This window comes from Globicephala melas, chromosome 2 (genome assembly GCF_963455315.2).
Source record: "Globicephala melas chromosome 2, mGloMel1.2, whole genome shotgun sequence".
NCBI lineage: Eukaryota > Metazoa > Chordata > Mammalia > Artiodactyla > Delphinidae > Globicephala > Globicephala melas.
In genome coordinates this window covers 168,553,867-168,625,955 of record NC_083315.2, presented here as the reverse complement: position 1 = coordinate 168,625,955, position 72,089 = coordinate 168,553,867, and the positions used below count along the sequence as shown (strand labels likewise).

Sequence of the window (72,089 nt, the reverse complement as noted above, 5' to 3'; positions counted from 1 at the left end):
GGACTGAGGTCCCCATTTCCTTGTTGACCATAAACAGGGGGCCTTCTTTGCTCCTAGAGGCTTCCCTGGGCTTTGCATGTGGCCTCCTATATCTCAGAATCAGCAACAGCCTATCAAATCCTTCTCATACTTGGACTCTCTCTGACTTCCCCTTCTGCTGCCTCTCTCTGACTCCAGCCAAAGAAAATTCTCTGCTTTTAAGGGTTCATATGAATAGATTGAGACCACACAGACAATTCAGGATAGTCTATTTTTAAATCCCCAACCTCAATTATATCTGCAGAATCCCTTCACAACAATACCTAGATGTGTGTTTGATTAAACAATCGGGAGAAGGGGATCTTGGAGAATGCGATGGTTAATTTTATGTGTTAATTTGACTGGGCCACAGGGTGTCCAGATATTTGGTCACACATGATTCTGGGTATGTGTGTGAGAGTGTTTCTGGATGAGATTATCATTTGAATCAGTAGACTGAGTCAAGCACATTGCTCTCCCCAAGGTGGGTGGGCCTCGTCTAATCAGTTGAAGGCCTGAGTAGAAGAAAATGGCTGTCACTGCCATGAATAAGGGGAGTCCTCCTGCCTGACTGCCTTTGAGATGGGACTTTTTTTTTTTTCCTGCTTTCAGACTTGAATTGAAATATTGGCTCTTCCTGGATCTCAAGCCTGTTGACATTCTGACCAGAATACACCATTGGTTCTCCTGGATTTCTGGTTTGCAGACTGTTGGTCTTGGGACTTGTCATTTCCCATAATCATGTGAGCCAATTCCTTATAATAAATCTCTTTCTCTATGTATACATCGTGCTGATTCTGTTTCTCTGGAGAACCCCGACTAATACAGGGAAACATCTTTGAACACACCCCTTCAAAGAGCTCACTGTGGCAGAACTCCAGCAGGGGTTGCAACTCAAATGCCTTCAGGGTCAGAGCAAGGATTTATGGGACAGGAAGTAACGCAATAGGGCAGTGGTGGGGTCTGTGGCAAAAGAACCTCAGAGAGGGGCTTCCCTGGTGGTGCAGTGGTTGAGAGTCCGCCTGCCGATGCAGGGGACACGGGTTCGTGCCCCGGTCCGGGAAGATCCCACATGCCGCGGAGCAGCTGAGCCCGTGAGCCATGGCCACTGAGCCTGCGCGTCCCGAGCCTGTGCTCCACAACGGGAGAGGCCACAACAGTGAGAGAACCGCGTACCGCAAAAAAAAAAAAAGAACCTCAGAGAAAGGAAGGTTGGAGAATGCTTTCACCTTTCATTGGAAAGAGACTTGCATTGAGCCTTGATGGTTAAGTATAAGTTGTCCGGGCCAAGCAGGAGGAAAGGCACTATGGACAGAGAGGACAGCATAAGCAAAGGCACAGCGTCCTGATAGTGCCCACGACTGCTGCACAGTGGACAGGAGCCTAGGTGGCCAGGCGTGTAGCTCAAGGGGTAGGTGGGAGTCAGCCTCCGAGGACTGCTGTCAGGACAATAGCCATGTGGCCCTCATACTCCCTGAGGCACAAGGCAGGCCTGGGCTGAGAGCTTCAAATCAGTCAGAGATTCATTTCACTTTCTATAAAGGGGTTTCACTGTGAGAGATTGGAGGAATGCGGCCAGTATAGCCATGAAGACCTTGCTTCCTCTTGTTCCCAGCAGGCAGGGCTGACCTGCACACCGGGGCCTGGGCTGGAGGGGCTGGCCCCCTGGGGACCTCGGCACCTCCTTCTCCCACCTTATTCATTCTCGCCGCCAGCACCCCTCATCCCTAATGATTTAATTCTCTTGATTGAATACCTGACACCTAGGCAGGTCATTCCCCAGCTTAAGCCTAGGAAAGCCTGCCACCCACCCAGGTGCTCGAAGGCAGCTCCTATGTGGGAAAGGACCCAGGCAGGGTCTGTGAGTTGGGTCCATCTCCATCCTTGACCAGCTATCTTCCTGTGATCCCAGCCCGCCCTAGTCCCAATTCCCATCTCCTGAGGAGTCATGGCCTTGGGCTGATTACCTCCCAGGACCTGTCCAGGCTCCTGAGTTCTGGGGTGACCCTAAGTGCAAGTCCAGGCTTCCATAGATCTTTAGGCAGAAAGAGAAGAAATCCTATAGAGGCAGCAAAAGCAGAGTGAGAAATTGCAGGACAAGGACTGGATTTCACTTTTGCCTAAGGTTGAGGTTTGGAGACGTTGGTAAGTAAGACTCTTTTTGGTTTTCCACACCAAGTTCAGAACACATCACAGAGAAAAGACACAGGAGCCAGACAGGGGAGCCTCAAACCTCAGCTAAGAAAAGTCAGGTTGAGGCAAGGGGCTCAGTGGTGAGACGTCCGGATAATTGTACCTCTGAGTTAGACTACTGTGCCGTCCCAGCAACTAGCTCTCAAAGAGGACCCGGAAAGGGCTGGGCCCAGCACGCGCGGTTCCCTCTCCCAGGCGCCCAGTCGGGCAAAGGTTGCCCCTCTTCCCTGAGGAGGTATGAATGAGTGAGGGGGAGAGACCAAGAGTCTCACCTTAGTGAGAAACACAAGGGAAACACAAGGAGTGGGGAAAAAATGTTCCCCCCAGGAGTTGGTGAGAATAATGATGATAACAATTAATAACATACGTTGACTGCTTAATGTACCAGGCTCTGAACGTGTTACTACCTTAACTTCTCAAGACAATCTCATGAGATAGATGATGGAGAAATTGAGAAAATGGTATGGGGCCAAAGGTCACATGCCTGGTCACCCACGGCAGGTTGTCTGACTGCCAAGTTCTCCTTCCAAACCACCTTGCTCTAGGGCAGCTCCCTCTTTACAGCTGTGGGACCCGAGGCAAAGCTCAGGACCATTCGGGTCTTCGGTCCCTTATCTGTAGAAAGAGAGTCACAGGAATACTGGTCACACCGGGTTGTGGTGAAGAGTGTGCCCCAGAAACTCCTGTATTTTATAGTTAATCAGGTTGGAGAGACGAACGATGCAGTGGAAACAGCAGGGCTGCAGGGTCAACCAAGAGGCTCCCGAATCCTCACACTTCAAAAGAAATAATGATATCGACATCACGTAGCTCCACATCTGAGAACAGGACTCTTGTGATTGTAATCTTAGAATAGTATAATGATTACAGCTATCATGCAAAATGTCTAATAGCCGTTATTTTGTTGTCATTGCTGTTATCAGAGCTTTGAAGTCTCCTGCCCTCCTTCCCCTTTTAGGCTCTGAACTGCTTGAGAGAAGATGCTCTGTCTCTTCCCTCTGTATCCCCGGAACTATGATAATGCCTGGCATATAACAGTCAATTGGTGAATATTAGGTGAACTGAATCGGCTTCATTTCCCTCCTCCCCAAGCCCACCTGACCACGCAGCTCGGGTGAGGTCTTTGCACTCTTGTTCTCTTAGCATCCTGAGTTTCCACTTAGAAGAACACTCACCACCCTTGTAATAGATTGTTGAAGTTCCTTCCCTATCACACTGGCGGAGGTCTACGTCTTTCTTATTCACCATTTACCTCCACTCTGGGCAGAGTGCGAGGAATCAGAAAATGAATGTGACCCTATGCAATTCCAGAAATGACCGACAGAGGGAGCTCTGCTCTATAGCTCTTAAAGATAATGAGATTTCTGTCTTGTAAAGATTTACCCGTACTGAGTGGCTTATGTTATCAGGCGTGTGGCTTTAAGTCATGCCCTATTGAACTGTCTCATTTGAAGCTGCCCAAGCCCCACCTCTGAGCTCGCGGCATGGCTGGGGCAGTAAGACAGCCTTGTTAGGACTAAAAAGCCATTCATGCATTTTGAAGATATTGGAGCAACCCCAGTCTGGCATATGCAGTGGCCTAACTTTATCAGTGGAGTCTTCACATTTTTGAATCAGGCATTCAAGGTGGTGGGATGCACACTGGCATGGGAATCCTGCTATTGTGCTCCCTATACAAGAACAAGGTTTTTCTGAGTGTTAATTATGCCCCAAGCACAAGGATATTAGAGTTGAAAAACCAAACCCTTGACCTGAGGGAGCTCAGAGTTGAAAGGGGAAGATAGACATGAAACACACATTTCAAATCCCAGCACCACACAGGGACCCTGTGGGATGCTACAGGAACGTGGAGAGAGAGCATGTGCTTCATCCGGGGTGGTGGGCAGGGGCAGGGGGTGGTGGGCAGGGGTCAGAAAACCCTTCCAGGAAGAGGCGTCCTTCAAGCTTAGCCTAGAAGGCGAGTGGACAGGTGCAGTGATGGAGTTGCTGGCAGGAGGACCAGCAAAGAGCAAACACAAGGAGGCTTGGAGGTACACATCCTGCTTGGAAAATTTCAGTAAGCACACTTATAATGAAGAAGCCTCCTGCAGGGCCCAGGTAACGCAGGGTCTTTGGTACCAACAGAGGAGGTGTCACTGTATCCCAATGGCAAGGAGGAACTTCTGAAGGACTTTAAGCAGGTGTGTAATGAATTCAGCTTAGAATTTGAAAGATCATTCTTTTTTGTGTGTGTGTGGTACGCGGGCCTCTCACTGTTGCAGCCTCTCCCATTGCGGAGCACAGGCTCCGGACGCGCAGGCTCAGCGGCCATGGCTCACGGGCCCAGCCGCTCCGCGGCATGTGGGATCTTCCCGGACCAGGGCACGAACCCATGTCCCCTGCATCAGCAGGTGGACTCTCAACCACTGCGCCACCAGGGTAAGCCCGAAAGATCATTCTTGACTACGTGGAAAGGAGACTGGGAGTTGGGGGGGGGGGGGCGGGGAGGGCAAGGGTGGCATCAGGGGACCTCTCTCACCTGAAATGTCAGAGTCTGGAAGAAGATGGTCTTGAAGGTAACTTTGGACAATGAAATCCTCTTTTTCTACAGAGATAGACATAGTTGAGTCCTTTAGAGTGAACAGAGGTTATCGGAAACATATCACAACCAGGGGAAAGAAAAGTTTCCACAAGCCAGCGTCTAAAAATACCATTATTTCACCGGGCCTGCCGGTCCCACACTTATTCAGCGAGTCTGACAGCGTGTCAAGGAGCTGGTGTCAGTTCCTGTCTGCAGCTCCCGTTAAGAAGAGGCTCGAGGAGGTAAGCAAGAAAGGAAGATGTCACTCACCTTGCTTCACGGGCATCCTGCTGGGGCCATGCTATCCCAGCAAAGTGTCCAAAGGCAGGAGGAATTAGAGTCAGTTGCCTGACTGGAGTCAGCCCAGATTTTCCTGAGAGGGAGTGGCTTTGACCGTCTCCAGAAAACAGTCCCGCCTGCCTTTTTTTTTTTTTTTGGCCACGCCGCGGAGCTTGCAGGATCTTAGTTCCCTACCAGGGATCAGACCAGGGCCCCCCCCCGCCCCGTCAGTGAAAGCCTGGAATCTTAACCACTGGACCACCAGGGAACTCCCCCTGCCTGCCCTTAGAATGCCAAGGGCTCAGGAAGCAACATTCTCTATCATTCATCCCAGGTGCCTCATACTCAGGAGGGCTCAGTTCTGCTCATGAGACAGGGTGGCAGTGAAGGGGACATCTGTGAGAAGGGGGCGTGGTCCTTAATTTGCAAGGTCACCAGATGCAGACAGCAGGAAGGCTGTTCCAGGGGAAGGAAATAGCATCTGTAGTACCCCCAAGCTGGGAACCATAGTGACCTAATGCATTCGTTCTGGAACAGGGTTCAAGTGTTGCTTTTTCAGTCACTGGGGCTCCTCTAATGTCAGAGGAGACAGAGTGTGCAAGGGGTCTTGATGCCACAGTGACGAGGCTGGTAGGACCCTATACACCAGGGACCCCTAGTCCTTGCATACATTAAATATTGGAAACATTCACCTCTAAAACCACCTGGTTCGGCAATTGTAACAAATGTACGTGCCTCTGGTGTTAACTAACAATTGAATGCCTTCTGCGGTGGCCACTGGACCGGCCACATAGCTGAGGACGGATGAGTCCAAGCGCATGTCCAGCTCTTGGAGTCTGGGCTAGTCCTAGGACTGATGCTGCTGTCCATAGTGGGAGAGGTAGTGGGTTGCAGAGCACAGCAGGAAGCATAGGGAAACTCTCTAATTTCTGCTCAATTTCCCTGTGAACCTAAAACTGCTCTAAAAAATAAAGTCTATGTTTTCAATGAAAAAAAAAAGCAAAAAACCACCTGGGTCTGGCAGGTGTGTGTGTGTGTGTGTGTGTGTGTGTGTGTGTGTGTGTGTGTGTGTGTGTGTGTGTGTGTGTGTGTGTATTTTTAAAACTTGCCACAGAGTATATGCAGTTTGATTCTATGTGTGTACATCTGAAAAACATACAAGATACTACTAGAAATTGTTTTGAAGCAATTATACCCCAATAAAGATGTTAAAAAAATTGTTTTGATATTTATCTTGAAATTGTGAAAGTGTAAAAATATGGGCAGGAGGGCTTTACGCTAACTTCAATACAGAGATAACTTCTGGGAGGAGGGAGGTGAAAGTTTGGTACTACCTGCAGTACTTTTCTTCAAAGAAAATACGCTGTAACATTGTCTTTACTTTTTTATAGGTGTTTTAAATATTTCATAATTTAGTGTTAAAATATGAAAACAGAAATCATTGTCAGCAGGAATGAAATGAGAGCTCTCTGCTGGAGTTCATTCAGCCTCTGGTCCAGCAGGGCTCCGCCCCCTGCCCCACCCCCTAGCTGGGGCATCCAGCCCCACCCCTACTCCCAGGGGTCCCAGTGGAGACAGCTTTTCTCCCACTCTCCTCCTCCCACTCTCTTTCTCCCAGAGTAGGTGGCATCTTAGAATCGAGCCACTTTCTCCAGACCCCTGACCTATCCCCACCATGGGCCTTTCTGAGTCTGATCGGTGATGCAAAGATGAAGTCTGATGCCTGCATTGTCACTGGGTTCAATCCCTCTGCCACCTCGTCCTCCAACCTGCCCCAGGCCCTAAAAGTGACCTTCTGCTTTGGATACTGTTCTGGGAGTAGATGGGCTAGAAGTTGCCCCTCATGGGGTGTTTCTGATGCATGGGTACAGGATCAACCCCCTTGGGTGTAGGTGAGCCCTTCAAACCTCTCCCTTCCCTCTCTTCTTGGCCACCATCCCACCTGTAAACCCCTCCACCTCCCTATATTGCTCCCTGACCCAAATTTCCTCTGCTCTCCTTTCCTCCCCATTCCTCTCCCCATGCTCTCTGGAACCCCCTCCTGTGGAACAGAATTTCCATCTACCCTGAACCTCTCAGCCCACGCTCTGCATCCCACCCTGAGGCCAGGCTCTCCCCCAGGTACCATTTCCCTGACAGCCCCCTCCAATGAACGCTGCTTGCTCTCACGTCACGATCAGAGACAGGCTGAGCATCCTTCTTAGTCCCCGCAGCCCCCTCTAGACCAGCTTCAGATACAAACCTTTTTAAGAATCACATCCTCAGGCTCCCTGGTTCCATGGCCTTTCCCTCCTGCTAACCACCTCCCGAGCTCCTGGATATTCTTTTATTAATGGAGAATTTGGGCACCTGAATTCCACCACGAATGACTTTGACTAACAGATTGCAGACGAGAGGGGCCACAGGCTGAATCAGCCTGTACACATTTATATGTTTGTTTTAAAGAAGGAATGTGTGATACTCAATTTTGCATCCATAACAAATACCATAAACTGGGTGGTTCAAAGAACAGGTATTTATCTCCTCACAGTTCTGGAGGCTTGAAGTCCCAGACCAAGGTACCAACCCGGTCAGCTCCTGGTGAGGGCTCTCTTCCTGGTTTGCAGATGGCTGCCTTCTTGCTGTGTGCTCACATGGCCTTTTCTCTGTGTGCACACGGAGGAAAGTGAGGGAAGGGGGCAAATGGGGAGAGAAAGAACTTTCTGGTGTCTCTTCTTACCAGGACACTACTCCCATCAGATTAGAGCCCCACTCATGTGATTTTAATTACTTCCTCAGTGCCCCATCTCAGATACAACCACACTGGAGGTTAGGGCTTGGACGTAGGAATTTGGGGGGACACAGACATTCAGCTCCTAACAGAAGGTGAAGGGCTTTAAGCACTGTCATTTGCTACAGTCTCCACCTCTCCCTATGTCTTCTCCCTTCCTGCTGCAATCATCTGTCTATGCATCATGCATGCCGATCTGCATGGTCTTCACTCCTGTCCATCTCAGCATCCCAGTTCAGCTACATCCTGAACTATGTTGTCACCCAGAACCCTTGAACCCCTGAATCCCATATAGGACCCAGCAATTCCATATCCGCCTGGTCCCAGCCTCCTAACTTTCTATCCTGCTGATCTGGGTCCATTGGATAAAGCCCAGAACTCTGCTTCTAAGTTCCAGGTCTTGGGATGGCTTCCTAACCAAGAGCCTCAATCTGGCTCTGTTCTCCACACCTGAGTAAGGCCAACAAATCTGGCCAAACCCCAAACGAGAAGAGCCCTGGAACTGGAGTCAGGAAACTGGTGGGGTCAGGAGCAAATCACAGCCTTTGGGGGCCTCAATTTTCCCATTTGTAAATGGGAAAATACCAGTTCCTCCTTCCCAAGGTTTTTGTGGAAATTAAACTGGAGGTCTGTGGAAGCACTTTATAAGCAGCAAGCCCTGGCCATAGGGCGGTAGTTGTCACTTGGGAAGCATATGTCCCCCTAGTGGATGCTGGAGAGTCACCATCTCCTTATACTGATGTGTTAGTCAGGGTTTTGCAGAGTAGAACCAATTCGATGTGTGGTTCAGTCTGAAAGCCGGCAGGCTCATGGCTCAAGAAGGACCAGTGATTTAGTTCTAGTCTGAAGGCAGGAGAAGACAGAGTCCCAGCTCAAGCAGTCAGGAAGCAGGAGTTTCCTCTTGCTCAGCCTTTTTATTCTTCTCAGGTCCTCAGCGGATTAACTGATGCCCACGCACATTGGAGAGGGAAATCTGCTTGACTCAGTCTACAGGTACAAATGCGAACCTCATCCAGAAATACCCTCACAGACACACCCAGAATCGTGTGTGACCAGATATCTGGGCATTCTGTAGCCTAGTCAAGTTGACATGTAAAATTAACCATCACAAAAGGCGACATAGAGTTCCCAAGGTCAGTAGTCTCTTCTCCTTTTGTACACATAGATGAGCATCCTGGTCATTTAAACAGTCCCACGGGTGTTTTGTCATCAATTGCCTTAGACTTTATTACATTCAAGGGTGACGAACTCACGGGGCCGAGACAGTAAAGTAAGGGTGCTTTGTAAAAGAGGAAAGTTGCCATAGGCATGTCTAGTGGTGTTGTACCAAACTGTATAACAAGTTCAAATTGGCTCAGACCAACGTTTGTTTTCTGAGAGCCAATCACTAGCAAGACCTGCCCACTAGAAGCCCAGCTGGAGAGAGAGAAAGGTCTTGGCGTCCCTAAAGCATCCTGGTTCCATGCGCAACATGAGTCTGCCTGAGAGCAGGTTGACGGTATGACCTTGGGGCTCTCCCTGGGCCTCAGTGCCCTCATCGGAAAAAGAAGGCTCAAAACAAGGTAAGGACGTGTAGCATCATCATAAACTGAAGGTCCAAGAAGCTGTAGTCAAGTCCCCGAGATCTCTGAGCCTCAGTGTCCTTGTGGGTGAATGAAGTGAGTCATCATTGCCGCCGTTGTTTGTTGTGGGTATTCACGAGGTAGTGTCACGAAGACACTGGGCACACGTGGCAGGCACCCAAAGGCACTTTTACAAGTGCCACTTATTCATGAGTTTGAACACTCATTAAACATAGATTGCCTGAGGGCTTTCTATGAGCGGGGGCTGTGCCAGGGGCTGGAGAAGCAACAGCTAATAAAGAAGCTAAGTTCTCTCCCTTGATGAGAACACCCGGTGATGATGCAGAACCAGCTCAACAGCTATGCCATGTGGTGTCAATACTCAACAGCTATGCCATGTGGTGAATAATATGGGAGGTAAGAGGGGTGCTCTGGGGCCCAGAGGGGTGGCATCAGACCCTGGCTGGGGCTGGGGTAACGAAAAAGACCTCCCAGGAAATTGGAACCCTGTGCATTGCCGGTGGGAATGTACCATGAGGCAACTGCTGTGGAAAACAGTATGGCGGTGCTTCAAAAAGTTAAACATAGAATTACCATAGGACCCAGCAATTCCACTTCTGGGTATATACCCCAAAGAACTGAAAGCAGGGACTCCAACAGACATTAGTACCCCTGTGTTCGGGGCAGCCTTATTCACAATAGCCAAAAATGTGTAAGCAATCCAAGGTCCATCGACAGATGAATGGATAAAGTGTGGTATATCTATACAATGGAAGATGATTCTACTTTAAAAAGGTAGGACAGGGCTTCCCTGGTGGCGCAGTGGTTGAGAGTCCGCCTGCTGATGCAGGGGACACGGGTTCGTGCCCCGGTCTGGGAAGATCCCACATGCCGCAGAGCGGCTGGGCCCGTGAGCCATGGCCACTGAGCCTGTGCGTCCGGAGCCTGTGCTCCGCAACTGGAGAGGCCACAACAGTTAGAGGCCCGTGTACCGCAAAAAAAAAAAAAAAAAAAAGGTAGGACATTCGGGGCTTCCCTGGTGATGCAGTGGTTAAGAATCCGCCTGCCAATGCAGGGGACACGGGTTCGAGCCCTTGCCTGGGAAGATCCCACATGCCACGGAGCAACTAAGCCCGTGCACCACAACTACTGAGCCTGAGCTCTAGAGCCTGCAAGCCACAGCTACTGAGCCCACGAGCCACAACCACTGAAGGCTGCGCGCCTAAAGCCCGTGCTCAGCAACAAGAGAAGCCATGACAATGAGAAGCCCACGCACTGCAACGAAGACCCAGCACAGTCATAAATTAATTAATTAATTAATTAATTAATTTTTTAAAAAGGTAGGAGATTCTGACACATGCTACAACATGGATAAACCTTGAAGACATTGTGCTAAGTGAAATGAGTTGGACACAAAAGGACAAATATTATAGGAGGAACCTAGAATAGTCAAATTTATGGACACAGAAAATAGAATGGTGGTTGCCAGGGGCTGGAGGGGGTGGAAATGGGGAGTTAATGTTTAATGGGTACAGAATTTCAGTTTGAGAAGATGAAAACTTTTTGGAGATAAATGATGGTCATGGGTGCACAAAAATGTGAATGTACTTAATGCCACTGAACTATACACCTAAAAATGGTCAAAATGGTAAATTTTATATAAAATGGAATATGATTCAGCCATAAAACAAAATGAAATCTTGCCATCTGGGGACAAGATAGATGGACCTTGGGGGCATTATGCTAAGTAAAATAAGTCAGACAGAAAAAGACAAGTACCATATGATCTCACTTATAAGTGGAATTCAAAAACAACAACGATGACAAAACCAAGTTTATAGATACCGAGAATATATCCGTGGTTGCCAGGGGTGGGTGGGAGAATGGGTAAAGGGATTCAAAAAGTAAAAACTTCCAGTTATAAAGTAAATAAGTCATGGGGATGTAATATATAGCATGGTGACTATAGTTAATAATACTGTATTGTGTATATATATATATATATTTTTTTTTTTTTTTTTTTTTTTGCGGTACGTGGGCCTCTCACTGCTGTGGCCTCTCCCGCTGTGGAGCACAGGCTCCGGAAGCGCAAGCTCAGCAGCCATGGCTCACGGGCCCAGCCGCTCCGCGGCACATGGGATCTTCCCGGACCGGGGCACGAACCCGTGTCCCCTGTATCGGCAGGTGGACTCTCAACCACTGCGCCACCAGGGAAGCCCTGTATTGAATATTTGAAGAAAAAAAAAGACCTCCCAGGAGAAATGGCCCTGGATTCGAATCTTGATGAGCGAGCATAAATTTGGGACCTAAAAACAACATATTTAATTCCTTCTCTTGTTCTTTTTCCACTTGAGATGACTCAGACTTCCTTTCTTAGAGAGACCTAATTTTAGACACTCAACATTCCTGATAAAGTCCCAGGATCCAGTCCCGCTCACAATGGCATCCAGTTGTATCCAGTCGTAAGTTGTGCTCATCTGGGCCCTTGCAGCCACATGGAGAATGAAGAAATAAAGAACCAAGAGGAAAACCTCTCACTCCGCACATCGCAATCCATTCCAGATGGACTACAGAGGTAAGATAAAAACGAGAAAATCAGTGCGACACTGGAAGAACTAGAAATGAATGTTTATCCAACATCTAGGGGAGAAAAGACTTGCTAAGTATAGCAGTAATAGCAAAAAAGCCCAGGGCTTCCCTGGTGGTGCAGTGGATAAGAATCTGCCTGCCAGTGCAGGGGACACAGGTGCAGAGTACACAGGTGCGATCTCTGGTCCGGGAAGATCCCACATGCCCTGGAGCAACTAAGCCCGTGCGCCACAACTACTGAGCCTGCGCTCTAGAGCCCGTGCTCCGCAACAAGAGAAGCCACCGCAATGAGAAGCCTGCACACCACAACGAAGGGCAGCCCCCGCTCGCCCCAACTAGAGAAAACCCACGTGCAGCTATGAAGACCCAACACAGACAAAAAAAAAAGCCCAAGGAAAAACAATGGGAAAAAGAGACTCCAGCAAAAAGTAAAATTTCTACACATGGCATATGGGCAAGGAGGGGGAAAAGCAAGTAGGAAAAATATTTGCAGCAAAGAGTTACTGTCTTTATTCTGTAAAGAACTGATACCCATTAGTAAGAAAAACATTGAGCTTTCTGTAGTAAAATGAGTAAAAGATACAATTTCCAAAAGAAAAAAGGACACAATCAGTAGGGAGGATGATTGAGGATGAGCTCCCGTCTGCATCTAGCAATGCGGCTAGTGTAGGACAATTCCAGGCTGACAAGCAATAGAGCCAAAAGCTTTCTGCTCCTTTGTCTGTGCCTTGGCGGGGGCGGTGGGGGAGCATCATCTGGTGAGACAAGTTGTCTTCTTAAAAAGACTTTTGATAAACACATAAAAGAGGGCTTTGTGTTATAGGCAAGAGAGAGCAACTTAATATTTCCCTAGAGCTCCAGGGCTAAACTAAGAGAGATGCAAGGACTTGTCAAGGTCATTCATCTATTCTCTTACCCATTCTACAAGTATTTATTGAGTATCTGCTATGTACAAGGCACAGAACTACAGGATCTGCCGGTACAGCTGTGAAAAGATGGACACGGTCTCCCAGCCAGCTCGTCCCCCCCTTCCCCCTCAATCCATCCATAATGTTGTACTGAGAAGAACTTCAAGCAGCTTTTCGGGCCATTAGGGTCTTCCCTCCAACATATGAAAGACGCAGAGTGCCTCTGACCCTGCAGAGAGCCAGGAGACTCTGGTAATTAGAGTCTCTCAATAATTTAGGATGACACGACACCTTGGGGATACTCACTAAGGAGGAGGCAGCTGCCATGGCAGGATCTGGAAGCCAAGGACCTGGATTCGGGACTTGGTTCTTTTCTGGCTGTGAGCTCCTGAGCGAGTCACTAACCCCATGGCTCTGACCACCAGCCCTACCCATGGAGTGAGTGGCAGAGGGTTCAAGGTACCCCTGGTGTGAAAGCAGTTGGCAAACTGTGATGTGTCCAATAAATAGGATGTTATTGGATAAATAATAGGATAAATAAATGTCCTTACTCAGGACACCAAGCAGCTGTTTATTTCGATTAAGGCCGCAGAATCTGACCCCTCCCACCAGGGCTGCAGCATCCCAGGTGAGGAATGGGTTTCCCTTCTCAGTCTCGTGTTTGCTTAGAGGAAGGCTGTTCCACGTGGTCATGACTCCACGTTCCGTTCAGCAGTTATAGAACTCTAATGACTTGATGGCTAATCCTGCTCTGATTTATATATGGGTTAATTAGGATTTTTACCCTGTAACAGGTGGTGTCTTCATTAAATCATGGTCCACTTGCTCTGACTGGAAGCAGCTAGTCTGGGGTAGGGGTGACGGCCATTTATTTCCTGCGTGTCAGAACTGAGCCGTGAGGAAGGGAATTCAGATGGAAATCATGCAATTTGTTTCACTTCGTGTTATCTGTAAAATTAGGGCTTTCCATCCCCCACCCCCTTGAGCCTTTTAGAGGTCCCCACTATGATCTTTGCAAACTTTAAGCAGTCAGGGAGGCTGGAGGCAGCGTCATCTCCTGAGAAACTGATGGAGGGAGCAGGTACCGTTGATGCTGTCTGGGCCTCCAGGGCCTGGAGGTACAGCGGCAGCGGCCGGACAGCACCAAGGTAGACCAGTTTTGTCACACTGAGAGGCAAACCCATTGCTCTTGAAAAGGAAAGTGTTTTGTTTTTATTTTTTCATTTCTTTTCTTTTACAGACAGGAGAGTAAGCCTCAGCGAGGAAGGTCACTTGCCCCCAAACAAGTGGTCTCGGTCAGGGTCAGGTCCACAGACTGGATCCTCACTAGACATCCTGGGGTCCCAGGCATGGGACCTCGGAGCTTGTGAGAGATGCAGTCTACACGCCACTGACCTGCTGAACCCAAATTGGCCCTTTATTAAGACCCTCAAGTGATGTGTGTGCTCGTGAAGGGGACGGCAGTGACTTGGGCGTGACTACCTTGGGAGTTTTCATTTGTGGAGCACATACCAGGGACCAGGAGCTTTACAGCTTCTGCAAGATGCTTCCTGTGTTTTATCTCATTTAATATTCACAAAAGTGTTGAACGCAAAGCAGGTACTTCATCCCCACTTTGCTGATGGAGAAATCGAGGCCCTGAGAGCTGAGTTTATTTGCCCAAAGCCACACAGATAGTAGATAAGATTTCAAGCTAGCTTTGTCTAATGGCTAAGTCTGGGCTTACAACTGTTACAGCCAACATCATCTCGAACGCCAATGATTTTTTTTTAATTAATTTTTATTGGAGCAGAGTTGATTTACAATCTTGTGTTAGTTTCTGCTGTACAGCAAAGTGAATCAGTTATATATATATACATATATCCCCTCTTTTTTAGCTTCCATTCCCATATAGATCATTACAGAGTACTGAGTAGAGTTCCCTGTGCTATACAGTAGGTTCTTATTAGTTGTCTATTTTATATAGTAGTGTGTATAGGTTAATCCCAATCTCCCAATTTATCCCTCTCGCTCCCCCTCTTCCCCCTTGGTAACCATAAGTTTGTTTTCTACACCTGTGACTTTATTTCTGTTTTGTAAATAGGTTCATTTGTACCATTTTTTTAGATTCCACATATAAGCAATATCATATGATATTTGTCTTTCTCTGTCTGACTGACTTCACTCAGTATGACAAGCTCCAGGTCCATCCCTGTCACTGCAAATGGCATGATTTGATTCTTTTTTATGGCTGAGTAATATTCCATTGTATATATGTACCACATCTTCTTTATCCATTCCTCTGTCAATGGACATTTAGGTTGCTTCCGTGTCCTGGATATTGTAAATGCCAATGACTTTTTAACCACAGCTAGAACCAAAGATGTCTTCAGTATCTTTCTAAATGTATTACATTCACCCATGCCCTCTGAAATTAAATAGCTGAAAATTAATGTTACCTTTCAAAATTATAAACTTCATAATGAATATTATTTTAGAATACAAGGAGATCCTAGATTCCCTGGTGCTATCTTGGGGCTGAAGTGTGCAGAACTGTTTGTCCCTTTACTGAATGAACGTAGTCTGCTGAATTTTCAAATAAACTTTTAATTTTAGAATAGTTTTAAATTTATAGTAAAATTGCAATGATAGTATGGGAGTTCCCATATACCGTGCATGCGGTTTCCCCTATTATTATCTTACATTAGTGTAGTATATTTGTCACAATTAATGAACCAAACTTTGTTCAGATGTCCTTAGCTTTTAACGATCTTCTTTTTTTGTCCCAAGATCTCATCCAGGACACCACAACACACTTAGTCGTCACGTCTCCTTAGACTCCTCTTGGCTGTGAAGGTTTCTCTGATTCTCCTTGTTTTTGATGACGTTGCCAGTTTTGAGGAGTCAAGTATTTTGTAAAATGTCCCTCAGCTGGAATTTGTCTGACGTCTTCCTCATGATTAGGCTGGGCTTATGGGTTTTAGGGACGAAAATCACAGACATCATGACATCATAACAGGGGAGGGTACACGCTATCCACATGACATCACTGTTGATGCTGACCTTGATCGCCTGCCAAGGGATCATGCTTGTTAGATTTCTCCCCTGCAAAGTTATTCATTCCCCATCTGCACATTTCCATACCGTACCCTTCAGAAGGAAGTTTAGGGGAGGAAAATCTCTACCCATCTTAGCTTCATGGGCTGAGGCCCTGCAAATCAGACTTACAAAAGACAGATTAACAAGAGAAAAACAAAGACGTTTATTAACATGTGCATCGTGCATACAAGTGGGAATACTCAGTGACGAATAACTCATAGGGGCGATTAGAACATGGGCTTTATAGCATTTTAACAAAACAATGAATTTTGTAGAGAAAACATGGGCTTTATAGCATTTTAACAAAACAATGAATTTTGTAGAGAAGTGACAGGACAAAGGAAAAGGATTTTGAGTTTCTAGGGAGGGCAAATCGTGGGAACACAAATATATGGGGGAACTAATGGAAGATAAGGGCTGGTTAATATCGTTTGTTACGTAGATTTCCCCGGTGCTATCTTGGGGCTGAGACTAGAGTTGTCTCCTAACTCTGCCCTTCCTGGTAGAGAGGGGAATGGAGACATCTTTACAAATGCATGCACTGCTTTTCTACAAATAGAGAGAGGTCAGAGGGCTTTTCTTGTATCTGCTTATTCTCAATGATCTTCAGCTCAGAATAATCCTTATGCCAAAATGGTACACTTTGGGGTGGCATATCCTGCCATCCTTCAGAAGTCATTGTGAGCTGTCCACTCCTGAGGAGTGGGGAGTCGTGCTCTACCTTCTTGAGGATGGAAGATCTACTGATACATAAAATATGTGGAATTCTCCTGTAGGCAAGATATACCTTTTCTCCCTCATTTATTTAGTCAATCATGTGTTTATATCGCCATGGACTCATGGCTATTGATTTCATGCTCTGGGTGATAATCCAACACTACTTTCTTTATCTGGACGCTCCAGCTGTGGGCATCGGGAGCTTTTCAGTTGGCCGCTGTATCCCTTTGGCATACTCCCATCACTGTGGATTTTCTTTTTAGCACTTCCTTACTTTCTGACACTCCAAGATGCTCCAGGGTCACCTTGTCTCTTCCCTTCCCCAGCCCTAGACTCAGCCATTTCCCCAAGGACCACATTATGTTTGAGTTTGTGTTTATAGATGCCATCTAGTCTGATCTTCCCGACAGCTCTGTGACATGGGGAACGTTATCCTCCTTCACAGACATGGATCGGAAAGGAGAAGCTGTTTGCCAAGAGAATGAAGGTTGGAGCCAGTATCTGAGTTAACATCTGCCTGCTCCAAAGCCTTCACCACCTGCACTGACCTGTTATATTACACAATGGAGCGATCTCTCTCAATTCTTCCTCTCCATGAGGTTCCAAGGAGAGGAAGAATGAGAAAGAGAGCTGAGTGGAGTCACTGAGAGGTAGGAAGGAGCTGGGGGTCCTGCTTTCATGAGATTTCTACATCTACAGAATATACACACAGCCTCCCTCTTCTTCAGCCCCGCAGTCAACCCACCTTGTAGCTACGTTTGGATAGCCCCACCCCTGAGGTCTCCTTCCATGGAATCTTAGAATTCCAGTTCTAGAAGACACCCAGCAATCACATCGTTAACTCTTCTCCTGTTACAGATGATACAACTGAAGGTCAGAGAAGGCAAGAGGCTTTCTCAAGGGTGAATAGCAACTACTTGCCAGAACTGGCGCTGGGATCCAGGTTCCCTGGTTCCTAAATCGCTGCCCCAAGGGCCCTTCATCGCAGTAAGCTGGTTTCACCTGGGAGCCAGGAACCTGGGCGTTGCCATGAGGAATGGCATCACTGATCCTTCGGTCCGTCTCTTTCTGTGTCCTGGGCCTGCAGAGTATAGCCTTGAAGATGGGGAGGGTATTAACTTCCACCCTTTACCCACCTAAGGACTCTCCCTCGGCCCCACAGTTAGGCTTTAGCAAGACTCTTTTCTCGAAACTCACTCGGGGTCCTTCTCCTGCATTGCTCTGTTACACATCCTCAAAACCCAGCCAGAGCAGCAGGGACCTGGCTATGGAGGCTGGAGTTCCCAGTTACTGTTGGATCAGAATCTCTAGCTCATCAGGCCTGACACCCAGTGTTCGATGGAGACAGAAAGCATAGAATGATGGATAGTGACTGATTAATTTCCAGCCTGATGGCGGTAGAGCCGTCCACCTTGCCGTTAAGAGAGCCATGTTTGGCAAGGGACATGCAGGCAAAAAGAGATGAATATTTTTATGATCCAACTCTGAGTGAATTCATCTGAGGGCCTGTTTAGCTTCAGGGCAAGCAGGAAGAGATTAAATAAGTTAATGGATGCGATAGCACTTTCTAAACTGTAAACTGGTTGTGAAAGCACTTCCTAACTGTAAAGTGTTACATAAATCCTGAGAGAATGTTGGTGGAGTGTGGGTGGTAGCATTCCAGAGCTGAATACAGCAATGTCTGCTCCAGTATCTCCAGCTACTTTATGAATTTAGGTTTATAAATTTTGTAATCAAGCGAATCTTTTTTCTCCCCTTTCAAATAACTTTCCTCTGCAGCAGACTGTGCCTCCCTTCCTTTATGGCTTCAACTTAAAAGGACATGCAGACTGCAAGGGAAATTTTCAATGGCTCCCTCCCTTAATAAAATATCTAATTCTATATGAAATCAGCGAAACGTTGTAAATCCTAGAGAACAACAAACGATTCCTTGAAGATTTATAAAAGGCAAAAACAGCTCTATAAAGAATTTGGTAGTTTTCTAACTAATAATTATTACTAGCGATTACAAGGCTATTTACCTTGGTTAAAACCCATAAAATTATACACTTAAAACTGGTAAATTTTGTAGTATGTAAATTACACCTCAATAAAGATGATTTTTTAAAGGCATAAACACCCAGGCACAGTTTGGTATTTTTCAAATAATATTAAATTTCACCTAATATATTCCTAGGCATAGAATGTTTCTTTCCACATTATTTTAAAATTTGTCTTCAGGACAAACATGTCAAGCTGAGATAGAGTTCTGAAACTTTGGACAAGCTTCCCATCAAAAACTCCTCTCTAAGAATTTTCTCATGTTCTGTAGCTTTGTATTTCAAATTAAAAAGCCATTGTTGGGCTTCCCTGGTGGCGCAGTGGTTGAGAGTCCGCCTGCCGATGCGGGGGACACGGGTTTGTGTCCCGGTCCGGGAGGATCCCACACGCCGCAGAGCGGCTGGGCCCGTGAGCCATGGCCGCTGAGCCTGCGCGTCCGGAGCCTGTGCTCCACAACGGGAGAGGCCACAGCAGTGAGAGGCCCGCGTACGCAAAAAAAAAAAAAAAAAAGCCATTGTTTTCTATAATTACTTCCTGCTAATTACAGGAAAGCTCTTGTTTAACTTCCTAACACATTTAATCAGGTAGAAAATTTCTCCTGACTCTATGCGGCATTCTTTACTGGGTAGACGCTCAGAGAGGAACTTTAAAGATTGTTCTCAACGGCACTGAGGGAAGCTGTGTCCCCTGCACCAGCTGTATTCTAGCCTAGTTCCTAAGGATTCATAACTTTCTAGTCAGGCATGATAAACTTTTTCTTTGCAACAATCTAGCACGGACAGTGTGTCTGGCATGTTCAGTGATTCGTACTGTTATGTGGGAACACTTGTTTCTTACTCTTGATATTTCCACTGTCAAGGAAGGTACATGATTAATGTACTTCCCGATGTTTCCTGGTTCCTTCCATGGGGAGGAATGTTGTAAGCGGCCTCTTCCTGCCCCTTTCCTCAATCCTGCTGGGAGGCTGAAATGACTTATCCAATTGGCAACTATGGAAAACTCAACCAGGCAAACTCAAGTTAATTCCTCCCGTCTTCATCCTGAGACTGAGCCTCCCTGCTGAAGCATGAACTCTCTACTCTCCATATGCCCTAAGACTAACCTGGGCAAAGGGCCCCACACATGGACCCAGTGCCCTGTCCCACTCCAGCTGCTAGGACAGCGTGGTTAAGTCAGTCTAATGCTAGGGTTTAATTTCAGTAAGCTCACTTACCCAAGGATAAAAGCCATGCTTCCAATCTTGATGTTCCATCCACTTTCTTATCTGAACAGGGAAGGGGGTGTCATTAACGAACTACCCTCCAAGACCCCAGCACTCGTAAGAGAAAGCAATGGACATGCACTGAATTCTCAGTCCAACCACCTAACCAGATTGTGACTATCGACCTGCTACTTGATCCTTCTGAGCTCCATCTGTAAAACACAGAGGAACACAGTAGCAGCATCACAGCACCATCACAGTATCAGATGAGATAGGGAAAAGGAAAGAGGCTGGTAAACTGTGATGACCTCTGTACTTACGAGCTATGCTTAAAACTGTTTGCTCTAGACTAAATATTTGTGTCCCTCACAAAGTTCATATGTTGAAACCTAATCCCTAATGTGATGGAATTAGGAGGTGGGGCCTCTGGGAGGTGATTATGTCATGCAGGTGGAGCCCTCATGAATGGGATTAGTGCCCTTATAAAAGAGCATCCAGGGAGCTCCCTTCTCCCTTCCGCCACATGAGGACACAGCAAGAAGACAGTGAGTGGGTCCTCACCAGACACCGAATCTGCCAGCACCTTGACCTCCGATGTCCCAGTCTCCAGACCTGTGAGAAATAAATTTCTGTTGTTTAGAAGTCACTCAGTCTGTGGTACTCTGTTATAGCAGCCCAGATGGGGTAAAATGACATCATAAACAATCTTTAGTAAACAGATCCAAATGTACTCAGGCATGCAGAGATCTAAGCTATTTACATGACACCTGTTCTCTTAGCATCTCATAGGCCATCGACCAGCTTGTAGTCTTGGCTCTGGGACTGGCCCTGACAAGACTGTGTAGCAGGTGAAAGCACCGTTTACTGGATGTCACATGAATATAGTGAGGTGGCTGAGAGCATAGACTCTGGTGCCAAACAGAACTGGCTGGATTCCTAGCTCCACCACCCACTAGCTGGGTGTCTGTGGGTGAATTTTTTTACCCCTTTGTCTGCAAAATGAGAATGATAATAAATGATGGTAATACTGGACCTGCTTTGTAGGGTTATCATGAGGAATAAATGAAGTAAGGCATGGGATAAATTCAATTGGAGTTCTGGTACATCATAAGCATTCATTACACGTTAACAGACATTAGGATATCTACCCACCACCTCCACATGGCACCTATGATATTCACAACCCCCAGGCTAGTCAGGATTCTCGCCAAAACTCCTCGTCTGAGCCTAGCCTCCTTCTCAGCCCTTGTAGCCCACTCATCTCTGCACCACTCATGCTCTCAATTCCCCCAATCAAGCAGCCAGCTCATGCCCTGTTTGCCCCAAGCTCCTTGCAGGTGATCAGGAACTATGCTCGTTTGTTCATGCATTCATTCATTCAACAAGTGCGTACCTAGCACCTCCTCCATGCCAAACCCTGGGCTGGTAGTTGGGGCCATGGAGACAAATCAGTCTCCTTCTCCCACCCTTGCTGAGCTCATCTGAATGGGTAACGGACACAAATGGCTCCACTCCACAGCTGGCTGTGAAGGAGCAACCTGGAGGGGCAGGCAGTGCTTTGGGAGCACAGGACATGATTCCTTCCAAGTAGGTCATGTTCAACTAGAACTTTGAAGGCAGGAGATGCTGAGGAAGAGCCTCCTGAGCTAAAGAAAGGGTGAGGAAAGGAACCAAGGTGGTCAAAGGCATGGAAGTAGGAAGCCACAAGGATTGTGAGAGGAAAGGTTCTGTGATCCAGAACCTAGGCCCACCAGGAAGAACTCTGTAATCAGAGATGAGGTTGCTAATTCCATGCTAAGGGCTTCTAGATGCTTGAGCAAAGGCTTGAAGTAATCAGGGCTGCTCCTCAGGACGATGAATAGAGCAGGCTGGGAGGATGGGTTGTGACAGGGTGGGAAGGCCCAGATGCCTTCTGAAGACCACTGGACAGTGATGGTCTTCAGTCACTTGTTCACTCATTCGTCCGAGAAATGGTCATTGTGTTCCTGATGACAGGCAACAGCTGTGCGTCTTTGAATGGGACCCCTGAGCCTTCCTGGGCCTCCAGGAAACTTCTTTCATCCATGAAGGGAAGATGTCAACATTCAGGGACTGAGGTTGTGCTGTCTGAAGCCAGGTCTTGGGCACAGGTTGCTTTCTGGAGTCTCCTGCAGCCTCAGGACTCCACTATGCCCAACCAGCAGTATTGGACTTGAGGACTTAAAAATATCTCATCAGCCTTTCCCAAGCTCCACTAGAGTCTCATCTCTCTGACTGCAAAGGAAGATATTTCCATATCATCTGGGCACACATGGTGGGTGCTTGCTCAGAAACTGGATGTCCCATGAATGTCACTATCCTCTGAAAGGACATCCTCTCCAAACAGATGAGGAATCACGGATGCAAAGAGGGGACTTTAATCCGTTGAGCCTTACGTCATGCACAGATACTATGACTGGGAACTTTAATGGCCTTCACTTAACCCTCCAAAAACCCAAGGAAGAAGGTATTTGTATTCTCAAGTTCCCAAGGACCACACTGAGGACCAGGGAGACAAAACAAGACATTTGCCTCAAGTCACAAAACAAAGACACAGCAGAGCTGGGACCTAAGTCAGCTGGGGCTGGTTCCACATCCCATGTTCTTTCTGCTGTATCACTGTTTGGAATCACACTGGCCTCCTCCCCTGTCTTGCACATCTCATCCTCTGGGATCTGGGGTGGCCCCTGCATATCTCAGGATCCCTGGTATGATGGCTCACCCCGGCTCAAGAACAGTACTGCTGTGGCAACATGATCCAGGGAGGAAATACCACTTTAATGCATCTCGTCCATCACCCACTCCTACCCTTTCAAATCCTGGCGGAGAGGAGCAATGAAAACTTCTCATTGCAGGAGTCACCCTGGAGACAAATGAAAGGAAACTGAATGCAAAATGGGGGGAGAAAAGGATTTCTGTGGGGATCTGGGTAACTTCAGGGTTGTTCAGAGAGATGAGCATTTTACAGATGGTTTGCCAACAGTCTTTGGATAGAAACTCTCAAAAACAAGCCCAGAAGACTTCTCTGGTGGCGCAGTGGTTAAGAATCCACCTGCCAATGCAGGGGACATGGGTTTGAGCCCTGGTCCGGGAAGGTCCCACATGCCGCAGAGCAACTAACCCCGTGCGCCATAACGACTGAGCCTGTGTCTGAAGCCCATGTGCCACAACCACTGAGCCTTCATGCCACAACTAGTGAAGCTCATGCGCCTAGAGCCTGTGCTCCGCAACAAGAGAAGCCACCACACCGAGGAGCACGTGCACCGCAACAAAGGGTAGCCCCCGCTCGCCACAACTAGAGAAATCCCATGCGCAGCAACGAAGACCCAATGCAGCCACAAAAATAAATAAAATCAATAAATTTATTAAAAAGAAGCCTAGAAAATGTGTGGTCAGTGAAATATAGCATTTATCAATATGAATATAAGTTGTGCACACACATTCATTTATAACAATGCTTTCTAACTTAAACAGTAAAAGATGTTCATTAAAGAAAATAATGAAAGTAATAGAAGCAGGAAGGGAGGAGAAATCGCCTTTGGTTCTACTCTCGCTTCCTTCCCTCGCCCAGTAAACAGGTTCTCTCAGAAACAGAGTCACAGGTAACATCTGATTCACTTCATTCTACTTCTCTTTTCACCTGTTCAAAGCTATGATTTGGAGGGAAGAGGAAGTATTTATTTAACATCTACAATGTGCCAGGCAAGTGCCTACTGCATTGCTCTTGTTGCCTTATTTAATTCTCATAATGATACTGTGAGATCAGTATCATTATCCCTGTTTTAGGGAGGAGGAAACTGAAACTCAGAGAGGTTCAAAAACTTACCCAAGTCATACAGCTTCTAAGTGGTGTAGACAGATTCCCACTGGGCTCCAACAAGACTCCAAAGTCCCTTTTATGCCTGGTACCTTGGAGGGAACATATAGAATAAGAGTAAGACTTGGCCCTTATTCTCCAATTGCTCACAGTTGAACAGGGATGGCTAGATACGCATGGGATTTATCTGAAGCCCAGACAAAATGCAAATGGTAAGAAGAGGTTTAATTTAAGTCCTCTGAGCATTCACAGAGGGACGGTGGTACTTTCAGTTGGAGGAAGGCAAAGGGGGATCAGATTAATGGAAGGGGTGACATTTGACCTGATTCTTGAGAACAGGGTGGGATTTTAAAAGCCATACTGGTGTGTGTGGGGGTGGGGAATGAAGGGCATTCTAGGCAGAGGTAACAGCCTGAAGAAAGAAAAGAGGTAGGACACTCAACAGCCACAAACAGGGGTTAGATTCATTTGGCTGGAACCTAAGGATGTATGAGTGGAAGACACAGAAAATGAAGCTGGAAATGAGGTTAGAGACAGATACTGAAGGGCCTTGAATGCTTGACTAACGATCTGAATTTCTGTTATTGAACAGGGGAGTGACGTGCTCTGACTAATAGTTTAAGAAAATCTCTCTAGCAGTAGAGGCTGCAATCATCACAGAGAAAAGGGTGTTTATAACGGTGATGGGGAGGATAAGAGGAGGAAAGTACTGGAATATGAGATACGTTAGAGATGAGATTTCTGACCTGAGTTACAGATGGCGCAGCCATCAGTTGGGAGAGGGGACTCGGGGAGAGAAGCCTACTTGGAGGAAAAATACGACATCAACTTCTGTCCAGTTGAGTTTGAGATGCCTGTGAGGCATTTAAGTGGAATGTCGAGTAGATGGTGGCTGTATGTGTCCAGCAGTAGAGACACTGGTCTAGCCGGTTTTAGCATATCCCATCGTAGACCCAGTGGGGGCTTTGGAGATGATCCATTCCAGTCTCATCATCCCTATAGCAAGCTGCATTGATTAGGTCTGCTAAAAATTCATGGTCTTTCCTAGATCAGGCCACCCATGTCATTGTCAAAACGTTTTACTTGTCCTTTTTCAGCTTCCTTTCTATCTATCTTCACATGGCTAATTTATAAGAGTTCTTCACATCTCAGCATACTTGTCACCGGCTCCGGGAAGCCCAGATCATGGAATTACACAATGGGGGAGTCAAGTAGCTAGAGGAGAATTGGGGCCAACTCATACCCTGCCAATCATAGAGGGGCCAGGAAAGCATCTAGTGAGTTACCAGGACTGGCCTGGGCCCCATCCAGGGCTGCTTACCCCATGGAGGAGAGGAGTGGGAGGGAAGCTCTACCCTCTAGAGTCTGCAGAGGCCAATAGAAAGAGCCCAGAAGGGTCCAAGACACTCATGTACAGTCCCTTTACCCATCCCTCCAGCCAATTCAGTCATTCTTCCTGCTTCCAGAAGTAGTCAATTGATAGAGTGGACTAAAGGGTAGAAACCACTTTCCAACATTTCCAAAAGAAAAAAAAAGTTTCTATTTTACAGACCAAGGTAGAAAACTTGATTAAGAGAGAAAATAGTTTCTCCTTCACATAAACATTCTTAATAATAGTCTTAACAATAACAGGGAAATGGGCCATTTAAGTGCATCAGAAGAGCCACATGGAAGCCATGGCCTGCTGGCTTAACACAGGTGATGCCTTCTGAAACTCTCCTTGTGGCTCTGAGAAGGGGGACACAACAGAGCCTAGAAACAGAAAGTAAATAGGGATCAAACGGCTCCCTTTCTCGGCTGTTTGGAGAACTGAATGTTAAGTCTTTGATGAGCATGACCACGGTCTGAGTTACAGAAGTCACTCTCACTCCCCGCTTCTCATTTTCGCTGCAATCCCTCTGGTTATTCTAATTAGGAAGGTGCTTGGACTACATATTCAGCTTCTGTTTCTCCTTCTCCAAATGTGTTCTGGATGCCCACTGTGTCACTCAGTGTCCATGCCCCGAGGATCACTCCTTCCTTCCAAACATTGGCTTCTTTTCCATTTTGCCTCCACTCAGCCCCTCTGGCTCCCATCAATCTAATTCGTCTCTGTCTCCCAAATCTTGGACTGCCCACGACGGAAGGAATGCAAAATGCTAAGTGCTAAATGCTGTGAAGCTGTTTCTCCATTGAATGCATCAGCAACCTCTCTCCCCAGAAAGATGCCATTGTCTTTCCTCTGGTCCAGACCCACCTCGTTCCCGGCTGTCCCACCTTATTCTGATAGAGGTTGAGACACGGCTTGGTGCCGCGTAAGGAGTAGGCCTTGGTGTCCACAAAGCTCTGCCGCTTTAAGCCATAAACAGCTGCTTCAGTTTAAGACACTTAACTAGTCTGGGCCTCAATTTCCCCATCTGTCAATGGAGATAATAATATACAAGGCACAAAAATTGGGATAACAAATTAAAGGACCTCGGCACTGAAAAGCCCATAAATCCGTCAGTTCACTGGAGCCAGGCTGGGGTTTTCAGACCTTCCTGAAGAGTCATTCCTCATCATTAGGTGGTTGTGAGGCTCAGACGTGAATACGAGTGCGACGCCTGCTGTTCAATTCCAGGCTGACAGGAGCGCCCTTCCAGCCCTCGATCATCCACGTGTCCCAGCGTCCTGTTCCTCCTGAACGCCCCCAAGACCCTCTGGAAGATGCAGTTAACCCCCCGGCCTCCCTTTGAGCTGGACTCCCACCCTCCGTGCCCTCTACTCACTTTACGTTGCCAGCTTACTGAGCTGGCAATCACTGAGCTAATCACCTGTTTCATTAAAAATGGCTACATTGATAAACGCTAATTGCTCAGAGAGAGAGAGAGAGAGAATAAAGAATGGTGTGTGCAGTAGACTCAGGAGACAAGCCACATAAAGGGCTTATCTTCTGTCTGGAATTTAGTGAACTCTTTCCAGATTTTAATTACATTTCTCAAAAACAAAAACAATACCCATTCTGCTAGGAGGGGTTCACCCCCGTTTTATGGAGAGCAGAGCCAGCTGTGTTCACTGGCAGAAAAAAAGTCAAGAGACAATCACAGCTCACGGGGACTGGGCAGGACGGCTGCCGAGCGCTGTGCTGACGGCTCCACGTGGCATCTTCACAACAAGCAGGGGAGGGAGTGACTGTTATTATCCTCGTTTTGCAGGTGGGGAAACTGAGGGTCAGGCAAGTTAGGCCATTTGCTCAAGGTGAGAAGGTATGGGCCCGGCAGAGCTAAAACATGAACACAGCTGTCAGATCCCAGAGATCGTGTTCCCACCCCCAGGGCATCCTACCTAAGGGAGGGAGAGAGACATACACATTCCCCAGAGTTCATCATGGCAAATGACTGCAGGGATTTGAACAGCCCCAAATCCCACCTAACTTTGTAAACAGCAGCTCTGCAAGTGTGGAAACAGCCCTTGGACCTGGACTCAAAGGACCATCATTGGAGATTTGAATGATCTGAGGTTTGAGTTCTCGTTGGAAAAGTCACTCAACCTCCCTTCATCTCAGTCTACTCATCTATAAAATGGAGCTAGTTATCTTCACTCTATGAAACTTCCAAGGTTGTTGAGCTGAAACAAGGAAGACACCAGACGTGAAGAGTCATGACCCAGAAACCCCTCGACAAGCTTTGTTATCGAAGGTAGAGGAGTCACCCTCAGCAAAGCTCTCTGTTCTCTGAGTTCAGGCAATGGGTGCAGAGAAGAAGGGTGATGCCCTTCTGGTAGCTGCGGTGATTGAGGAATGTGGTGGCTTTTGTGCCTCCTGGTTCTGGGGCGTTCTCTCCATGAGTAGCTGGAACTGACCAAATCCCTTGAACCTGACCAGAGAGATGCCCTTTTAGGTTCCATCAGGATGGACTCTGGGGATGCTGCCTGGTGAAACAGGTCAGCATGGAACGATCTTGCCGGAATGGACCCTTCAAGGCAGCCTGATGGCTCACCCCCATCCCTCCAACCCGACCTTTTGCTCAGGAGGTAGGGGATGCGACAGCTCAGGTAGAGTTCTCAGCCACATTTTCCTTAACCAGGTACAATAGTGCCTGGGGATTCGTGTGCTGTGCCTTAAAGAGAGCAGGAGCGAGAACTAGGAAATGTGGCCCCACATCTACACGTCTCATCAGGGATTCCCTACATCAGGGGTTCTCTACTCCGGTGATTCTGATCCCCAAGGGCATTTGGCCGTGTCTGGAGACATTTTAAGTCATCACAACTCGGATGTGTGTGTGAGGGTGCCACTGGCATCTAGTGGATGGAGGTCAGGGATGCAAGTGAAAACCCTACAGGGCACAGGAAAAACCCCACCACAAAGAGTGGTCCAGCCCGGAATGTCAATAGTGCTGAAGTTAAGAAACTGTGGTCTAGATAATATTTCAAGGTCTCCTTAACAGCAGCTGCTGTTACTCCCACTATCCTTTCCTTGTCTCTACTTAATGGCAAATGGCCCTTGGAGGGGGAGGTCCTGACCTACCATGGTTACCACCGTGAGCCCCCAAATGAGAGTTATTACCAAAGAAAAAGTCATCTTTTTTGCATAGAATGATGATAATTGCCACCCTATTTTAGATAAGGGTTTTAGACTCATGCTACGATAGCATACAGGCTAGTTTAACTCATACTGCGCACTCCGTCTACCATCTCCCTAGTCTGCCATCCCATGAATGATGGTGTTGAGACTTGATCTCACGGTCAGGACAGGTAGGCTTGCAAGGGATAAAGGTCCTTTACATTCAAAGAATTTTCCTTCGCCAGTTAGAACTCTTCTCTTATACAATGAAGCATCACCTTTGCAAATCACAGTGTCAGTTCAAAATTATATTAAATTCAAATAAGATCCAACTCAAGCATTCATGCACTCATCAACCTGCCAAGAGAAACGTACAGAGCACCTTTTAAGCCCAAAACCTTCTGCTCCAGCCTGGAATTCTAAATAAGAAGCGGCGCTGCAACCCACACGGCCGACCACCCCCGCAGAGCGCACACTCAGATGGGAGCGTGCACTCACATACCTGCAGGGGAACAGGACGGATTTGCTGTGGAGGCTCGTGGTGGAGACTGACAGCTCCAAACCTACTTCCTTTCGTCTTGTGCGTGCAGCTAGACGCCATTTCTCATCTTCCTCTGCAGCTGGATGCATCTGGGTCTCTGAGTTCTGGACTGTGAGCTAGAAGTGAGGAGAGTCACTCACAACGTAGCCCATGAGAACCTCTCGGGCTTGGTCTCTCTCCTTTCCCATCACCAAGCCAGAGACAGAGGATCCAGCAGCAGACTCCAAGACCCCAGGGGGTGGCACAGCCATAGTGTGGAAGGGTCCCAGGATGGTGGGGGGAAAGACCACCCCTAAGCAAGAATGCCGACATTGGACTGAGACATCAATTTGTATTGCATTAAGCTACTGAAATTTGGGGCATGATTTTCACAGCAGCTAGGGTTACTTGTCCTAACTAATAGCAGATGTGTGCGCAACCGTCCACCCAAGAGGAGCTGATTCTCCTTTGTGTCCCCATTATGATTTATAAGACCTTTATCACAATACCTGGAAGGCCTTGCTGCACTAATTTGTTTATCTCTTTGTGTCCCTACAGTGGTCGCCACAGACTTTTTTCATGGTAGGGGCTTAGGGGTGGCCATCTTACCACCAGGGGAGATAGGAAACTTGTCTTGAAGTTATAACTGCCTAGAAAATGCACCATTTCACTCTCAACTTAAAAAATAAGAAGATACATTTTGTTGGCATTTTTTTTCAGCAAGGATTCTCCCCTAGATTCAACTAGGATGACAAAGTCAACATTCTACCAGGGTACTTCTCCATTTTTATTCTCCTCTTAAAAATATATAATAAAAGACTGTAAGGCTATTTTGTTTGGAGCAGTAGAAGGTATTAGCCTACGTCCTCCCTGTAGCAACGCATGTTGCATTGAAGAATCACCCAGCTGTGCTACCTGTTTTTGAAAAGAGACCAGAGACAGCCCTAGGGATCCAGGAGCCATTGGAGGATCTGGGCGGAAGACAACGGTCAGACTCGGGGCTGTTAAAACCAGAAGAGGGAGGCGGGGCGGAGGCGCCGGGGCCGCTGTTATTGTTCAGCTGGGCTCCGTTGGGCGCCGTCTCCCTTGCCTCCGATGGTGTCGATTTCTCCCGCTTCCTCTCGGCACCTCACTCCCGGCGGCTGACGACGGCGGCGGCGGCGGCGGCTGCGGCGGGCGGAGCCTGGCGTTTCGAGGCCGAGCGGCGCCTTGGTGAGGGGCGCGGCGGAACGGGAGCCGTCAGCCCTGGCGCCGGGCGGCCGCGGCCATGGCGTACGCCTGTCTGTTCAAGTACATTATCATCGGCGACACAGGCGTTGGTAGATCATGCTTATTGCTACAGTTTACAGACAAGAGGTTTCAGCCGGTGCATGACCTTCCTATTGGTGTAGAGTTCGGTGCTCGAATGAAAACTATTGATGGGAAACAGATAAAACTTCAGATTTGGGGTACAGCCGGTCAGGAGTCCTTTCGTTCCATCACAAGGTCGTATTACAGAGGTGCAGCGGGGGCTTTACTAGTGTGTGATATTATAAGGAGAGACACATTCAACCACTTGACAACCTGGTTAGAGTATGCCCGCCAGCATTCCAATTCCAACATGGTCATTATGCTTACTGGAAATAAAAATGATTTATGTAAGGCCAACTGGCCCGAGGCAGGGGAACGCAATCAGACTCCCCGGTTGAAACTGACCTGGAGACTTTCCGGACCACCCAGTTCCAGGAACTGACCTGGGGACTTTCCACCCGGCCCAGCCTTCCCGCCTTTCGAGGGGCGGGACTAACGGTCCCCCACGATACCCGAAAAGACCACCAAATAAGGAATACCCTGCGCCCTCCCGGATTCACCACACCCCTTTCCCTTCTTCCCCTATAAATTCTGCCCAAACCCTCGCCCGGGCGTCTCTTCTCCGGCCCCTTTCTCTCGGGCCAGTGCACCTCGCCCAGGAGCGTTCCCAAATAAAGCTTGTTTAAGCTCTCCTCCGTTTTTGGTGCCGTTCCTTACAATTTAGAATTTAGAAGAGAAGTAAAAAAAGAAGAAGGTGAAGCTTTTGCACGAGAACATGGACTTATCTTCATGGAAACTTATGCTAAGACTGCTTCTAATGTAGAAGAGGCATTTATTAATACAGCAAAAGAAATTTATGAAAAAATCCAAGGAGTCTTTGACAATAATGAGGCAAGTGGTATTAAAATTGGCCGTCAGCATGCTGCTACTGACGCCACGCACGCAGCACGCAGGCAGTCAGGGAGGACAGCCCGCCGGGGGAGGCTGCTGTTGAGTCTGTTTTTACTGTCTCGCTGCCCAGAAGGGGCTACTCACCTATTCTTTCACCCACCTGCTCAGCTGAGACATGAAACTCTTCGAAATGGCTTTATGTCACAGAAGACTTTAATCCTTCAAATTCTTGTGTAACTTTGAATAAATGGTTAACGTTCACTTAAAAAGACATTTTGGAGATTGTATTCATATCTATTTGCATTTGATTTCTAGGTCAATTGACGTGATTATTTTTGTTCAATGTTGTCTTGTGCCCTTACCTACCCACCGAATTGTATTGAACACTACAAAGTCATCCTGAGTATTTTAAATCGGTTTGTGTAGTTAGGTGTCCCCACACCTGTGGTTACCTAATGTTTAATATTATGGAACTGTCCTCAAAAGTTTGTCAATTTTCAAGGCTATAAGGAAAACAGAAGGACTCTTTTAATTCTGTATTTTATCATTTACTTTCCGTATATATAGTTTAATAACCTGCTTGGGTGTAATTTGCCAAGCTTGGATTCTTTAATGCATTTGCATAAATTCTATACCGTTTAGAGCTTAACGCTACAGAAGCATCGTTAGGAATTGCTTGGACACTGAATTTTAGACTTTTTGACATTGTTAACAAGCATGTTCATCCTTTTCTTGTCACTAGTCCGAGAGAAATATGCTTAATGTACATTCTAAAGGCTATATGTGTGTTAACCTGTTTTAATGCCAAAAGTTTGCTGTTTGTCCACAGTTCTCTAAGACCTCTTCAGAAAAGGATTTATTTGCCTTAATGCATACTGTTGGGTAAAAACACAGTATAATGAGTGAGGTGGGCGGAAGAAAGAACTGCCCCCGCCTGAGAGACTCCAGGAGGAGTGAGTGTCCACATTTAGACGGCACATTACGAGGACTTTAATCCTTCCTTGAACACAATCACGTTTTCTTTTGTTCACATGATTTCTAAGTATATTTTTCACACAGGACAGTTTTTTAACCTTGATGTACAGTGACTGTATAAAATTTTTCTTTCAGTGGCAACCTATAATCTTTAAAATATGGTGAGCATCTTGTCGGTTTTGAAGGGGATATGACAATAAACCTACCAGATGGAAAATCCTGTTAAAAGTAGAAAAGCTTTAGTAATTTGCTCAGTGTGGTGGTTTTATCCTTCTTTTTCTTTTTCTCCCTTGGACTATAATGAAATTGTTATAGCAGTGCAAAATAAAATCCTATGTATAAAAAAAATTAAAAAATAAAACAAGAAGAAACTTAGGAATCATCTCAGGTTGTAGATGGGAAAGCTATTGCTGCACTAATAGCACGAGGGGTCAGATCACCCAAGGTCATCAGCTGGGAAGCAACTCGTGTCCCAAAGTCTTCCCTCTTAAGCACCTCCCACAAAGGTCCAGGTGAAAGCACCTGGGTTCTTCCTAAGGCATCCTTCCACCCTCTGTCCCCAGGATCTAGTGCAAGCAGAGTCATTCATGCTTGCTCCTCCAGAGGCCGGTGTGGGTGTCTGGGGACCTTGGCCCCAGCCTGAAGCCCTCATGTCACACTAGAAGACGACTGGGCCAAGGAGCTGAGTAAGGCTCATGGCAAACATTTTCAGGGAAAATAACCTCTGAGTCACAAGAAGGATAGCCAGATGGGTCATCTCCAGCAGCAAAGAGGGGGTCAAAGCAATGGGTCCCAGTACCCCTTGGGGTCATATTGCCTGCAGAATAATTTAGGGGATGGGGTAGATGGGGAGGAGGGGTGAGCGCAACAGAAATCTTACTCAATGAGCTGCATCTGGGCAACCTGTCCAATTCAGTCCATCTCCAATCCAATGTCCAGTCCGATGTTCATTCGTCTAGACACGTCACACTTGCTAGAGGTTAAAAGTACAACTCTGGGGCCAGACTGCCTGGGCTTGAATCCCAGTTCCCCTGCTTACCTGTGAGACTTTGGATAATCACTTACCTCTGCTTGACTCAATTTTCTCCTCTGTAAAATGGGGACATTAATTGTACCTGCTTCATAGGGCTGCTGAGAGGATTACAAGGAGGCTGGCACCTTATGAGCACCATATAGATACTATATATATACTATACATACATATATATATGAGTATAAATATATATAAATGTGTATATACGAGATTACTTTATAAAATACCTTGTGATTTTCCATTTCATGGTTTCACCTCAGGACTAGCCCACCTACCCTGGAGACGATGACCGTCCAGGCGGCTCTGTGCATCACGAAAACACTCTTTGTTGACTTAAACCAAAGGGAACACAAATGTCTTCTGCTATCTGGAGTGTGACTGCTGCCGTAAGCTTGGTGGCCCACTGCCCCAAGCCTGGCTTTCGGGGAAAAAGACCCAGGAGATGTGATCTAAAGGAGGATAAATATTTCCCCCTGTGTCTGGAATCAAGGGGCATTTGCTTTCAGCGTTGAGGAATCCATTCTCTTCTGTAGCCCCAAATCTTTATGGAGGGAGGAAATTACCAGAGGTAAAACTGCGTCTGTTTAGGGGTGCCTGACTCACTTGGGGACAGCACTGGAATGCCAGTGGGCCCAGGCCCTGCTGGTCACCCCTCTCCCGGAGCAGGCTGCCCACTTAGAGGGCGGAAGTGGGGAAGGGGTCTACCCTTCTGTCATCTGGCCGACATCCTGCAGTGACCTCACCGCTGATGCTCTGGGTGGCCAGGAGAAAGATGCTTCACCTCTTTCTGGGTTTCTCTTTCCTCTTCAGTAAATGTAAGAGAATAATGATGAGTCCTGCCTTGTATTATTAGCGTTGATTAAATCACAGATGCGAACACCTCTGCACAAACACCAAGAGGTATTATTCCAATCAACTCGTGCTGATCTGCCCCCTCCCACCCACCAAACTCAGCCTCTCCTTCCTCTGATAACTCCAAAGGGGTTAAAAGATTTGCATCCTGGCTCTGCCATTTACTAGATTATGCCTTCAGACAATGCATCACTTCTCTGTGAAATGGGGCTAATAATAGTACCTCCCTGCAGAATTGCGGGTGAGAATTAAATGAACAAATCCATGTAAAGCACTTAACTCCCATCAGTACCTGCCACAAAGCAAATAGACATTGACAGAGATTAGCAGTAAGGGCACACTTAACACCTCGTGTGTAATTTGTCCCTCTTTGTGCATTCCTATGCGATTGTGGGCTCCTCAAGCACAGGGGCATGACCTTTCTATTTTAATCTATTCTCCTTTGCAGTGGGTATGGGATGCCTCCCGCATACCTCTCTCTCTAACTGAGTACAAGGCTCTCACACCCCCCGCCCCCACCTCACCTCGTTTCCAGCCACTGCTGCCCTGGCCTTTTCTGCTGAGCTTTGATCAGCTTTGTACAGGGTCGCTTGGTCTCAGCTTTTGGCCATGTGTCTCTTACGCCCTGTCCCAGGGCTTCTCTCATGGGTGTCACACTCCTGGGCACTCATCCTTGCCCAGCCGGAAGTGTGGGAAGTTAACACCGACGGGCAGGTCTTGACCAATGGGATAGGAGCCGATGCCTCCCACTGCCTTCCCCCAGGAGCACAGTCCTGAGAAGCATTTCATAAAGTGACCCAGAGTGTCCATGGGACGGAGCAGTCGCTCAGAGTGGTGGCCAGTTTAATAAGGCCTCCTTGCATTGGGTTCTCCCTTCCTGTTTCACTTCCCCAGGCCCTCCCTCCTTCTCTCTGGTACTATGTTCTCCAATAAACAGCCCCACTACAAGGCTTTCTCTCGGGTTCTGTCTGCAGGGGGCCCAGGCTAAGACATCCTCTTGCTGTGTTTCCCGTCACAGGGAACGGCAACGCCATCCACACTGGTTCCAGGAAACAATTTGGGGAGAGATTCCCTACTCTTCCTCTCCCTTCTTTACTCCTCCCCCGGCAAAAAAAAAAAAAAAAAAAAAAAAAACCATCCAAATGATTTCCTTTCTGTTGATTCTATTTTATTTTCTGTTGGTTTGATTTGACTTCCTGTTGATTTTATCCTCCTAATTATTGATTTTACTTTATTTCCTGCTGCTTCTTTATTTCCGGTTGATTCTACTTCCTGCGAGCTTTTTCAACAGCTAGTTTCTCAGCATCTCAGCTGCCTCTGCCTTCGTATGGGCCACCACCATCCCTCCCCAGCACACAGCAGCAATCTCAACCGTCTCCCTGCTTCCAGCACTCAACAAGGCCAGAGCTCAAAGACTCTTGTATAGCTTGCTCTGTAGTTTGAACTTTACCCTTACTCTGGGGGGAGGGGTGTGGTGGGAGTGGAGGGTGGTGATAAGGAGAGTCTAGAGGCAGGGAGGTAATTTAGGAGGTTCCCACGAGAACCCCAGGCAAGAGGTGGTAAAGTCCCAAGAAGTGGGACATTTGGCAATAGATGTGATTTTTGGGTTTTTTTTTTTTTTTTTTTTTTTTTGCGGTACGCGGGCCTCTCACTGCTGTGGCCTCTCCCGTTGCGGAGCACAGGCTCCAGATGCGCAGGCTCAGCGGCCATGGCTCACGGGCCCAGCCGCTCCGCGGCATGTAGGATCTTCCCAGACCGGGGCACGAACCCGTGTCCCCTGCATCGGCTGGCGGACTCTCAACCACCGCGCCACCAGGGAAGCCCTGCAATAGATGTTTTGAGTTCGCCCGCCACTTCTTGTTTCCTGGGAGTCCTGCAACTCATAACATTCACCTCCCAGATTTCAGTGGCAGGGAGCAGTCTCAGAATCTGAAGACTCATGCACATTTGGCATCAGGGGACTCGAAAACCCACGAGCAGGCTTCTTGTCCTCAAATAAAAGTGCTGCTTCATCTCCAGGCGGGGAATGGAGCAGTCAAAGGGAATTAAATCAATAAACTGCGTAAGGAGCCTAGACCCACTCCAGCCCCCTCTGTCAATCACCCCAGCACCAATGCCCTCGGCCTCTGTGCTGATTAACAGCAGCTCCAATCTGGGGGGCAGGGAGTCTTACGTCTGCTATTTCTGTGTCTGTCATTGTTACCCACAGGTGCTCGGTGGGGAGGAGGTCCAGAAAAAGCTTTATGCTTAAACTGAAACTATAATACACAGTTTATTTAGGGACCAAGGAAGGCCATCTAGGGCCCAGCTTTTATTTTCTTTTAACTAACATTTTTATGTCAACCATCATATGTAACTCCCCTAATCTTCTGAAGGGACACTTATCCCCTTCATTTTACAGATGAAGAAACTGAGTCTCAGAGAAGCAAAGTAACTTGACTAAGATCATGCAGGTATGTCTCCATCCCCACTATATGCTGAAAGTCCCTTTTAATCTTTTCCTTTAAAGGGCTGGTCAGAAAGACTTCTCTGGGTGGAAAGTGTAAGGCCAAATGGCCCGAGGCGGGGGAACGCAATCAGACTCACAGGCTGCATCAGACCGACACTTTCCGGACCACCCAGTTCCAGAAACTGACCTGGACACTTTCCGGACCACCCAGTTCCGGAAACTGACCTGGGGACTTTCCACCCGTCCCAGCCTTCCCGCCTTTCGAGGGGCGGGACTAACGGTCCCCCACGATACCCGAAAAGACCACCAAATAAGGAATACCCTGCGCCCTCCCGGATTCACCACACCCCTTTCCCTTCTTCCCCTATAAATTCTGCCCAAACCCTCGCCCGGGCACGACTTCTCTGGCGCCTTTCTCTCGGCCCAGTGAACCTCACCCGGGAGCGTTCCCAAGTAAAGCGTGTTTAAGCTCTCCTCCGTTTCTGGGTGCCGTTCCTGACAGAAAGAATAGGCTATAATCATTGGCCCACTTTTCAAAGGTTATTTTTTATCTGGAGCCGAAGGACATCCAGAGGCTGTCTTTTGAGGCCATTCCAGTACCCCTCCCCCACAAAGACCACTGGCAGCGCTCTAGGCCACGCCAGCCGCTCTTACCTCCAAGTTCCAATAGCACCTAAGCCTGTGCTGATCCTTTGGCTTTTAATTATCAGAATTCCATATAACTTCTTTCTTTATTTAACACCTGATGGTCATTTCATTTTAACAGTAGAAACCTTCTAACTGAATATAGTATATCTCCAGCAAATTGTAAATATGGTGAGTGTATAGCATGTTAAATGATCACAGACTGAATCCAGCTGTGCCACAGGAACCAGCCCATAAAGAAGAACATGGCCAGACCCCTAGGAGCTTCCCTGTATCCCCTTCCAGCCACTATCTCCCCAACCGAGAATAACCACTCTCTCGACTTATGACGCTACGGATTAGCTTTGCTTCTCTTGGTGCTTTCCGTGAATGCAAGTGTAACTGTCATGCAGCACGTACCCTTTGAGCCTGGCTTCTTTTGCCCACACAATGTCTGCGAGTTCACCCATGGCTGTAACTTTCCTCACCCTTCTGTTTGTGGGATTCATCCATTTTGTTGTGCATAGCTGTAATTTGCTCATTCTCATTGCCAAGTTGTATTCCATTGTATGGAAATACCATGATGGAATGAATACCATTTGACCATTGATGGGCTTTTGAGTGGTTTCCAGTCTGAACAGTTTTGCAATGAACATTCTAGTCCATGACTTCTGGTGGACATAGGTTCACATTTCTGTGCGGTGTGTACCTGGGAATGGAATTGTTGGGTCATCAGGTACATGTGTTTTCAGCACTAGTAGAAATTGTCAGATGATTTTCCAAATTGCATGAATTTCCACTTCTACCAACAGGGCATAAAGATCCAGTTGTTCACAAGCTAACCAGAAGTTGATATCTTCTTTTTCCTTTTATCAATTCTGGTTAGTACACAGTGGTCTCTAATACTGGGTTTAACTTGCATTAAACCTGATGCCTAATGAACTTGACCTTATTTTCATATGTCTATTGGCCATTTGGATAACCTCTTTAGTGAAGTCCCTGTTCAAGTATTTTGCCAATTTATCTACTGGATTGCCTTTTTTTTTATATTGATTTGTAGAAGTTCTTTACATATGTTGTATAAGAGTCCTTTGTCAGATACATGTACTGAAAATATCTTCTCCCACTTGGTGAGTTGACTCTTTATTCTTTTATAGTGTACTATGTGAGTATGCTTCCTCAATTTTAATATAGTCCAAATTTATTTATTTTTTCTTTATGATTAGTGATTTTACGCTCTACTTAAGAAGCTTGTCTACTTCAGGATCACAAAGATATTCTGTTATGTTTTCCCTTTAAAGTTTTATTATTTAACCTATCTCATTTAAATCTGCAATCCATCTGGAAATATTTTTTGCACATTGTATAAGATAAGGATTCATTTTGGTTCATGTACATATCCACTTCCCCCCATACCACTGGCTGAGAAGACCATCCTTTCCCCACTGCTTGTCAATTAAAAAAAAGACTTCTAGGATTTGGATTGGGCCTGCATTGAATCAACAGATCAGTTTAGGGGGAATTACCATCTTAGCAATAGTGAATCTCCCAAGCCATAAATATTCTATTTCTCTCCATTTATTGAGGCCTCCTTTCATTTCTCTCAGCCATGCTTTGTAGTAGTCAGTGTACAGCTCTTGCACATCTTTTGCCAGATTTCTCCCTCAGCATCTCATTTTGTATGCTATTCTAAATGATGTTTTTAAAATTTCTGATTGTTTGTTGGTAATATTGAGAAATACAATTGATTTTTATATACTGATCTTCTAAAATTATTACTTCTAGTAGCTTTTTTAAAAATAGATTTCATCAGATTTCCTACGTAGGCAATCATGTCCACTGTGAATAAAGACAGTTTTCCTTCTCCCTTTCCAATCTGATGTCTTTTATACCAGGGGTGCCCAACCCCTGGTTAGGAACTGGGCCGCACAGCAGGAGGTGAGGGTGGGCGAGCAGGCGAAGCTTCATCTGCCGCCCCCCACCATTGGCATTATCGCCTGAACCGTCCGCATTCCCCTCCCCATCCCACCCTGGTCCGTGGAAAATTGTCTTCCACGAAACCGGTCTCTGGTGCCAAAAAGGTTGGGGACTGCTGTTTTATGTATTTTTCTTAATTTCTTGCCCTGACTAGAAACTTCACAATTTTGAATAGAATTTGTGGGAAGAGACATTCTTGCCTTGTTCCTAAACTTAGAACGCATTAACTATTTTACCATTAAGTATGTTAGCTATGGATTTTCATAGATTACCCTTTATCAGATGGGGCAAATTCCCTTTTATTTAGATTACCCTTTATCAGATGGGGCAAATTCCCTTTTATATAGATTACCCTTTATCAGATGGGGCAAATTCCCTTTTATATAGATTACCCTTTATCAGATGGGGCAAATTCCCTCTGGAAACTATTCCTAGTTTCCAGAGACTTTTTATCAGGGATGGATGATAGATTTTGTCAAATGCTTTCTCTGCATTTACTGAGATGATCATATTTTTTTTCTTATTTTTTAGTCTGTGAATATGGTAAGTTACATTAATTCATTTTTGAGTGTTAAACTAACCTGGCATTCCTGGGATTTGGTGGGGTATTTTTGTTTGTTTAGTTTATTATGCTTTCTTTTAGTTACTCTTGACTTATGAAATCTTTTATCTTTGCTTAATTTTCCCTAATCTCTGCTAAAGATTATTAATACCTATGTCTTCTCTCCACCACTTCCTTTCAGCCAAGATAAGAACTTCAGCATTGATGCACTTATAGGGTTCCTAACCTCCTGCCCCAAATTATGTTGTTATGTTATGTTTAATACTGGATTTTGAGGAGCATGTTTCTTTAAAAATCATTCCTTATTCATAGAACTATAAGCCTTACATATTCAGTGCCCTTTCCTTACTTCCCATTCCATGTCTTTGCCTGCATGATACATTTTGACCACTTAAGTAGATATTGCTATGGTTGGAACAAAGAGCATAGGGTGTGGGGTAGGGGAGGAGAGGGTAGTGGAGGTTAAAGGCCAGATTATGATGGGCCTTGGCTGCTAAAGAATTTTTTTTCCAGAAGGCAATAGGAAGGTATAAATCAGGTATAAAGGAAAGGTAATTTTGATATCAAAAGTTATCATAAATGTAAAGTAAGTAAAAGTATGATATTGATGCAGCAATAGATAAATAGGAAAATGGAACATGATAGCTCAGATATATGTCCACACCTATGATCCTATGATAACTTGGCATATGGAAGAAGTATATCATAGGGCACTAAGTAACAAATGCACTATTTGCTTAATGGAATTAGGAAATTTTGTGTGGAAAAAATTGAACTTTTACTTTACGTAACCCCCAAAATGGCTTCCAGGCATACTGAAACCTAAATGTTAAAAAAATAAACTTTAATATTTCTGAATCAAATATAACTATATATGTTTATGACATCAGGGTAGTGAAGAAACTACCCTGGAGGATTGGGATGTATCTTCCATTTTAGCCATTGTGGTGGGTAGGATTTCTCTGTGGTCTAATTGACATTTCCCTGATGAGTAAGGAGGTTCAGCACCTTTTTATATGTTTATCGGTCATTTGGATATCCTCTTCTGTGAAGTGTCTGTTCAGGTCTTTTGCCCATGCTTCTATTAATTTCTTAGAATTCTTCATGTATTCTGGATGCGAGCAGTTTGTCAGTTCTAGACTTGGCAAATATAACACTCTGGGTTTTTATTCTCTCTCTCTTTTTTTTTTTTTTTTGCGGTACGCGGGCCTTTCACTGTTGTGGCCTCTCCCGTTGCGGAGCACAGGCTCCGGATGCGCAGGCTCAGCGGCCATGGCTCACGGGCCCAGCCGCTCCACGGCATGTGGGATCTTCCACGAACCCGTGTCCCCTGCATCGGCAGGCGGACTCTCAACCACTGCGCCACCAGGGAAGCCCTATGATGAAGAGAAATTCTCAATTTCATGAAATCCCATTTACCAATGTTATTAAAGGTGAATTTAGGGTTGAGTTTGGTGACTCCCTGTGTTGCTCCACTCCCCACTCTGGGTGACCCAACAGTTGATGGGAGAATGTGCTTCTGCCACTTCCCAATGTAAGACTTTTCTGGACAGTAGTTTTCTCATTCCAGTATTTCTTAAATGTCTTCTGTGTGTCAGGTTCTCATAGGTGCTCAGGATACATGGAAACAAGACCAAGTCTCTGCCCTTATGGAGCTTACATTCCCGTGAGGAGTTAGAAAAAGAGTAACTTGGAAATCTCCACTATGAGTAAGATAATTAATCAGCAAGACTGCTGAGTGGGCTGCGTGGGATCAGACATGATGAATGTATCAAATCAGAAAAAAGCTATGACCTTCTCCAGCAGTCCTCAGAAACCTGGGAGGAGATCAAACCAACAGCAGAGGGTTGTAAATTAGAATGAGGGGAAAAAACGGCAACCGTTCCAGAAATATATTCCAGTCTCCCAAGGTTATTGCCACAACTGGTTTGTTTAGTTTTAACAAAATGTAGCAATGCCCAGATGAATCCAGTGGTCAGATTTTTGGCACAAATACAAACCAGGAAATGAACAAGATCATAGTGAGGACACAAAGCTTTAAGAAACACGGCCCTTATGCAGCCTCTGCCATCCTTAGCCCCTCATCCAGATAATGTCATGTAAGTTTAGACAACAGATTAGAAGAACGAAGATACACAGCCCCTCATTAAGGAGTGGTGAACAGGAAGAGGAGAGAAAGTAACTAAATGCCTTCGGAAGTAAATAGAACTAAAAAGGCACAGGAGTAGGGGGCGTACAAGCTATTAGGGAGAAGGTCGGCCTGGGTATTAAAACTTCTTATGAATGTTTCCAGAGCATAATATGGTTAATCACTTTACCAGAGAAGTCAATAAGAGAAAGCTTATTTATACTTAGTCTACTATCTGTATGAACTCAAGGACAGATGTCATACTCCGGAGGAGAGAGATTTTTCCCTAAAAATGATTTAAGCTGTCCTAAAGGAGAGGGGAAACTTCAGTTACCAAGAATCACAAATCACATGATGGATAATTCTTAATTTGTAGAGTCTTGGACCCTCTTCCTAGAAAAATGTCGTATATTTCCATCCAAATAAAATTGTACATACAATTCCAGGATCCTGGTACCTAGCTTTGAATTTCAGACTGCAATCTCTGACTCATTTCCCAGCAACGTGAATAAACAGCGTTGCTATTTTTGTTCCACTTTGCCAACGTTAATGAACCTTCCAGGAAGCCCTCTCTGCAGTTTTACTCTTTAATAATAATGTGCTTAAAATCCATGTTTATAAGTATAGTGTAATCATAGCTAATCTTCCGCAGCTCTATTTCATTGCTGAGTAATTTACATAGGACTAGAATTTATTCACTGATTCATTGCACCACCAGATGCCCCACCCACTGGAGACATCTGGCCTGATCTCCGCTTCCTTCCATCCTTGCAGGTCTGTTTCCAGATCCCAGCATGCCTCCTGCCCAGGTGCACCTGAGTGTTGAAGCCCTGTATTCCGCCTCCACCCTCCAATATTGCCTCTGTATTAGTCAGGGTTCTCCAAATAAATAGAACCAATAAGAGCTATCTATCTATCTACCTATTTACTGATTGATCAATCCTTTTTGCTTGTTGACAAGGATTTAAAAAAAATTTATCCTTGATAATGGTTTTACAATGTATTTAGATATCTTTTCCCTTATTTATTCTATTCTGATGATATCAATTGTCTTTAGTTCTGGAAATTTCTCAATTATTTATCAAATATTGCCTCTCTTTTATTCTCTTTTCTCTGCTTCCGGAATTCTTATTAAATAGATATTGGAATTTGTGCATTTATCCTCCAGGTCTCTTAATTTCACACTTTCCAACTTTCAGTCTGTGATGCATTCAGGGAGGCAATCTTCCAGGCTTCGATCTTATCTATTCTGCTATTCAACGTACATAGTGAGTCTTTAATTTCAACAACAGCATATTTTGTTTCCAAGATAATAAGAACAAATATTAATTGAGTACTTACTATATGTTAGGAGCTACTCTAAACACTTTACAAATATTAACTATTTAATCTTCATAAAAACCCCATGAAGTAGATGTAATTTTATTATTCCCATCTTCCAAACAACAAACTCAAAGCACAGAGAAGGTAAGGGACTTGCCCAAGGTTACAGACCCAGTAAGCGACTGACGGAATGTAGATCCAGGCAACCGATTCCAGAGCCTGTGCTTGTACCCCTACAGTACTGCATCTCCAGAATATGATTTTTTTTTTTAAATAACCACTTATACTTGTGTCATTGCCATAAAACACAACCTTACTTTCTGTGGGCATATCAATTATGCTTGTTTTAAATACTGCTTCTCGCCGTTTGGACTGCTGTCTTCCCTTAGGTGTAAGTTCTTCTGTTTTTTGCCTCTTTTGCGTGGTGTGTGTGTTCTTGCACCCTCCTGTGATTCCTTTCTGTGAGCTCATCTCAGAAGTCGTGCTCCCCTATAGGAGTTTCAGCTGTCCTGGCTTTGGAAATCCATCTGGGGGATGGGCAGAACCTCTATGGGGGATGGGCAGAACCTCTACCGGGATTGTTTCTCTTCTTGTCCAGGGCTAAGGAGTTTGCCTGGGTCTCCAGTGGGCGGGGGTGGGGGTCGTCTGCTTATTTATGGACTTCCTGCCCCCCCTCCAGGGCACTGCCCCAACTCCTATCCTGAGTACCATTCCTCCAGAGAACAGATGTAATTTTTCCCTTAACCAGAGCGGTGGGGTGTGGAGGTGGCAGTGAGATCTTCACAACAGCTGGACCAAACGCCCTGCTGTAAAATTCTAGTTAATACTTTTGTTGCCACTTCCATTCCCTCCTCCCACTAAGTGTGACCATTTCTGTGCATGGAGCTCCCATCTTGTGACTCACACCTCATTTGGATGTACTTCCTTGCAAGCAGGCCTGCACTGCTTTCTCCTTCGATTGAATTTCTTTTTTTTCCCCCACCATTACTCTTCATAAACCCTGAGTCAGTTTTAAAGTATCTGGAGTTTGAGGAGAGAGACAGAGACAGGGAGAGATGAAGAAAGGGAGTGTGTTGCTTATCTTTTAAACAACCTTTTGTGTTTGCTAAACAATTTTTTCAATTTATCATTCTTTTCCATTTTTGTTTGTGGGTCTTGTTTCTTCGTGAAAAAAAAAATGCATTTCTTCCCAAGGTCATAGAAGCAGTCTTATGTTTTTCTTGCAATCGTTTATAAGTTGTGTTCTTCACTTGCCTATCCCCCACCACAAAAAAAAAAAAGAAAAATTGTGGAAACAAAAATAAAACTCCTGAAATGAAAAACTCAGTAGATAGGCTAAACTGCATAATGGATACCAGTAAAGAGTAAATTACTGAACTGAAAAATCAGTCTTAGGAAGTCTCCTGGGATGTATTAGCTAAAAGAGAAGGAAAGAATAAAAATGAGCTAAGACATGGAGGATGAATGCAGAAATATAAACACCTATTTAATAATGCTTCCAAAAGAAGAAAATAAAAAGAATGTGAGACAAACCATAATTGAAGAAGTAATAGCTGAGAAATTTTCTAGATCTAAATAAAAAACAGCTTAGGCCTCTTGGGCCAGAGCTAAGGCATGTGGTCACCCCAAACCAAGAACTACCTTAGAGAAATCAGGATTTACCGATGAACTGGGTCATCATTACTCCCAGTTACCTGAAGAACTTAGAGGTAGAGACCCCCCAAAATGAGGGTTCTGCAGCATGAAGAAGAAGAGAAATGCGGGCTGGGTAGCTAACCTACGGCATTACAGTAACCGCTTCACCACAAATGTAGATCATTTCAATAGATGCAAAACAGGCATCCAATAAAATTCAACATATATGTTAAAAAAAAAAAGCTGAAGAACTAGGAATGGTAGGACATTCTTTAACTGATAAAGCATATCTATCAAAACTTTCAGCTAAGATCACGCTTACTGGTTAAACTTTAGAATTCTTATTAAAGACAGGAACACCTACCATCAACCACTCCTGTTACTTAACATATTTTAACAAACACCAAAAGTCAATGAGACAGGGAGACCTAGAGAGAGAGAGAGAGAGAAAGAGAGAGAGAAAGGGGCAGAGGGAGAGAAAGGGACAGAGGGAGAGGGAGAGGGAAACAGATAGACAGACATTAGGAAGTATAAGGATTGGAAAGGAAGAGGGAAAAAGAAACTATTATTTGCAGATAAACCAACCATCAAAACTAATACAAGAGCTTAGCAAGGATGCTGGGTGCAAAGTCAACACCAAAATTTTACACCAGAAAGGAGCATAAAAAATACCATTCAACAAGAATTTACTATATAGCACAGGGAACTATATTCAATATCTTGTAACAGAATTTTTAAAAAAGAATATATATATTTGGTGTGTGTATATATATATATATATATATAAACCAAATCACTTTGCTGTACACCTGAAACTAACACAATAAACTAACTATAAATCAACTATACTTTAATTTTTAAAAAAGCTTAAAATCTCTAAAAAAAAATACCATTCATGCATTCCCTCATGCAATTTTCTGTATGTATGTTATAGGTCAATAGAGAAATAATTTAAGTGTATCCTTTCCAACTTTTAAGGCATAGTTACCTTCTCACTGATACAAACACAGAGAAAATATATGTTTCCATTGGCATGCAGTGACAGAGATGGACGCAACAATTCTGATGGCAAATTAAAAAAAAATACCATTTAGAAAAGCAACAAAACTACAAAATATCTAGAAGTAAGCAAAACAAAATATGTAACACTTTCAAAGGAGATATTACAAAATGTTTTTAAAGAATATGAGGTTTTCCTTAACTGTTCAAATTCAATGAACTGCCAGGAAAAATCCCAAAAGTATTAAGAAAAAATACAGACAGGGAGATCAGCTCGGTGCTTTGTGACCACTTAGAGGGGTGGCATAGGGAGGGTGGGAGGGAGATGCAAGAGGGAGGAGATATGGGGATATAAGTGTATGTATAGCTGATTCCTTTTGTTATAAAGCAGAAACTAACACACCATTGTAAACCAATTATACTCCAAAAAAGATGTTAAAAAAAAAATACAGAGATGCAAAAGTACAAGTTTGAAAAAAAAACAGAGAGAAAACCTATCCCATCAAGTATTTCAAATTCAAATTTGTAATAATTTTTTTTTTTTTTTGGTACGCGGGCCTCTCACTGCTGTAGCCTCTCCCGTTGCGGAGCACAGGCTCTGGACACTCAGGCTCAGCGGCCATGGCTCACGGGCCCAGCCGCTCCGCGGCATGTGGGATCTTCCTGGACCGGGGCACAAACCCGTGTCCCCTGCATCGGCAGGCGGACTCTCAACCACTGCGCCACCAGGGAAGCCCTGTAAAAATTTTTAAGTGTGGTTTTACCATAGTAACAGTCAAATGCGACAGAACAGAGGCCAGAAACAGATTCATTTGTACATGGGAACTTCATATTTAATAGGGGCACTATCAGGGACTTCCCTGGAAGTCCAGTGGTTAGGACTCTGTGCTTCCAATGGAGGGGGCATAGGTTCGCTACCTGGTCGGGGAACTAAGATCCCACATGCTGCGTGGTGTGGCCAAAACAATAAAATAATTTTATTTTAAAAATTTCTGCTCTCAGAAATCTTATGTGGAAGGATAAATTATTCAGCAGTCTGGGAGACTGACTAAAAATTTGGAAAAATTAAGATACAACTAGATTCTGACCTAGCACATAAAATATACATATTAGTATATACATACTATATTTATATACCTGCTGTAAAAATAAGTCCCCCATGCTGTTCATTGATGAGAATTCCATTTAAAATATCCTAAAATTGAAAAGCTAGGTCAAGAGATATTGCGTAAATGGGACAGAGGACATTTTCAGTATGAAAACTAAAAGCGCTATACAGTTAATATATTTATCTCAGTTTGTATATGTTAGAAGCATGAAGATGAAGAGCCGCTTTTCTAGGAGGAATAAAGAGAAATGCAAAATATTTTTCTGAGGTCAAATTAATGCAATCAAACTAAATTAAAGAAGAATTAAGGATGCAGCAAGAAGAACCATGCTGGGGCTTCCCTGGTGGCGCAGTGGTTGAGAGTCTGCCTGCCGGTGCAGGGGACGCGGGTTCGTGCCCCGGTCCGGGAGGATCCCACATGCCGCGGAGCGGCTGGGCCCGTGAGCCATGGCCGCTGAGCCTGCGTGTCCGGAGCCTGTGAAAAAAAAAAAAAAGAACCAGGCTGATGGGCAGTCCCAGCGATAGGGTGGGTATAATACCCAACGTGTGGAGTAATCCCATGCTTGAAAAGGGCTTCGGATACAAATTTAGGTAAGTTTTAACCTGTCTCCGGGCAAATGGGAGCCTCATTTCTACCTCCAAGTGTCCGTTACAATTCTATTGATCCTACATGCTGCTCACTGCACCAGTTTGTCAGCGTCAACCATTTTGTGTGTTTTGAGTAGAGGGGTGTTTGCTTTTGCAGTTGTGTTGTGTGTGTATTGGGTTAGCATAGGACCTTGCTACTTGGAGGTGGTTCATAGACTATCGGCGTCAGCCCCACCTTGGAGCTTGTTAGAAATTCAGGATCTCAACCCAACTCTATCCAGTTAGCATCTGCATTTTACCAAGTTCGCCATATACACCTTAGAGTTTGAGAAGGGCTTAAAACTTAAAGAAAACTCTGTTTAGAGAGAGACAGTAGCCATGCAAGGATTAAAGCTATGATCAGTCCCTGACTTTTACTTAGTATATCCTTGTCTCAGATTCTCCATTATCCTAGAGACAAAATTTCATCCCTATGGGTTAAAGTTATAACATCCCTTTTACCCTGAGCTCACTTAGTCATCAGCCTTAATTATCTAAAATATGCCCCAGGTATAGGAATTAACGAGAAGAACAACAAAACACTCCAGGCAATTAGCATGGATGCAGCTTCTATATTTCACACATTGGCGAGATTTCAGACCCTCACGATCCTAATAATCTTGGTGTTATGGTTCCCTGTACACAAAAGATTGGAAGCAGCCAATTAAAAGTAGAGCCTAGGAAAGGAAGAGCAGGCTTGGGTGAGGTTCAGAATGAGAATTGACGGTAGAAAGAATGGCTTTAACATTTTCACGGTTATTTAGTTGTATAAGTCTTGGTCATACCTCCAAAACAGTAACTCAGATCTTAGAGAAGTGGTTCTCAACCTTGGCTGCCCTTTAGACTCACCTGAGGAATCCTTTAAAAAATAAAACCCAAAACCTCAGTCTCAGAGATCCTGGTCTCATTGCTCTGGGGTGGAGTCCAGGCACAGGTGTTTTAGAAAAGCTTCCCAGGTGATTCTAATGAACAGGGTTTTGATCCATTAGCTTAATGGTGTGGAGCCACTCACTGTAGGGCCCGGAGCTTCCATCTAGCTTGACTCATCCATTACCAAAGTATGGAGATGGGGCCAAGACAGCAGAGGATTTGCTAAGTTCATACGTGATAGAGGCAAAGTCAAAACGGGCTCCAAGTCAGGACATGTGTCAGTTAAGGATGTTATTAAAAAAATGAGTCCACGTAATTGCTTTGTGTTACTTTCTATATGAAAGTTACTTTCTGTATGAAATATCGTCTTGATTATCCTCAGGGAGCTTGCCGACTAACAAAGGCCAGAGCTGGAAAGGAGCACAGAACTTGGAAGCTAGGCTGGCTGGCCGTGAGCCCTAAGATGGAGCAGATAACATGCTGAAGGGGCTCCCCTGTCTCTGAGACCCCCCAGGAGCTATGTTTTCCCTCTCATGGAATTTCCATAAAGAAGGCTCAGGTCTCCAACAGCAGCTGCTCCATGAACTCCACAGTCATGCTTATTTCACTGATCATTTTTTGGACCCGCTTCTCAAATGATTTTCTAAATCCTACACAAGAATGATGTATACTCCCATTCAATGTTAAGAAGCCCTCGTGTGAAACTGAAGAAGTATATTATTCTTTCAAAATGGGGGCGGGAGGAGAGGGGGAATCATATTCCCAGAACGTTCAGAAGCATATCCAGCCAAATGGTTCTGATTCTTGGTCCATTATTTGTGGCCTCTTAGAAAAGCAGAACGAGTGCTAATGAAATCAGCAGACCCAGTGGCATTGTGGGTCCTGGAGCCATCCATGTGGCTGAGACAGTGGCCACAATGGCTCCTGGGTGCCCCCTTCCCTTGCCACAAGAGGTCATCCCAGCAGCACTGTTTAAGCTGGCCTTGTTTTCGTTTTGACCTCAAAGCGCAGGACCGGGCTGAGACTTCCTCAACAGAGTATATGACCATATTATCTTGCTCCCAGTGGCTATCTGGGTCCGGAATTAAGAACCATTCACAGGGAAAGCCGCCTGAAAGCCACAAGTCTGAATATTAAATAGTAGCACCATTAGGGGCTGCAGTGGGAAAGAGGTTTGCTGGGCTCGTGTCACCTGCCTCCGCTCCCAACTTTACTTGGCTTTTGTCTTCTATTTTGTGTTCATGGTAAATCTAATTATATCTCCATCACCTTAGCTCACCTCAGCACCTTCCTGGGAATTAGGCTGTCTGGTTAGGCAGAGAAGCAGATACATACCTTTGCTGACAGAGGGATCAGGTGTTAAGCTCATTTTCACTTCTGAGACATTTCAAAAGATCATAAATTGTTTTCTTAGTGCCTAGTCAGAGAGACAAGAAAGAGCTGGAAGGTGAGGCACCACTGGTATCGTTTGAGCAACGAGGCTGGAGCTCCTTTTACATGTTTCTCGTATTTTATTTTCTTAATTGCCTTCATGGGCATGTGGTACAGCAAAATGAAGTGAAATTGTTTTCCTTATTCGATGTAATTTACAGAGAAATGCTTGCCTCTAGAACCCCAGGGACTTTTCAAATCCATTGATCTTGGGGTGGAGGGAGGGGTTTCTTTTTAAGCATTCATTTTGGAACGGATGTTTTCACTAATGAATTCAAAGACTATAAAGGGAAAAACTCATGCTTCTTCACTACCACGTTTCAGAATAGCTATCAGATGACCACAGCATCATCAATGAATGGAAAACGTGTTGGAGAGAGGGAAGGGGGGCTTCAAGAGCTGCAATTTACCAAGGAAATTGACTGCGATACCCAAATCCACAGGCTGACAGTGGTGCCGTGAACCTGGGAAAGTCCAGGCCTGCTTCAGGCTTGCACCATCTCTTCTGATCCCAGATGTGCAGGGGCCCTGGCTCCGGGCGGCCACATGTCGACTGTGAGCTCCAAGCAGAGGCTCCGAGTCCCAGTCTTGAGCGGCCACACATAGTGGCTGTCCCGGACAGTGGGGCACGGGTGTCGAGGGGAGCGGAGGACGCAGGTGCCTTCTGACAGAAGAAAAGGCCAAAGCCACAGACCCGAGTGCCTCCCCAGCAGTGGGGAGTAGGGGACGGAGGGCAAGGCTGGCTGGCTGTGAGTATGGAGGAAGTCCTGGGTCTGTGGGGCTGGATCTGCGCTCCTAGACGCTGCCAGGGTCTCAGGGCACAAGGCAGGCCTCGGTGCAGGGTCAGATCCTGTCGTGCCCTGTCGCTTCGGCACGGCCCGCCTCCCGCCCCGCCCTCCTCCCGCCCCGCCGCGTGGGGTCGCCCGTGCACCGTCCCGTTATAAAGCATCGAGGTTCCGGAGCCCGTGGACCAGCGAGAAGCCCGGAGAGGCTCCAATCCTTGCTTCCTAGACCGCTCGCGTCACCATGGGCGAGCTCCCTTTCTTCAGGGCGCACACGGCCTTGCACCCGGACCACCTGTGGATCTGGGAAAAGGCCGTGTATGTGGACGAGAACCAGCGCACCTGGCTGCCCGTAACCATCGAGGTACAGACGCTCTGGGGTCGGGTGCGCGGGGCAGCATGGGCGTCCCATCCGTGGCCCGGGCTCTGGAGCCGGGTCGCCCCAGGCCGTGCAGGCCCTGGAGGAGCCCCTCACATGCCGCAGGGCGAGGGCGGCGGGGAGGCTCAGAAGGGCAGGTCCACCCAGGGCGGCCGGGGACTCACAGATGAAACCACTTTGCACTGAGTGCAAGGATGAACAGTTGTCCGGGCCAGGAAGGAGGGTGGGAGAAACACAGAGAGGGGCACGTTGGCCAAAGGATGGGGACCCAGTGTGTCTGGAGTGTATGAATATGATCTTGAGTAAAATAGAACTTCTCTGGGCCTCAGGGTTCTAATCCATAAGATGGGAATAATCTCCAAAGTATGATTCACACACATGGCCAATTATCAAAATCTCCATAGATGAGCCCAGAAATCTGTATTTTGAAAGAACCCTCAACAGATTACGATCAACCAAGTTTGGGAAGCACTGCTCTAGAGTTTGGAATATTTCATACCTCCTCTGTGCTTTGGAGGAAACAAACTTCACAAGGTATATAGTAGTATAAAAGCCAGTATTGAATAGACGTTGACTTTGTTTTATGTGTAATGCCTTAAGATGGCTCTTTAGTTAATTTTTTTTTCTTTTTTTAAGAACTACAACTCTCTTACAGCACTTTCCATCGGAGCATGGATTTCCTCAAACTTAGGTGAAAAATGTTGAAACTTTCCATATATAAACCAAAGAAAGAACGTATAAAAGAAAAATTTAAATGTATTAGAACATTTATGTAATGTAATATCAGGACAGCTAAAAGTTACTGAGAGTGACTGTGTTCCCATTTTATAGATGAGGAAACAGAGGCATAAAAATGTAAATCTGTTCAAAGTAGTGCTGCTTGTAGGTAATGGGGTTGGGATTCCAGAGTCATAAGCACCGTCTAAACTTTGCATCTTTATTGGCTTTTAAGATTTTGAAATACATATTTATATACATATATATACTTTTTTTTTTTTTTGCGGTACACGGGCCTCTCACCATTGTGGCCTCTCCCGTTGCGGAGCAACAGGCTCCGGCCGCGTAGGCTCAGCGGCCATGGCTCACGGGCGCAGCCGCTCCGCGGCATGTGGGATCTTCCCGGACCGGGGCACGAACCCGTGTCCCCTGCATTGGCAGGCGGACTCTCAACCACTGCACCGCCAGGGAAGCCCCATATATATACTTTTAAAAATCAAGTCAAATATTCACTGTAAGTCAAGTATTTGAGGAAAATTTAAGTGAATATCTTTTTTTAATCTCTGGTTGGGACATATCTTCTTCAACATGATGCTGAAACTGCGAAGCAGAGTTTTTCACCTAATCATTATAAATTCTGGACAAAACATAACCCTTTAGCAAACCATGGGGCAGGAATTTCCCCACATAACTTAAAGGACCAGTATTCTTAATATGTAAAGATTTACATAAGTCAACAAGAGAGAGATGAATAAACAAATGTAAAATGGTTAAAGGATATGGAAGGTTATATACTAACACAGCAAGAATGGTGATTTCCACACTTAACACCTTGCAGGGTGATCTGAATTATTTTTTAACAGTGAGTTCTAATTTACTTCATAGACAAAAATTTTGAAAAGCTATTTCCACTTTGGAAAAATAATCATTGAACAAAGATAAGAGTCCAATTATTATGCCAAGCAGGATTCTAGGCTGTGGGGTTTTGCAGTGAATGTGATTAAATCTCACTGCTTGTGAAGCTGACATTCTGCTGGGGGAGAAGGACAGCACACTAATTGAGGCCGGTGGTAAGTTCTGTAGGATAACTACAGTGGGAGGGCAGGCAAGGATGAGTGGGGTGAGGTCTTCAGGCTAGTCCTCCAGAGTTTTTCTTGTTTGTTTGTTTTTAATTTATTTATTTTTGGCTGTGTTGGGTCTTCGTTGCTGTGCTCAGGCTTTCTGTAGTTGTGGCGAGCGGGAGCTACTCTTCGTTGCAGTGCATGGGCTTCTCATTGTGGTGGCTTCTCTTGTTGCAGAGCATGGGCTCCAGGCTCGTGGGCTTCAGTAGTTGTGGTTCCCAGGCTCTAGAATGCAGGCTCAGTAGTTGTGGCGCACGGGCTTAGTTGCTCCGCGGCATGTGGGATCTTCCCAGTCCAGGGCTTGAACCCGTGTCCTCTGCGTTGGCAGGTGGACTCTTAACCACTGCGCCACCAGGGAAGCCCTCCCCTCCAGAGTTTTAATTTGCATGTGCCTGCCACATTTTGCCCATCATTTTCTTTGAAACCTTTCTGGACATCTGGGACATGCCTCTTATGTATATCATAAAAGTTGGATTTTGCTGACATTTGTCTTTATAGACATACATTTGAGCAGAGACCTGCCTTAAAAAAAGGGTGTGAGCCCTTCATGGATTTAGGGGAGAATGTTCCAGGCAGAGGACAGCAGGTGTGAGAGATTTCTGGGTGTGTGCACATCCCAGACACTGCGAGGAGGCCTGTGTGGCTGGAATGGGTGGAGGGTCCAGGATGGAACAGAAGGAGGTGAGAGAGACAGGGAGCCGCTCTGGGGGCCTTCGGGCCATGGTGAAGATTTCAGTTCATCTGCCTGCGATTGGAAGGTGTCGGAGGGCAGCCAGCAGGGGATTGACGTGATTTTTAGGTGCACACCTGGCTGCGGTGCTGAGTCTCGGCTGTGGGCCACAGGGCCGAGTAGGCGGCAAGTTGGGCAGTTGTCACAGTAGCCCAGCGAGAGGTGATGAAACAGGAACAGTGGCGGAGATGGTGACAAGTGGGCTGTCACCTGATTCTGGGGTCTGAGGAGATCTTGTTTAAAAGAGGTTGTATGATAAAGAATCCAAGAAAATCCCCCATCAGCTGAAATAGGCACCAGACTCCATAGTTACAGAAGCTCCGGGGCCCCATGGCATACCCCGGCAACTAGGCATTTGTCACGAAGTGGACCTTTTGTGGCCCTGTCTGGGTATCTAGACCCATTCGAGTGCTGGTCATCTCGGCCCAGCCAGAGTCCCTGAGAGGAACGTGCCTGGCTTAGGGATTGGAGCTTCTGGGAACAGTGACCACCAGCGTCTTAGATGCGGGCTGGGCTGGGTGGGTGGCAGGATGGACCGTGGGTATTTGTGCCTGCAGGACCGTGAAGTGTGCCCTGCCCTTCTCTTCTCTTCAGTTAGAAAGTAGCCTCCAAGTCCTCATGCGTCAGGAAGATGTCCCCCTGGGGGAGCCTGTGTGCCCCAGCCAGCTGGGCCCGTACCAGCTGCCCGTCATGTGGCAGCTCTACCCCGGAAGACGGTACCGAGGCTCAGACTCCAGTTTCTGGCGCATAGTGTACCACATCGAGGCAAGTGTGCTTCTCCGGGGACCCGTCAGGGCATCGTGGGTGGCCCTGCTCCCCTTCTCCCATGTCCGGCCTCTGTGGTCTATCTGTTCCCTCCATTTCTGTACCAGAAGCTAAAAAAATGGAGGGACTTTACAAGTGCAGATTTTTAAAGGACCAGATTGGAGAGACATGAGAAGCAAATGACCAACCACCCTCGGGGGGCTCCAGCGGAAGCCCTTGGGTGGCAGGAGCCTCTGTGGCGGGCAGTCCCAGGGTGAAGGCTGGTGGGAGGAGGGGCCCCTGGGGTCCCCCCCATGCAAGTTCCCGCCTGCCACTCCAAGCCCAGGGGCCGGGAGGGGAAGGAGAATCGCGGACTCTGGCCTCCAGCTCCTTCTCTCTCACAGTTCGGCGACACGGAGGACATGCTCCTGGAGCAGATGGCAGACCCAGAGTATGAGTGACGAGGTGAGCCCCCAGGGCCAGGTCAAGGAGAGGGAACGCCCCTCCTGCCCTCCGTGAAGGCAGAACTGACCCCCACCCCCCGACTGCGCTGCCCTGTGACGGTCCCCAGGGTGGGGGACCCAGGCTCTCTCCTTTAACACCTCAGAAGCCAATCATTTTTAGGCCCCCTTCATGTTAGGGGCACACAGCTAGCTGCACAGTGCTTCACAGGTGTGGGCACTGTCCCTTGATCATCGCATCAACCAAGCTGGGTAGTATTAACTTTACAGGTTATAAAAAGGGGGTTTGAGAGGCACAATGACTGGTCCAGGTCACAGAGCCAGGTTTCAGATCTGGGTCTTCCGACATCAAGCCGCTGGCTCGGACGCAAGGCCTCGGCTCTGGAGACCGGCACCGACCACCCAGCTCGCCCGTCCAGACTCTTCCCGGCAGCTCCACTCCCACCCACCCCGCACCCTGCCCCTTCCTTCCCTTTGCCCTTGACCCTGTCTTCTCTCGTCCCAGGTTCTGCAGCTCCCATCTCCTCCCGCCCCCTGAGCCCCAAGCCTGCCGCGGCGATGTTCGTGCTTGTGTTCACCTTCGTGCACCCGCCCTGTGTGTTCTGCTCCGCCACACCCAGGTCCAGGAGCGGAAGGATGGGCAGAGGATGAGCCCCCCCACACCGGACCTGCCTGCCGGAGAGGTCGTGTGTGGGTACAGCTTCCTCCTCCTGCCCCGCCGTACCCGTGTCTCCGGCTTTCTCAGCAGCCCGATGGTCTTCAGCCTCTGTCCCCGTTCTGTCCTTCCCAGCAACTAGCGTCACATCCGGAATGCCCTGGGCTGCTTCTCATTCTGTCACCTCGGCTCTGTGTCCTTCCGGCCGTAGGGGATGGGACCTACTCGCCTGAGCCTGGTCTCTGAGCCCCTGGACCAGCTGTCTCCTGTGGTGCCGGCCCACACATGCCCACACCTCGGCCAGCGCCCCCTGCCCCAGCAGCCTCGAGTGAAGGCCTGAGGAGGGCCCAGGTCTGTGCTCAGGACCCAGAAGCCTGCCGGTCAGCGATCCCCAGCCTGGGATGTGGCAGGAGGCTGGACAGGCGAGCCCTGTGGATGGGACCTCAGGTTGCCCACCTGTAGAAGGATAGAGGTTGGAGGTCCCCCTGTTTTACAGGTGCTCGCAGACCTGGATGTTATGAAGTTGTATGTAGCGTGAACACTTTGTAATGTTGGTTGATTAAATGTAAGACAGTTCATCTAACTTTGTGCCGGACCAGCTTCTATCCTTGACCCAGATTCTAGTGGAGAGAAGCGGGAGCAGATGGTCACTGAGTAAGAATATTTGAAATGGAAAGAATATTCGTGAATTTAGTGTATATATATTTTTACTTTGGAGGAAAGGTTGGAATTTTCTTTTTTTTCCGTATAATCAAAATGCTCAAAAGCCCAGTGTTCTTAGAGGTATAATTTTGACAACCATTGGAATAAGTGACCTCAAAAAGTCTCAATCAGCATCTCCTGGTATTCAAGACCCCCCACCCCCGGCCCTGTCCTCCTCACCCTCCTGACCCAGCCAGCTCTAGCTCCTCTGTCCTCACGTGGGTAGTTCCAATCCCAGCAGGAGTCCCTCCTCCCTGAAACTGTACCCAGCCATCCAGCCAGAGTCCTTTCCCTACTTCACGTGCCCCGCAGTCACAGCCCAGCCCCGATGCCTCCTGCTTCCTTCTCAAGATCCGCTGCCCCTCGTCTACCTTCTGAACAGGTAAGCAGGACCTCAGACATTACAAAGGGATGCCTTCCAGTCAAAGGAATCCATTCTGTGTGGAATACTGCTCCTCTCCACTTAGTGTGACTTTAGTCTATAGCTCTTCATCACAGAGCGATGTCAGGGTAATGACACAAGTAGGTTGTTAAGTATCTAATATGAGAATTATATAAGAAAATACTACATTTCCTATTTTTTATTCTCTGACCCCAGTCTTCTTACTCGGCCCTAGAGAGATAAGCGTCGGGTACCACACGTGCCAGGTGTGCATCTTTTATCGTTTTAACCCTATCGCCTTGCCTGGTGTTTGGCAGTGTAAAAGTTTGGTCTGTCGAAGCGTCAAAACATCAGACCAGGAGGAACATCAGTGATCAATCAGTGGCCTCACTTTAGGAACAGGTCCAGGAAGAGGAAGGTTCTCATTTGGGGCTAAATGCTTGTGTGTCCCCCAAATTCAGATGTTGACGCCTTAACCGCCAACGTGTGTATTTGGAGGTGGGACCTTTGGGAGGTGATTAGGGTGAGAAGAGGTCCTGAGGATGGGGCGTTCATGATGGAATTAGTGCCTTTTTAAGGAGAAGAAGAGAGAAAGATCACTCTCTCCACGTGCACGCACCCAGGAAATGCCAGGTGAGGACACAGCGAACAGACAGCTGTCAACGAGCCAGGAGGAGGCCCTCACCAGACACTGGATCTGCCAGCACCTTAATGTTGGACTTCCAGCCTCAGAACTGTGAGAAATAAACATCTGTGCTTTAAGCTGCCACCACCACACCACACGGAGTCTGTTGTGTTCTGTTACAGCAGCCCGAGCAGACCAAGACAGTTCTTGTGCAAACTTCTCTTGTTCATGAAACTTTGGCCATCACCATGAACTCTGCTGAGGCCTGCAGATACAGCAGTGAACAAAGCTAAGCTGCTCTCATGCAGCTTTCATTCTGGAAAAAGAAGAACAAGAAGCTTGGAACGTGCAAAATCTTACAATGAAAACAGAACACAGTAACCTGGTAGCGAGTTAGGTCAGGTGGTGAAGGAATTCCCACCTGTGTAGGTAGCCTTTAAGATTGAACCTTGAAAATGAGAGGGATCTAGATTCTTCTTAAATCAGGGGGGAGAGTCCCAGGACGAGGAGATGCAAGTGCTGTGCAGGTTTAATTTGCTACGGAGGGCTTGTCTGGTGGTACAATGGTTAAGAATCCGCCTGCCAATGCAGGGAACAGGGGTTCGAGCCCTGGTCCAGGAAGATCCCACGTGCCACGGAGCAACTAAGCCCATGCTCCACAACTACTGAGCCTGCGCGCCACAACTACTGAGCCTGCGCTCTAGAGCCCGCAAGCCACAACTACTGAGCCTGCGCTCTAGAGCCTGTGACCACAACTACTGAGCCTGCGCTCTAGAGCCCGCAAGCCACAACTACTGAGCCTGCGCTCTAGAGCCCGCGAGCCACAACTACTGAAGCCCATGCGCCTAGAGCCTGTGCTCCACAACGAGAGAAGCCACCGCAATGAGAAGCCTGCGCACCGCCATGAAGGGCAGCCCCCGCTCACCGCAACTAGAGGAAGCCCATGCACAGCAACGAAGACCCAACGCAGCCAAAAATAAATTTTTTTTTTAAAAAATTTGCTATGGAAACTGAAACAGCAAAAGATCTTCTCACTAAAAGAAAATGCTCTTTTATGAGCATAAGTGGCCCTAATAAATTAACTATAAATGTGATGCAGAATCTCAGTTTTCCATAACAAGAATGACTTTGGGGTTGTGGCTGAGACAGCTGGGTGGACAATGATGGAATAGTGACACCTCCAGTTGGCGAGTCGATAGGCTGTTGATTGAATATGGATCTAGAACTCAGGTCAGGACTAAAAATATCAATGTAGAAATCATTAAGATATCAATAGCAATGAAAGCCAGGGGCCTGACCTAGGTCCCTCTTGGAGAGATGGTGGCATCTTTGAAACCTGGAAGCAAGTGTTTCCAGAGGGCCACTGTGGTGGGCTGGGGAGCACGCCGATGAGGGGCTGAATAGAGAGAAGTGGGTATCAGATTTGGCCACGTGGAGGCTGGTGGTGACACTGTCAGGGAAAGTTTGCTGTGACGGGGCATGGCCCGGTTGGGGTAGGCGTAGGAGGGAAGGGGAGGTGGGGAGAGGCAGCCCTTCTAGGAGCTTTGCTGTGGAGGAGGGTGGCGTCGAGGGAACTTCAGCGGGAGGTGATGGAGCCCATGTGTGCAGCCCAAGGAAAAGGCCAGCAGAAGGGACAAGCTGATGAGGCAGAGCAGAGAGGCTGTAGTCAAAGGACCAGCATTCCTGAGGAAGCTGAGTGAGATGGGCCCAGGCACAGATGTATGTTGGCGTCTGACAAAGAGCTTGAGCCGCGATCAGCATCACGCCAGTCTTGTTTCATTTCCCCTCATACAAAGTTGGGGTTTGTGTTTTTGCTGAAGTATTTTAAAGGCTTAATATTTCACCCACAAGTATTTTATTATGTGTCTCCACAGAGAAAACTTTTTATTCCTGATAGCCACAATACCATTGTCAACCCCTAATAAAATTAACTATAATTCCTCAATACATCTAAAGCCCAGTCTGTTTTCACATTTCCCCAGTTATCGCAAATGTCTTTCTGCAGCTGGTTTAAATCAAGACTCAGACTGCGTGTGGTTGATGCATCTCAAGTCTCTTGTGATCTATAACCCACTTCCTTCCTTAGAACAAACCAGGTAAACTGTCCCGTAGACTTTCTGGATTTGGTGGACGGCATCCCAGAATGTCCTTTAATATGTTTCTCTTCCTCTTATTTCCTGTCTTTAGAGACTTGATTAGATTCTGGTTTAATTCTTGGGGCACAGATACCCACAGGTGGTGCTGTGTGCTGCTCATTGCATCAGGTCAGGAAGCGCATGATGTCAGGGTACCACTCTGGGTAGGACTGATCTATCATCCGTCATGACGTTCGCCATCAACCTGTCATCTGCGCCTTTGGCATCTTTATGATGTACCATCATTCCTGTCCAAGAATATGGTTTCTCTTTTATTTAATTATACATTTGTGTCTTTCAGGAATGTTTTATAGTTTTAATCATAAAAGTTTTGCATATTCTTTTTCTTTCTTTTTTTTCTTTATTTGGCTGTGCCAGGTCTTAGTTGCGGCACGCACTATCTTCGTTGTCATGTGCAGGATCTTTTTTTTTTTAACATCTTTATTGGAGTATAATTGCTTTACAATGGTGTGTGAGTTTCTGCTGTGTAACAAAGTGAATCAGCTATACATATACATATGTCCCCATATCTCCTCCCTCTTGCGTCTCCCTCCCACCCTTCCTATCCCACCCCTCTAGGTGGTTACAAAGCACCAAGCTGATCTCCCTGTAAAAGTTTTGCATATTCTTGTTGAAACTATTCTCAGACATTTAATTTACTTTTTGTTATCGTAATGGTGTCTTCCCTTTCATTATATCTTTTAATAGGATATTGCTTGAGGGGTGTATGTGTATGCATGTGTGTATAAAATAGCTATTATTTTCTGTATGTCAATTTTATATTCTGCTACATTACTAAAATACCTTATTATTTTTTAAATTGAAATATAGCTGATTTACAATATTGTGTTAGTTCAGGTGTGTAACAAAGTGATTTGGTTATACATATATTTATATGTATATATCTATATTCTTTTTTCAATTTTTTTCCATTATAGTTTATTGCAGGATGTTGAACATAGTTCCCTGTGATATACAGTAAATCCTTGTTGTTCATCTGTTTTATATATGGTAGTGTGCATCTGTTAATCCCATACTCCCAATTTATCCCCCCCCCACTTCCCCTTTCGTAACTGTAAGTTTGTTTTCTATGCCTGTGAGTCTGTTTCTGTTTTGTAAATAAGTTCATTTGTATTAGTTTTCAGATTCCACATATAAGTGATATCATATAATATTTATCTTTTCCTGTCTGACTTCACTTAGTGTGAAAATTTCTAGGTCCATCCATGTTGCTACAAATGGCATTATTTCATTCTTTTTTATGGCTGAGTAATATTCCATTGTATGTATATATACCACACCTTCTTTATCCATTCATCTGTTGATGGACATGTAGGTTGCTTCCATGTCTTGACAGTTGTAAATAGTGCTGCTGTGAACATTGGGGTGCATGTGTCCTTCTGAATTAGAGTTTTCGTCTTTTCTGGATATGTGCCCAGGAGCGGAATTGCTGGATCATACGGTAACTCTATTTTTAGTTTTTTAAGGAAACTCCATACTGTTCTCCATAGTGGCTGCACCGATTTACATTCTCACCAACAGTGCAGGAGGGTTCCCTTTTCTCCACACCCTCTCCAGCTAAAATATCCTACTATTTACAGTAGTTTTAATTTATTCTTTGGGTATTCCAGATACATGGTGATAGCATCTGCAAGTAGAGATATTATTACCTCTTCCTTCTTAACTCTTATTGTTGTAGTTCCTTTTTCTTGTCTAATATCTCCAAAGCGATCATAAGTAGTAATAGGCATTCTTTTATTTTATTTTTTTATTTGAATAACGCATTAATGTATTGGTGGATCTCTTTGCTAATATTTTATTTTAAATTTTTGCATCATAGTTAAAATGGTCTGAAATTTTTTCTTTTCTCCCCCCTCTCAATCTTTGTCAGATTTTGGCATAAAAGTTGTATTCACTTCATAAAAATAACTTAGAGGCTTTTCTTTTGTTCTACCCTGTACTACTGTAAACTGCGTTAAGATTATCTTTTTTTTTTAGCTTGGGAGAATTCCATTCAAGCCTGGTGCTTTTCTGGAAGGAGCACTTCTTCTACAACTTCCTGTTTCTTCTGTGGAAATTGGCTGTTTAAGCTTTTTAGCTATACTGGATTCAACTTTGGTTAAATAAATTTTCCTAGAAAAGGATCCATTTCATCTAGGTTTTATATTTTATTTTCATAGTTATTCAAAATAGTCTCTGGGATTTTAATATTGTCTCTGGATTATTATTGCCCCTTTTTGTCATTTCTTATTTTGTCTTTTTTGTGCTTTATCCCGTTTAGTAAAATTAGGTTTGTCTATTTTATCTCCCCAACAGCCAACTTTTGGACTCATTTATTAATTCTGTTGTTTTGTTCGTTTGTTTTCTATATCATTGATGTCTGTTTTTATCTTTAGTTCTTTAGTTCTATATTTGTTTCTGTTGTCCCTTTTCTAGCTCTTTTGAGTGTTTATTTTCTTTTTAAATTTTTATATAGATATTTTATGTAACAGCTTTACTAAAATGTAATTGACGGGGCTTCCCTGGTGGCGCAGTGGTTGAAAATCTTCCTGCCGACGCAGGGGACACGGGTTCGAGCCCTGGTCTGGGAAGATCCCACATGCCGCGGAGCAACTGAGCCTGTGCGCCACAGCTACTGAGCCTGCACGTCTGGAGCCTGTGCTCTGCAGCAAGAGAGGCTGCGACAGTGAGGGGCCCGCGCACCGCGATGAAGAGTGGCCTCTGCTCGCCGCAACTAGAGAAAGCCCTCACGCAGAAACGAAGACCCAACACAGCCAAAAAAAAATGTAATTGACGTACCATACAATTCACTCTTTCAAAGTGTCCAATTCAGTTGTTTTTAGTCTATTCACAGTTTTACAACCATCACCATGGTTGCCTATTCTGGGTATTTCGTATAAATGTCATCATACAGTATGTCTTCTTCTGTGACTGGATTCTTTAGCATAATATTGTCACGGTTCACACGTATTATGGTATATATTAGTATTTAATTCCTTTTATGACCGAATAATATTCCATTACTTGCATATGCCGCATTTTATACAATCATGGACATTTGGGTTATTTCTGCTTTTTGCCTATTATAAATAATGCTGCTACAAACATTCACACACAGTTTTTGTGTGGACACGTGTTTTCATTTCTCTTGGTTATATACGTAGGAGTGGAATTGCTGAGTCATATGGTAACTTTCTTTTAACTTTTTGAGGAACTACCAGACTGTTCTCCAAAGTGGCTGCACATTCCCACCAACAGTGTATGAGAGTTTCAATTTCTTCACATCCTTGTCAACACTTGTTATCGGGCTTTTTGATTCTAGCCATATAGAAGGTATAAAATATCTCATTGTACTTTTGATTTTGTATATCAAAAATCAAATGGCATGGCCATTTGTATATCTTCTTTGGAGAAATGCCTATTAAGAGCTATTAAGATCTTTTGCCCATTTTTTTAGTTGAGGTTTAATTGACATAAAACATATTAGTTTCAGGTATACAACATAGTAATTTGATATTTGTACACACTGTGGAAAGATCACCACAGTAAGTCTAGTTAACATCAGACCTCATACATAGATTTCTTTCTTGTGATGATAAATAATTTTTACTCTCTTAGCACATTTCAAATGTGTAATACAGTATTATTAACTATAGTAACCTTGCTGTACATTAAGTCATCATGACTTATTTATTGCCCACTTTAAAAAATTGGATTATTTTCTTTTTTATTACCAAGTTATGAGTTCTTTATATATTCTGGATTCAACTTCCTTATCAGATAAAATTTACAAATATTTCCCCCCAATCTGTGTATTGTCCTCTCACTTGTTGATGGTATCCTTTAAAGCACAAAACTTTAAAATTTTGATGAATCTGATGTATCTGTTTTTTATCACTTGTGGTTTTTTTTGTTTTGTTTTTTGTTTTTTGCGGTACGCGGGCCTCTCAACTGTTGTGGCCTCTCCTGTTGTGGAGCACAGGCTCCGGACGCGCAGGCTCAGCAGCCATGCCTCACGGGCCCAGCCGCTCTGCGGCATGTGGGATCTTCCCAGACCGGTGCACAAACCCGTGTCCCCTGCATCGGTAGGCGGATTCTCAACCACTGCGCCACCAGGGAAGCCCATCACTTGTGTTTTTGATATTATATTGGGTTGGCCAAAAAGTTCATTTGGGTTTTTAGTAAGACGTTATGGAAAAACCCAGACGAACTTTTTGGCCAACCAATATCACAGAAGGCTTTGCCTAACCTTCACAGTCATAAGGTTACTCTACATTTTCTTCTAAGAGTTTTAAAGTTTAAACTCTTACATTAATGTATATAGTCCACTTTGAGTCAATTTTTATGTATGTTGTGAGGTAGGGGTCCATGTGTATATCCAGTTGCCCCAGCACCATTTGTTAGAGAGACTTCTTCCTGCCACTGAATTGTCTTAGCACTCTTGTCAAAAGTCAATTGACTGTAAAAGTAAGGGTTTATTTCTGGATCCTCAGTTCTATCTGATTGATGTACATACCTGTCCTTATGCCCATACCACACTGTCTTGATCACTATGTCTTTGTGGTAAGTTTTGAAATTGGGACATGTGAGTCTTCCGACTTGGTTCTTCCTTTTTGTTGGCTGCACAGTGCAGCATGCAGGCTCTTAGTTCCCAGGGATTGAACCCGTGCCCCCTGCAGTGGAAGCAGAGTCTTAACCTCTGGACTGCCAGGGAAGTCTCTGTTCTTCTTTTTCAAGATTGTTTTCATTACTCCACATTCCATATTCCTTGAATATCCATATGAATTTCAAGAACCAGCTTGTCAATTTCTGAAAAGAAGTCAGCTTGTATTTTGATAGAGACTGTGTTGAATCTGTATATTAACATGGAGAGAATTGCTGTCTGTATTAATCTGCTTAGGCTGCCAAATCAAAATACCATAGATTGGGTATTTTGTTTCAATGGTTACCTTTATACTAATATCTTAGGGCAATATTATTACTCCTTCTTTTAAAAATGCTATCTGTTGTAGCATTGTCCAAAGAACTTGCTATAATGATGGACATGTTATGTATCTGTGTTCTCTAATGTGGAAGGTGTACTGGCTACATGTAGTAGCTTATGGAGCACTTGAAATGTGGCTAATATGATTGAGAAACTGAATTTTAAATTTCATTTACTGCTAATTAAAATTTAAATAGCCAGGACTTCCCTGGTGGTCCATTGGTTAAGACTCTGTGCTTCCACTGCAGGTGGAGCAGGTTCGATCCCTGGTCAGGGAACTAAGATCCCACGTGCTGAGCGGCATGGCCAAAAAAAACAATTTTAAATAGCCACATCTGTCTGGTGGCTACCATGTTGGATGGTGCAGGTCTTTTGGTTCCCTACTATGAACATTATTGAAATTAGTAACCTCTTCTTCCCCTCCCTTCCTCTCCCCAAAGTATCTAAAGTGATATCCATTTAGTGCTAAATAATACCTTGGAGGCAACCAGCAAGCTTACTTTCTACATAATCTTTCCCTGCTCACCCCATTTTTGATAGATGAATTATGTCTTCATTACTGGAGGATATAACATAGTATTTTTCACCCTTGTGCCTGCTGGTCTTCATTCTACAGTTACGTACGTTCAGTGCTCACAAGCAGTTCTTACAAAAAGCTTCTCTAAAGAATCTTGATTGTCTGAAACGTATTGGTTAGTAGATCTCTCAGGAAGGGCACACAGAAGCAATATTCCCTGATTCCCTCAGCTTCATCACAGTTTATGTCTTTTATAATTGAAGGTCACTTTGGCTGAATAAAATCATTATTGGCTCACATTTTCTTTCTTGGATATCTGTACCTCATTACTCCATTTACGCCCTTATGTTTTAATTTAAAAGTATACCATGAAGGTCTAATCCCATATAAGTTACTTGGTCATTTTACCTTATGCCAAAGGATTTCAATTCTGTAAAATCTGATAATTTGAATAGACGGTGTCTTGGAGTTGACTGTTCTTGGTTGTATGTCCCAGGTACATCATGTCCTTTTTAAATACACAGGTTCAAGTTATTTTTTGTTTGTTTTATTTTCAGGAAAGTTTTTAAAAAATAGTTTTGTATATTCTACTCCACAGCCTTACTTTTCTGAGGTTGGGGGTTGTGGGGGGGGATTTATTATGTATGTGTTGGATCTTCTTTGCCTGTCCCCTATATCCATCACTTTCACTTGACTCCTTTGGAAGAATCCTTCTTCTACTGATTTATTTCTACTTTCTACACTATTTTTCTATTTCTATCCTTGTTGCTCTGCTGGATTTTGTGAGGGGCTTTGAGGAGATTGGGAAACAATGCCATTGTTACTAAATTGCCCTGATCCTTATTGTGTTTTAAAGCCACTTTGTTAGTGTCACTGTATTTTGCTTACAAAACAAGTTTATATACAAAGGGGAAATGTCTTTAGAAATATACTAATTCTAAAAGATTCTCCCCCATCTCTTTATACCAAACAAGTTATCTTGAACTAGTCCAGTTAAGTCATTGTCAGTGAGTGAGTCCTCCTAGTTTTAGTGAGTGAACCTCCTAGGGCAAACACAATTTATAAATTGTAGTGAGAAATTTTCCAAGAAAATGCTGAACATTCATGGTTTTGAGGTGAAAAATCAATAGCCCTTGAAACTATTAAATGGAACATTTCAATAATATGGGAGAGCTCTTTGCACTTCCCAGTAATCAAACTTATAAACTCAACTTTGGCACCTGGTCCAGATGATACGGGACTTTATACAGCAGCTTCATTGGTTAAGATGCCAGTTACCTGGGCCTGTGAACTTGGAGATCCAAAAAGCCTAAAATCTAGGGAACTTTGTGCTGCTCTGATTGGATGGTGCCTCTCCTCAACACTGGCCTCATCAGCCCACCAACCAAGGGCACCAAGAAGCCATGTCCATTTTCCCACCTTTTTGGTTGGATTGTACTGGGTTAAATACCTGAGTGTCTCATTCCTACTGATCCTATGACTCTTGAGGGCCATGGATAACCATAGTAAGTCTTCGTCCTGGAAGGGACACACACAGATTTAGCATATCTTATAGAAGAATAATAGACTTGGGTCACAATTTGATAGTCCCATCTGGTTCATTGTGAAATCCCCTGTGTTTGATGTGGTATGTTTGTCACCCGGGGCACCCCATCCTTATAGACAAGATTTAATTTAGCTCGAACTCCCCCCCCCCGACCTCCGTATAACACTTCACTACCCCTCCAGAGATTTCATGGGGTCACACATCTGCCCATCGCCCCTTACTTCAAGTTCTAGCATCTGCTGATTTTCCTTGGTTTATGGGTAATCTCCTATCCATCCCATTCCTGTTCCATGCATATCACCCCACCTCCCACTGGGCACCGCTGTCATTCCTTTACCAGAGGGCTGCAGGTGACAGACATTGGGGGCATGCTTGGAGTTAAGTTTGAGGGTTTGGGGAGGTTTTGGGTTCAACACTCAGATTATGCTTTAAAGTGGGATATTGAACACTCTGGTTTTGTAAAGCCCCTTAGCCATTGTTAGAGCATTACCAGCCCCTCCGCGCTAAGTCCATCACCTCATCTTTCTGGGCTCTTCCCTCCTTCACAGACCCCCCCCCTCCCTTCTTATAACTAATCTTTGAAATGCTAACATTCTTACCTTATTATGCAGAACAACTTGGTTCTGTTTGACTTGGGGCTAGCTTTTCTGAATTCAATGCCCCATCAAAGTGTTTTGCTAAATAAAGGATGAATCATTCCAAGGAGAATCTCTCCTAGGAGGCGGAGCTGCTGTGGTTAATTTCGGGTTTTCTATTTTCTTTCTTTTTCTGCTTCCTTTCTTCCTAGTACACCTGCTCAGAATGTTTGAGTTGGGAAGGGAGGGAGGAGGGGAGAGAGTGTTCAAACGAACAGGACTCATCAAGGAACACTTTCTGGAAATCAAGTGAGACTCGGTCTGCTGAGAAATGTCCTGGGGTGTTCCAGGAGAGGGCCAAGGCCAGGAGGAGGCCCAGGACTGAAAGCAAGCCTGCTTGACTAAGTAAGAGCCATTCTGAGAACCTCCCCCTCAGGGATATATTATTATAATGATGTCTCCTTTACACACAAGAAAACGGGCTTAGAGGGATTACCTACCTTGCTCTAAGTTAACAGAGCTAGTAAGTAGCAGACCTGCATCCAAACACAGGGATCCTGGCTGAAGTCCATGCTCTTATTAGTCACCATGATATTATACAGACTTGGAAACAAACACGCTTGGATGGAAGCCCAGTCCACCTCTTACTCAGACCCACAGTAAAATGTCTCACTTCTCAGAGCCTCAGTTTCCTCACTGTAGTAAGATAGGTGCGTTGAAACCTATCTCAGAATGTCATTGTGACTATTAAATCAGCTAAAAGCTGGAAAGTGTCTGGCACATAGTAGATTCGATCAGTTGTAATATTCCTCCTTTATGAAAGTTTCTGTGTTGAGTGGAAAGTATAATTAATGGCGTTCTTAAGGGGAAAAAATTTAAAACTTTCTAAGATAGTTTTACCTTACTAAAAAAAGGAATCATAAAAAGTTGAGGGACAAACAAGACATCAATACCTGTTATTTTTATTAATATTATTTAAACAGGAGGGGAGGAATGACTTGGTCTTCAGCTAAATAAATAAAAAATAGGGCTTCCCTGGTGGTGCAGTGGTTGAGAGTCCGCCTGCCGATGCAGGGGACACGGGTTCGTGCCCCAGTCCGGGAAGATCCCACATGCCGCGGAGCGGCTGGGCCCGTGAGTCATGGCCGCTGAGCCTGCGCGTCCGGAGCCTGTGCTCCGCAGTGGGAGAGGCCACAACAGTGAGAGGCCCGCGTACCGCAAAAAAAAAAAAAAAAGAGACGAAATATATTGCAAGAACAATACAATTTGCTCTATTAAAAAAGAGTCAAACAATTGGTTTATTTGAGGGGCTCACCTTAAAAAACATGACATATATAATCACAAATAATTAGGTCGATTTTTGCTCCAAGTTACAGCTGCCTTTTTTCAACATTTCTACTTCCCTTGGAGACTGTTTAGCAAGGTGACAGGCACCCCCATCCCTGGTTGCTTCAAGCTACCTAAGAATGAATCTATCCAGGTGTTAATACCACAGAAAGAAAAGTAAACTTGAAATAAAACAGTATTGTTAGCTTTGTAGCTGCTTAAAACACAGGTCTTTGTATATATAAACAAAAGAATAAAACTTGTGTATTATGCATTTTTCCCTCTCACGTTTCTAGGAATCCTTTTAGACAGAGATTTGTAAGTATCGCATCCTGACTTTTCCTTAATCCCAGCATTCTTTAAATGTACACAGCCACGGGAGTCTCCCCTTATCTGTGGTTTCACTTTCCATGGTTTCAGTTACCTACAGTCAACCAGGGTCAGAACATATTACATGGAAAATTCCAGAAATAAACAATTCATAAGTTTTAAATTGTGGGCCATTCTGAGTAACTTGATGAAATCTCACACTGTCCTGTGTAGGAGAATGAATCATCCCTTTTCCAGCATATCCCAGCTGTTAGTCACTTAGTAGCCATCTTGCTGATCAGATCAATTGTTGCAGTATCACACTGCTTGTGTTAAATAACGCTTATCCTATTAATAATGGCCTCAAAGCACAAGAGTAGTGATGCTGGCAATTCGGATACACCAAAGAGAAGAAGTAAAGTGCTTCATTAAGTAAAAAGGTGAAAGTTCTCAATAACGAAAGAAAAAAATCATACCATTAAGCTCTACAGTAAGAAGGAATCTTCTCTCCATGAAATTGTGAAGAAGGAAAAAGAAATTCGTGCTAATTTTGCTGCTGCAACTCAAACTACAAAAGTTAGGGCCACAGTGCATGATAAATGCTTAATTAAGATAGAAAAGGTGGGCTTCCCTGGTGGCGCAGTGGTTGAGAGTCTGCGTGCCGATGCAGGGGACGCGGGTTCGTGCCCCGGTCTGGGTAGATCCCACATGCCGCGGAGTGGCTGCGCCCGTGAGCCATGGCCGCTGAGCCTGCGCGTCCGGAGCCTGTGCTCCACAACGGGAGAGGCCGAAAAAAAAAAAAAAAAGATGGAAAAGGCATTAAATCTACAGTAAGTTATTTATTACAGTATATTATAATTGTTCTATTTTGTTATTAGTTATTATTGTTAATCTCTTACTGTGCCTAATTTATAAGTTAAACTTTATCACAGGTATGTACATATAGGAAAAAACATAATATAGAGAGAGTTCAGTCCTATCCATGGTTTCAGGCATCTACTGGGGGCCTTGGAGCATATGCCCCATGGATAATGGGGGACCTCTATCCTTCAGTTCCAAAAGGCTCGGTGTAATTAGCCCACTGGTTGGCAATGCGAGGCTGACGGCCTGTAACGCAGGACAAAAAGTCATGAGGCTGGGGTTTTAGCCCCAACTTACTAACTTCCTGCAGGAATGAGTCGCACCAGCCCCTTTCTGCACCTTGGTAACCTCCTCTGTCCAGAGAGGGATTAGTTAGTATGATACATGATTAACAATCTCCTTTTAACCCCGCAACGCAGTAAGTACTCTTGTTATCCCCGATTTCCTACTGAAAAACTAAAGTTCAGCAGTGTGGTTACTTGCCCGAAGTTAGGAAGTGTGTGGCCCAGAGGTTGCCAGGATCCGTCCTACTTCTGGCTCCCAGTATTCGTGTATTCAGCTCAGTCCTTGGCCCTGAGCTAGATGCACGCAGCAGGTGCACATCCCAGCACAGAAGGAAGTGCCTTGATGGTGATTAACAGAGGGCAGTGAGCAGGGATGCAGGAAGGGTCGACTGTGGGTGGGCCAATCAAGCAAGCCTCCCTGAGGCGGCGACACTGGGGCTGGAACCGGAGGTGACGGTGCCAGCTGTGCTGAGAGCTGAGGGGTGGGCTTCTCAGCTGGGGGGAACACCAAGCAAGCCTGGCAGGGGCGGACAAGGCCCCATGTTCCTCAGAAAGGCCTTGCTGGCCAGGAAGATAATTTTGTGCTAGGGGCCTTGGGGAAGCCAAGAAGCATCTGACTCACCTCCTGCTGCAGCACAGAGGATGAATTGTAGAGGCACAGGCCTGGATGCGGAGAAACCGATGAAGGCATCTAGGGCAGAGGCCGGCAAACCTTTTCTGTAAAGGGTCAGATAGTAAAGATTTTTGGCTTTGTGGGCCATAAAGGTCTCTGTTGCAGCTACACAACTGCCATTGTCGTGTTGAAAGCAACCACTGGCAATACATAAAGGTGAGCGTGGATGTGTGCTAATAAAACTTTATTTATAAAAACAGGGGCCTGGTGGCCCATAGGCTACAGTTTGTCACCCTCTAGTCCAGGTAGGAAATAGGAAGATGAAGAGGTACTGGCAGTGAAGATAAGTAGGTGAAGAACCACCTGTAATTATTTTTTGGTGGGAGGTTGTTTTTCAGTTCTTTAATATCAACTTCAGTTGCACAAGTGATACATAAGTATATTTTCCTTATAAGAAAATTAAACATTACAAATTTGACCACACCCCAAACCCAGGTGTACTAGCTGCTATTTTTTTTTAAATAATAATTTATTTATTTGGTTGCATTGGGTCTTCGTTGCAGCAGGCAGGCTTCTTAGTTGTGGCTCGCGGGCTCCTTAGTTGCAGCAGGCAGGCTCCTTAGTTGTGGCATGTGGACTCTTACTTGCAGCATGCATGTGGGATCTGGTTCACAGACCAGGAATCGAACCTGGGCCCCCTGCACTGGGAGCATGGAGTCCTAACTACTGCACCACCAGGGAGGTCCCCTAACTCCTATTTTTATTTCTGGATGTATCATCGTCGTCCTTTTTCTCTGTATTTATACTTACATATACCTAATGAACTATGTGGTATCATTTTATGGTTTTTTTTGCGGGGCAGGGGCTCTATGAATGGTATCCTGCTAAAGGAGTTTTCACACCTCTCCCCTCCCCTCGCCTCTCGTCTCCCACGGTTAAAGAGACCTGGCACTGGTGGGCTTCCTTGGCTTTTGAGGGCAGCGTGAACTGCACTTGCGAATGCCGCTCTGCTCCACGTAGCGGGAACCCGGAAAACTGCCTTCGGATCTGCTGCGTCACTTGGTCCTGATGGCAGGACAGATCCGTGGCAGAGCCCTCCCTTGCTCTGGGCCCCGCTGCAAGCAGGCCATGTTCTAGCTTGGAGGAGATGTCCTGTCTTGCCACAAACCACAGGACCCTAAAACCTCACTGAACCTTCACGGGGGGTTAGCTCCTATTTCTGGATACACGTGTATCTTATGAGGGCAGCTGGGGTGCCGACCACTTCCTGCTCATGAGGTCAAGTAGCACGAAGTCTTCAATAGAGTGACCAGCACGATGCCCTGTGAAATGCCAAGGGTCAAGGTCCCTGTGGACTTACTGTCAGTGGTGGTGTTTTCTAGTGTTTGGTCATTATCTTGTATTTGTTACGTTCTGTGTGGTTATAAATCATTTGAGGGGAGCAGGCCACCATCATGCACAGTGCTGGGGGGCACCGTTCCCTCACAGTATGAACGGGTGGTGTCCCCGGGGCTGTGCACCTGGGCAGCCAAAGATGGTGCCTTGTTTTCTCAGCCATTTGCTATCTTTAAGAGGAAGATTGTATTTCCTTTTTACACTCCTTTTCTCATTCTCTGCATCAGACACTTTTCTCTCTCTTCCAGCTGGCTGCCTTCCAGCATGGACCTTTTGGACTGGTTCTACTTAGTTTTCTTTGCTGATTCTTTCTCTGTCATGCTAAGAATCTGGCATTTTTCTTTTTGCTTGTCATACCTGTTCTGTAGATCAGGGGTCAGTAAACTATGGCCAGTGAGCCAAATCTGGCCTGCTGAACGTTTTTGTAAGTAAGGTTTTATTGGGACACAGCCATGCCCATTTGTTATGCGTCTTGCATGGCTGCTTTCATGCCACAATAGCAGAGTTGAGGAGTTGCTACAAGGGCCATGTGGCCTGCAGAGCCAAAAATACTTACTACGTGGCCCTGTATAGAGAGTTTGCTGACCTCTGTTCCAGATAGTTCTCTCTTCTCCTCTGGCATCAATGACCTCTGATGATGGCTTCCCAACCTATGAATTCAGCCCAAACCTTTCTCTAGACCC

General features: G+C 45.6%; 1 protein-coding gene and 1 pseudogene across 1 annotated transcript; both read left to right on the top strand.

Annotated features, from left to right (window-relative positions):
- Nucleotides 1-30,056: 30,056 nt before the first annotated feature.
- LOC115867120 (ras-related protein Rab-2A-like) lies at nt 30,057-31,175 on the top strand (annotated as a pseudogene).
- Nucleotides 31,176-50,589: 19,414 nt separating this feature from the next.
- Nucleotides 50,590-54,497, top strand: TCL1A (TCL1 family AKT coactivator A). Its single transcript, XM_030883100.1, has 3 exons — nt 50,590-50,709; nt 53,887-54,057; nt 54,441-54,497. The coding sequence occupies exons 1-3, from the start codon at nt 50,590-50,592 to the stop codon at nt 54,495-54,497; spliced, it is 348 nt and encodes a 115-aa protein (XP_030738960.1).
- The last annotated feature ends 17,592 nt before the right edge of the window (nt 54,498-72,089 follow it).

Excerpts from the sequence above, each read along its gene's own strand:
- TCL1A (XM_030883100.1), top strand. The coding sequence starts at position 50,590 with ATGGGCGAGCTCCCTTTCTTCAGGGCGCACACGGCCTTGCACCCGGAC. Across the intron at positions 50,710-53,886 it reads GGCTGCCCGTAACCATCGAG|TTAGAAAGTAGCCTCCAAGT; the intron begins GTACAGACGCTC and ends TCTTCTCTTCAG. Across the intron at positions 54,058-54,440 it reads GCATAGTGTACCACATCGAG|TTCGGCGACACGGAGGACAT; the intron begins GCAAGTGTGCTT and ends TCTCTCTCACAG.